The 60,948-nt window shown below is 42.3% G+C and overlaps 2 protein-coding genes and 1 long non-coding RNA gene across 6 annotated transcripts; 2 read left to right on the top strand and 1 right to left on the bottom strand.

The window, feature by feature from the left end:
• Positions 1-3,415: 3,415 nt before the first annotated feature.
• Positions 3,416-32,319, top strand: MFSD6 (major facilitator superfamily domain containing 6). Of its 3 annotated transcripts, none has more exons than XM_064452005.1 (7): positions 3,416-3,439; positions 12,290-13,886; positions 19,399-19,496; positions 25,506-25,667; positions 26,254-26,352; positions 27,933-28,213; positions 30,105-32,319. In XM_064452005.1, the coding sequence occupies exons 2-7, from the start codon at positions 12,343-12,345 to the stop codon at positions 30,291-30,293; spliced, it is 2,373 nt and encodes a 790-aa protein (XP_064308075.1). In that variant the 5' UTR covers positions 3,416-3,439; positions 12,290-12,342; the 3' UTR covers positions 30,294-32,319. The 3 variants fall into 3 exon arrangements, with proteins under 3 accessions (XP_064308075.1, XP_064308072.1, XP_064308074.1); XM_064452002.1 differs by lacking the exon at positions 3,416-3,439 and adding an exon at positions 3,777-3,913; XM_064452004.1 differs by lacking the exon at positions 3,416-3,439 and adding an exon at positions 4,121-4,462.
• Positions 32,320-33,153: 834 nt separating this feature from the next.
• NEMP2 (nuclear envelope integral membrane protein 2) lies at positions 33,154-48,756 on the bottom strand. 2 transcript variants are annotated; one of them, XM_064452006.1, is made up of 9 exons: positions 48,514-48,747; positions 45,958-46,073; positions 44,122-44,350; positions 43,877-43,949; positions 42,791-42,884; positions 41,991-42,105; positions 41,130-41,355; positions 38,730-38,906; positions 33,154-36,553 (listed from the first exon to the last, which is right to left on the bottom strand). In XM_064452006.1, exons 1-9 carry the CDS (start codon positions 48,638-48,640, stop codon positions 36,328-36,330), a joined length of 1,383 nt encoding a protein of 460 aa, XP_064308076.1. In that variant the 5' UTR covers positions 48,641-48,747; the 3' UTR covers positions 33,154-36,327. The 2 variants fall into 2 exon arrangements, with proteins under 2 accessions (XP_064308076.1, XP_064308077.1); XM_064452007.1 differs by lacking the exon at positions 33,154-36,553 and adding an exon at positions 36,739-37,340 and having other exon boundaries at positions 48,514-48,756.
• Positions 48,108-50,078, top strand: LOC135313405 (uncharacterized). The gene is made up of 3 exons (XR_010373048.1): positions 48,108-48,420; positions 49,281-49,400; positions 49,643-50,078. It is a non-coding gene; the product is annotated as an uncharacterized LOC135313405 (long non-coding RNA).
• The last annotated feature ends 10,870 nt before the right edge of the window (positions 50,079-60,948 follow it).

Raw genomic sequence — 60,948 nt, 5'->3', positions numbered from 1 at the left:
GAATATTTTGTGCCAACTGGAAATTCTTGATTTCAAAGTACAGCTTTACCTTATGAAAGAAACCAAGAAGTTTTTCTGTGCATTAAAATTTAAGCTCCTGGAAACCATTTCCATAAGATGGGGTCAGACGCTTTACCTTTGCCATTACTGGAAAATATCAGAAGCGGAAATGGAGATATCATACAGATAACATACAAGATGTTTTTCCATGACAGTTTTCTGTGTTATGCTGTATTTGCTTTATTTTTCCCCTAACCTAATGAACAAGTCACTGAGTCAGCTGACACCACTGAGTCCTTTTCAAGCAAAATCTACTGTGGTTAGCCATGTGCAGTTCCAGCAGGTATTTGTATGTAATTTTATTTATTTTACTTTTAAAAATAACTACTTTATTTTTTCAGGTTTTTTGGGGCTTTCTTTTAGACACTAAAGGTTTTTGTTGGTTTTTTTTTTAAGCAGCGAGGCATTTGTAACTATTTTGGCAAGTATCCTCACCATGATATATGGTAAAGTGGTATAAGACACATAAATGGAAATCTTTGTAAAGCACCATAAGCATTTAACCAAAGCCCACAGAAATCCAGAGGCATTCTTTCAATTTCATGGATAAGTTTAACCCAGGTGTGGGTTTATAGCACAGAGTTTATTTTACGGCTTGTCTATGAATGAACTATATTTATTTTATAAATAATTATTTCTGAATATTCTAATATCCAGTGGTCAGGTATATATTTATTATTAGTGTCACTCTATCTATTAGCTAAGAGAAAGAGACTGCTGTTTGGTAGTTTCTCCGTATATCACATTTTGCTGTGATTCAGAGCTTGATCCAGAGGTCTTTGAAAACAGAGATAATTCAATTAATTTCAATGGATTTTACACCTGACTCAGCTTTTTATTTTCCGTAATGTTTTATACTAGCAAGTGTTTCAGTAGAAAACTTGGTACTTTAAGCAGCTTACAACTACATTTCCTTTTCTCTTTGGCTAGAAATATACGGCCTTTTGTGATAAAAATACATTAGGACAGTTTGCGTGCAGTGCTGCAGTTTCTCCATTTCTGCTAATCCTCATTTTTATAGCTGAAAGAACAGAGAAAGAACTCTCTGAGCAAGTGTAATAATTTCTAACAGGCTGTAATCCAGATCTTTACATAGAGCCTCACTGAAAGAAATAACCATGCAGAGCCCTATTATGTTCAGTTTTGCTCATGCTGGAGTAGCTGGTCAGGCTGGAATCATACTGTTCAACGCTCAGGCTTTTTGCAGTGCTTACCGTACGATTCGTACCGAATGGAGGCAGCGGACCCCACTCTGAGCTACGTGACCAAACTCGGTACTGGAGTGGGCCTTTAAGCTCAGTAAGAAACCATTTTAACACATGCATATATATGTATATAGATATATACTCATATTAATATATATTAAAAGGTATTTATATATAACGAAAATACTGTAAATTACTCTGTATTAGTCATATTCTATACTCTGATCCTCAGCTGTAACTTCTTGTTCACACACCAGGTTATGCAACAGCCTGCAAAGAAATTTTACATATTTTGTATTAATTGGAGAGCAGATCTTATGAGGAGGGGTTGAGGGAACTGGGGTTGTTTAGTCTGGAGAAGAGGAGGGGGCGGGGAGACCTTATCACTCTTTACAACTACCTGAAAGGAGGTTGTAGCGAGGTGGGTGTTGGTCTCTTCTCCCATGTCACTAGTGATAAAATGAGAGGAAATGGCTTCAAGCTGCACCAGGGGAGCTTTAGATTGGATATTAGGAACAATTTCTTTACTGAAGGAGTGGTCAGGCATTGGAACAGGCTGCCCAGAGGGGTGGTGGAGTCACCATCCCTGCAGGTGTTTAAAAGATGTGTAGATGTGGCACTTCAGGGCATGGTTCAGGAGACACAGTAGTGTTGGGTTGATGGTTGGACTCGATGGTCCTCGAGGTCTTTTCCAACCTTCAAGATTCTACGATTCTATAATTTCTCCATTTGGAAAGCATTTGGGGCGGGGGCAGGAGGGGAAGTATTTCTGGCACCTCCAAAGCCAAGTAGAAGGAAGGGGGATCATCAGGGTGTAACTCCTCAAAAACACAGCTTCAAGAAAAGGAAATACAAGCAAAGCTGCAGAAGAAGGTCACATTCTTACTGTGTGGTGGGCAATGTTAGATTATCAGAGTTTAGGGAAAGACTGCTTTTATAGCTCCAGTAAATGTAGTCTACGACGACAAAGATCAGCTTTCCCTTTTCAGTTCACAATGACTGGAAACGATTTGAAATATAGGTTCTCCCTAAAAGCATTTGTAGTAATTTGCCAAAAAGTCTCCATCAAGATTAAATAATTTTGGTTAGAGCTGACATCTGGTTTATTACAGTAATATTTCGTAATAAAACTCCCACTATATGAGTTGTCTCTGAATTCTGCAGGATTGCAGGAGGCCTGGACTCCGGGTCTCATCAGATGCGGTTTCCCTCTGTGGTTAACAAGCCACGGGGGAGATTCTCAAAGAGGAAGCGTTTTGAAAATCCTTCCAGAGACATATGATAAACAAGACTTCTCCTGCCCCAGGGTCATCTCCCCAGTGAAATTCAGCTTTTGTCTCCTGCCTCCTTCAGGAGAGGCCTGTGCTGTAGGGGCAGGCAAGCTTTTAATCGGATGGTGTCCTCAATGGCCTTCGTATCCACAAAGATCTCACCCCATCAGTACATTAAGCATGACGGGAACGACCTTGTGAGAGCACTGCCTTCCGTGGGGACTGGTATCCCTTTCACCGGTGAGAACACACCCGTTGTGTCCCTGTTCCTCTCCCTCTGCCTGAATTATGCAAACTTGTAGTTTTCTGTTTCTTCCTTTGGTCAAAATAATGAAAATTATATTTTCCTTGAGGAAAGGGGGGTCCTCCCTCAGGAAAGGGAGGTGCAAATAAGATGCAAGTAGCAATGCATTTGTCCTGTGGAATCCAAGTTATCATTGCCTGCTGTCTGGTCACTGCCTGGGCAGAAGCCGCTTGCACTGTGCTGCTGAGAGGGATGACTGGTGGCAGCTGCTTGCTTCATTGACCCTGCCTGGACTGCGGCCCAGTCTGAGGTCCTGCCTTCAGAGCACTATCACTTCAGCTTAATCCTCAAACAACTTGGCTACCTCCCGTTCAGTTCAGGGCTGATAAACGCTCCGACTGTCAGGCTGGCCTTTCACTTTGTCTTATTCCTTGTTCTTTAGCTTAACACCACTGACCTATCGATAGCGCAACACGGGTCAGTGGTTGCTCAGCAAGTTATCCTCCCTGCCTGTGTTCTTCTGCCTCAATAATTACTGGGGGGGAGGGGGAGGAAGGTTTGCGTTACTGTTTTAAGGATTTACGTAACTTTATTTGTATATAACTCTAGAAACAACGTTACTGAAGGGATGATGCCAGTGGCTGCAGAAGGCACCGCAGGTAATACTTAATTTTTGATGCTGCAACACGCGTTTGGAACTTCTGAGGAGCAGGAAGCGTTAGGAATGTTGGGTTACGCGGTTGCTCGGGGTCCACCAACGCTCCCCGAGCGCCATCTGCAAACCGAACGCCCACCCGCGGCCTCACCGCAGCACGCCCCGACCCCCGCCAGCCCTCCGCTCGCCGGCCGGGCCGGGCCGGGCCGGGCCGGGCCGGGCCGGGGGCGGCGGAGGCGGCGCCGGGCGGCCCCGCTCTGCGGCGGGGGGCGGCTCCCTCCTTCCCTCCCTCTCTCCCTCCCTCCCTCCCTCCCTCTCTCCCTCCCTCTCTCCCTCCCCGCGGCGCCTGGCGCGGCGCGGCCCGGCCGGGGGGGGGCGGCCGAGGGAGCGCGGAGCCGCGGCGGCAGGAGGAGGCGGCGGCGGGAGGGGGCTGCGATGCTGCCGGCTGAGCGCCCCCCCGGAGCCGCCCCCGGGCGAGGTGAGTCAGCGCGGCCCCGCGGTGCGCGGGGGGCCGGGCCGGCAGCCAGGCCCGCGGCAGGCCGACCGACCGCCCGGCTCGGTGCCGCCGCCGCCTCCCCTGCCGGGCGGGCCGGGCCGCGGGCCGGCTGGTACCGGCGCGGGGGTCGCTGCGGCCCGGCGGGGCTGGCGAGGCCGGCTGTGGCGCACCGCGGAGGCGGGCGGCCGCCGGGCCGGTGGGGACGTGCCCCTCCCCGATCTGTGAGCCGGCTCCCGCTCCCTCCCCGCCCGGGGCGCCGGGCCCTGTCCCCGCGGCCGCCCGGGGTGCTGCCGTGTGGCCCCTGCCTCGACCCGCCCTTCCCGCCCGCACGGCTGCTCGGTTCAGCTTTCCCCTGTCGGAGGTGTCTCCTGGCGGCGCCGGGCCGGAGCCCGCCAGCTCCTCCTCAGCCGAGCCCGGTGGCCGCCTGGCGCTGGGTCCCCCGGCGCTCACCGGGGCTAAGCCTGGCCTCATCAGCATGCCGGGCCGCATCTCCAGGAGCTCGGCGTTGTGGCTGGAGCGTAACCACCGAAGGTGCGACCCAGCCACCCGAGGCCGCGCGGCCGCTGCCCTCCCGTGTGACCACCGGCGGGTGCGTCGGGGCCCCGGCGGTGGCCGCTGGCCGGGCCCTGCCCCGCGGGGCCGCCCGGGGCACCCTGGCATCCCGCCCTCGTCCTGCTGCCAGCGCTGTGCTGCGGGCAGCTGTCACCTGGCTTCTGAACCCGTAAATCCTTAAAATACAGTGATTTCTAGTAAGCGGGTTGTCAGTTGCTCCTCTGCTTATGAAAACAAGCGTAGGAATAGATGCTTCCTTAGGAAATCAGTGCTGGAGGTACCAAGGGTCTTACGGCCCCCGGCTATATCCCAAGTTAGATGGAGTTTAGAGCCCGTGTTTGGTCAGCAGCTCTAAAGTTTTAACAGCAGGCTCTTTTCAAACATTGTGTTAATGAAAAATGTAGCATTGAAGAGTGATAAACTTGGAGGGTGGGGGGGGGAGGAGGAGAGTGGCTGGCTGAATATAACACAGATGTATTTCAGGAAAAACTCACCCAGAACAGTATGACATTGCTAAAATATATGGCATCTTGTTCTCCACTCTGTTTAGTAAAGTCCAAGGAAAAAGATCGTAAAATGTTAGTTTTCTAGCTTGGTTATTTTATTGCATTTGTCTCCCTGGATATATAGTGGACAATGGAGGTGCTTATTTTGTTGTTTGTATTCTCTGGAGACCCACTGGGGAATGGGGGAAAAGAAAACAATCCTGTTTTTAAGGATACTGTTGTGATAGCAGTCATAAACCCAGTAAAAATCCTAAACAGGTTTAAAAAAAAAATTCAAACAGGTGGAGTGAGAATATGACAGCAAGAGCTGATGATTTGAGGAAGCTGTGGTCAGTCACTAATATGGCTGGTGCTAGGGCACAACTTAAACGTGGCCTAAAATTTGTCTTAATCTTCAGCTACAGCACAATGGGCCTGAGTTTATATAGCAGTGTGGGAGATCGTGTGCCGGCGACGTGATCCGGCTGCAGTGGCGGCGGCTGGTCCCCGAGGCTGGGCATTGCCTGGCAGGCCTCTCTGCTCTGAAACATTCCGCCGCTCCTGCCGCTGCCAGAGTCGGTGGTGCAGCTGGGTGCCTGCGTCCCTCCCCAGCGCTGGGACCAGCTGTGCCTGGGCAGTATTTCGGCTCGGGCCCTGGGTACTCGCCTGGTCTGTAGCTGAAGGCACTCTTGTTATTTACCATCGTTAATGAAGTGTAAACCTTGGCAGTGTAGATATGTAGTTCGTAAATTAAAAACTGGTTGAAAAAATGGGAGTCTGATATTGACTAAAAATAAACCGTTTAAAAAATAGAGCCTACTAGGACATCTTAATTTGCACATACTAAATGGAAAACATGATTGGACAGCAGGAGTAAGTTTAATGTTTTTTTCTGTAACAGATGAGGATCTGATAGTGTTCTTGTCTTTAATGTTAATACTAGCACTATTGTATCGTCTTAGCAACTTCAGACCTATTATAAAGTGCATTAAACCTATTATAAACCTGATCTTTACATACTTCAGACATGCTGTAGTCTCTCAATCTAATTGACTAAATGTGTCAAAGTATGTGGGGTTTTATATGCATATTGAATGAGGTAGAAAAACTGATAGACCAACACATTAAGTAAGTGCACGCCAAGCAACACAAAATAAAGCAATTTTAAGCGTCAAGTGTTTAAGAACAAGATGGTTTTACTTCATGGAAACCCTAATTATGGTGGTTAATGTTACAACACTAATGTCTCGCTTCAGATTTGAAACAAATATATTTCCCAGCACCGAGTTAATTCACTAAGCGTAATTTATTCCTGATTTTATAAATTCTGAGTAAGGTGCCCATGCTGAGGCCTCACAGGAGGACCACTTACCTTTAGAGAGCAGGGGATGGTGATGTGGACAGGTGGGCCAGCCTGCCCCAAGTTGGTCTGTATGGCTCAGCAGGGGACAGCCCCTCCAAAGGCTCCGCCTGGAGGTTGACGTACTTGGGAGAGGTTTGGGAATGTGATGCAAGAGGAAATGAAGTCTATGCACTCCTCTGGTATGTAAACAACTTTCATCATGGCATTCTCCTTTTTGGCATGGATGCAGGCAACAGCACCAGGCTGTTCCTTGTGGGTGAAACTTGCACAGAAATGGAAAATGCGGTCTATTATTTACGTTTATTACAGCGATGCCTTGTAGGCCTGCTGGATGTGGGGCTTAATTCTGAGAGACACTGCACAGATACTGTAGCAGAAAGCTTTTGATCCAAAGGTTTTGTAGTTTAGATCAATGAGACAAGGTGGGCTGAGGGGGAGGAGGTAGCGTGCATGAGCAATACGATGGGTGCACTTTCACCAGCTGGGGGATGAGGCGAGCTTTCTTTGGAAGATGGATAGTTTTTGAATCTGCTTCTCTAGCACAGACCTCTTGTGAATCAAATAGTGACTTAAAGGTTTATTTAAGAAACATGTTTTCTATTAGCAGATTCGAAAATGTTCATATGAAAGCTTCGTGTACAATTTCATGTGTTTGCTACAAAGTCGGTTTGCTAGTTTGTCTGAAAGGGGTAAAGTAAGATGTGATGCCATGTTGGCTGGATTTGATTTATCTGCACAATGCAAATAGCAAGCTAGTCTGCTCTGTTCTTACAGCTGCATGTTGCTTGAGAGATTAATGATCCTTTTTTGAAATTCTACTGTTAAGAGTATGTTTTATGAGAGTATATAAATACAAATCTTCTACAGTGATTTTTGCTTGGTATTTAACAGGTTAAGCTACTTCCGATCAACTGTCCGGTGTGGTTTTGTTTGGTTTTTTTTTTACATTCAGTATATATCCAAACCCTGATTTTGAGGCTCTGCTTTGTGAGTCCTAATTATACTTCAGTTCTCAAAGCCTAGTGAATGGAATATATATGCTGAATTAAACTTTATTTAAAGACAGCAGTACTCATTCACCCTAAATCTAAGTGTCTGTTGGTCTGCAAGTGGAGTTTTAATTCCTTGTGCTATAAGTGCTATGGTATTTTCCCCGAGAGGTTTAAGGATTTGCTACCCCAATCTGATCTGTTGATTGGCTTCCTGTACCGTCCGTCCCCCCCGCCCCAAGATACAGTGCAAAGCAGGTGTTTTGGGTTTTTTTTCCCCAAGGTTTTGGGAAAAGTGATTCCAAGAGGAAATTTGAGGTTTTAGTATACTATATTATTCTTTTCCTTATTACCATTTTGCTTTGTTTTATAGGGACCTTCTCATAATGTCAGGTTGTCTTGAATAGATTAGCTCTTTATCCTTTCTGATCTTGAAATCCTCTTAATTATTAGGAAAGCTAGAGTAAATGAGGATCGATTTAAGAAAAAAAAAAAAAAAAAGACAAGAATGCCAAGAAGATACTTAACTAAATATAAAATACCCATATTTGCCTCTTTCTACCTATCTGTCAAAGAGCCTCATTACAGTCATTGAAATGACCATCACATTGTCATCACTGAATTCCTTGGGACAAATGGTTTTTTCCGCTGTTCCTCAGATAGTTGCTGAAAGGTACAAGTCTGCAGGAAAGTTGCTGTAGCTGTTAGCAGATGACTGGATGGAAGACGTGTCATAGGTGAAAGGGTTTGAAAGTGGATTTGACTTGCTGGCAGTATAGATACATACCAGGCAGCAGCAATCTGCACCAGGAAACTTAGAAAAAATAATAGACTCTAGCACTTACATTAAAAAAAAAAATCCTATCTGTGCAAAGCTTGAAGGAAGAACAGTGTTGTGGTTAACAAATATATTCTTTATGTCTGAAAAGAAGCACATGCACTTGTGCATAAACAGGCTCAGAGTGCGAGTGATCTTGTAGAATAAACCCCAGTCTGAGAAAGCCGGGCTGGCCGCAAGCTTCCTGTGCAGCTGTGAGCGAGGGACTTGTGCTCCAGGGCCTGTATGGCAGGATCACGAGTTGTGGGTAAGTGGGCAGTTCAGATTTTAATGAAGACTTTTTTGGTTTTAGCCATGTCAGGGGTGATGGGGTGATGAGGGAACAAAGACTTGGTTCCCTGTTCCGAGTTCTGTAGCGGTTTTGGAAACATAAACCTGTGGGAAGACAAAAGCTTGTTTGTATGTTGAAGGACTAAGGTGCTTTCTAGTGACGTACATCTGCCATGCTGTCCGCTTGCTGCACCTCTTTCCCTTCTCTTTGCAGGGCTTTCTCAGGATCTTTGCAGAAGTTTCTTCCTATTTGCAATTTAGGGCTTTGTTATTTGTCTGGGCGCTTACCTAAGTTGAGGGAAGATGGCCTCAAAACCATTACTCCTGGTTTTCCCTGTGATGTTACCACTCTGCAGCCTCTCTGGTCTCACTTGTCCTGGCTGGACTGATGACATTCAACAGGCCTCTACCAAAACTTCACGCTCTGTTCTGCCTCAGACGAGTTAAAATTAATATCCACATTGCAATTCATTCTGTTTACTCTCTGAACCTTTCTTCCTCATTCCTATTCTCTGTTGTTCATTTTAAACTTGCCGGTAGTGCAGTAAATGTGCCAGATGTCTTCTATCTTCCTACTGTCTTGTGGATCAGAAAACATCTTTGCAATGTGAAAGTATAGTATTTGTAGGCTACGGTTAAAATAACGAGTAGATAACTAGTCTCTTCTCACTTAAAAGTACATTGTTTTTCCATCTGTTTGATTTGCTCCACATTCAATCCCTGACTGGCATGGTTTTTTTTGTAGAAGGAAAGCCCTGTAGATTATTAAGTTTTTTGTAGATTTTTCAGTAACAATAATGCTTTGTTGGGTTTCTCATTTTCAGTCATTTATTTTTAGAATTTAACAAAACTGCTAAATAAAATCACTTTCAAAAACCTGACTCCTAAACCAACTAGTGATCAAAACACTAAAGAATGCCATATGGCTCCTACCAGTCTTGATGCTGTTATATTTCTGAAGAGTATATTCTGTTATTAATAATATTCAATGAAACACTCCCAGGGTGGGAAAATATTTACTGAAATTTTTATGAAATATACTTTTCATAGCATTCTTACACAAGATGTTCTAGTCAAAATACTAGAAGCATATCTTTTGGATTAATCCTTGCACACAATGGGTTAGAAGAAGATGGATGCTGGGGCAGATATAAGTAATGGCGGGGGCAAGAAGATGCAGCAACTCAAGTGTTTAAAGATTAGCCATATAACAATTTTTAATATGCTCACTATTCATACAACGTACAAAATTGAAGTCCCATTCCAATAGAAAAGGGAAACTGAATTAAAAAGGATTGAATATTAATTGCTCTAAAAGCCTTCAGTGTAATTTATATGAAATCAGGTGGTTTAGAGCTCATGTGTGGGGACAGGGAATATGGCTGCGTTGTTTAAACCAGGATAAAATTTCAGTTCATGCTTGCAAAGAAGTTGTCCTAATATCCAAGTGGTTAACACGCGAGTTCTATCTTATCATATCATGGGTACAGAGAAGGAAACCTATTATTCAAAATTAAATGCTATAAAGCTCTGGTACAGCTAGTAAGCAAGTTGCTGTAAATAGATGAGCATATATTGGTTTTGGTAGGACACAGGAACACCAGTGAAACCTCAGGTATGTCCCCTTGACATAACTGGGGCCCTGCACAAGCTCTGGCGCCTGTGTTGTCAAAGCAAGGGGAGGCGTAAAGAAAATAAAAGCACAGATGATGACTGATCTAATTTACTCATTAGAAGGAATTGTTTTCTGGATATAGAAGCCAAAAATGAGCAAATGTATGAGCAAAAAACCCACAGTTCTTCGAGCTGTCAGGTGAAAGTGGCTGACTGAGCTGAAAATTGCAGGAGCTAACTAGACAGCTCCTGGTTTTTGGTTCATGTGGCTTTTGATGGTAACAGGTAAGAGCAGGAAAACCTGTTTTCACGTTTGACTGTTCTAACAACTTAATTAGGACTTTTTCTAATATTTTGACACTTCAAGTACTTTTTAAATCTGATTGTCTCTGAAGAAACTGGTGAAAAAAACAGTCTGTATGTGCTGGCATTGTTTTGATTAACTTCTGACCTTGAATACAGAAATATTTAAGATTCCAAGATTTTTATGCAACCTTTTCTCCTTAAGTGAAACAAGAGATCCTCGTAGATAGTATCCCACGGAAATGACATGTAAAAGTGAAAAACACACACAAACCTCATGAGTGTTTGGGATTTTAATGATGGTATTTTTAGACTTGTCTATCATTGATCTGTGTAAGGTTTAGATTATTTTATTAGAGTGTTGTTTTTATAAGTATCCATGACTACTTCTGTCAGCTGTTATGTGTATGTTGGATCAGTAAGAAACAATGAATTTGACATACTTGTGAGTACTAGAATCTCTTTTCTGTGACTAGCCTTGCATCAGTTTGCAAATCTGTTGTCAGTATTTAAATAAATTCTGAATTATAATGAAATAATTTAAAGGCACTGGATATATCGATGCATGACTACTTTTAAGGGGATGATATGGTGCTTTTGGTTGAGTTTTGAAAGACTGTGATTTCATTGGAGCTCTTCTAGTGGCAATAAAGTGCACACCTGCAAAAAAATACTTCAGATTCCCAGAGAAGATATTCCTGGTCATAAATCGAGTGCTCTTAAATAAATTTCAGGTTCGTCTTGAATAAAATGTTCTTTTCAAATATTGGTCCTTGAAAAAGGGTTAATGTGTGATAGTAACACTAATCCAAAAACCAAAGGGATGACAAAAGCAAAATATATTAGATGTTCAACTTTCTCATAATGAACATGAGCTGATCTTCCTGGGTTAACTTTATAAATATTAATATGGCAAAATAGTTGCCTAATATAATGATACAATGAGCTGGTTGAGCTGGTAGCCTGCTGGCAGAGCTTTTTTTTTTTTTTAATTCCTTGAAAGGAAAGCCTCTTTTAGCCTAGCTTATTAGAATAGTTTGTTGTTTTTACGTATGAAAGCTGGTTGGTCAAATCAAAGTCTGAGCAGTGGCGAATTTATTTTTAAGTGTTCCTTGTCAGTTTTGCAATCTTTTATTTCTGCAAAGGGTAAGTGTGGGCAGCTGCAGTACAGTTATCTCCCAATCCACCTTTCTTCAATTTCAGAATTTGACTTGAAGAGATCATTGCAGGACCTGTACTTATTTTCTGTCCCTGTGTTTCTTTGCTCCCAGGTCTTTGATGCCTTTGAGGTTGTTATCCTAATTTTGAGGGTCCTTGTAATCTTAACGCCCTGTCCTAATTCCCACCTCTCTTCCCATTCAACCTAGAAGCTCAAGCGTCCCACCAGTTTCTGTTGTGGTTGTGGAGTGCTTAGAAAAATGTTTCAAGAGGAAACTGATGAACCTTTTGAAGGCCATTGTGAGGCTTTGGATAATAATTTGTTTTGATAATTTAAAAAACCCCATATATATCTATATGGCTGCACTATTTAATTATGAAATCGTGGCTATCCTTTGGTAAGTAGGGAATACTGGTAATAAAGCAGATAGCCTTGGGGGGGAAAAAGGCAACTTGAAAGAAAAGACTTGGAAATGCTTACCAGTTAATTGCCACAGTAACTTTGAGTATATAAATTATTCGCTGTCCTAAACATGAAAGGTGTTTTATTGCACCATGTTAAAGCTGCTGTTGGGAGAACTTCTTCACAGAATTGGTCATAAAACATATTTTTATTGATGCTAACAAGTACCAGTAGTCTAGACAATTGTCTTTCCCCTCCCTGATACTGCATTACTGCTCAGGAATGTCACTTAGGGAAAAAAAGAAGCCAACTTTTGTCCTTGATGACTGGCATTGCAGGTCTGCTTCTTTGTGGTCCCTTAATGATGTTTTATTTGTTCGCAGGGTAGCCCCAGTTCCTTGAGAGCACACCAGATATTGGATGCGTGTGGTAAACCATGGCAGCTGATGACAAGGTTGCTATTCTAACTGATGATGAAGAAGAACAGAAGAGAAAGTATGTGCTTGCAGATCCTTTCAATGGCATTTCCAAGGACCAAGACTTGCCACCCCAGAATGAATCCCCTTCAATGGAGACAACCACTGTCCCAGATGAAGAGCTAGATTGGTTAGAGAAGCACTGTGTCAAAATAAACAATGATCTTCTGATCTCAAAGGTCTTCTATTTTTTCTTCTACTCTGCATATGGCTCTCTCTACCCCTTGCTGCCTGTGTATTACAAGCAGCTGGGTATGTCACCCAGTCAGAGCGGACTTCTGGTGGGCATCAGGTACTTTATTGAGTTTTGCAGTGCTCCCTTCTGGGGAGTGGTGGCAGATCGCTTCAAGAAAGGGAAGATTGTCCTCCTCTTTTCGCTTTTATGCTGGGTTTTATTTAACCTGGGGATTGGATTTGTTAGACCAGCCACCCTAAGATGCGTACCAAAGGGCCTTCCCCCGGCACCTCCCACCAATGCAAGCAGCCTTTTAACAACAGTTTTGCAAAATGCCTCAATGTCTTCTCTGCTAACCACAGTGAGTACTGCATCCACGAATGTTCGGGGGAAGAGAGGCCTGCCTGCTTCCAGTCCAGTCACTTTGGAAACAACTGGGACAGCTAATTCTGAAATAACATTCCTGTTACCTACGCAGAGCAATGATGTGGAGTTTGTCTTGGAAAACAGTACCCATTTTGTTTTGAAAAACACCACCACTAGCCCTGTCTCACCAGGGAACGCAACTCCGAGTACCACCCCAGCTGCCATCACCACAAAGCCAATGCCTTTGGACCAAGCTGTGCTCGTTTATGACCAACAAGAAGTAGAAGCTATCTTTCTACTCATTCTGCTGGTTGTCATAATAGGAGAATTTTTTAGTGCTTCCTCTGTTACTATTGTGGACACCGTAACACTGCAGTACCTTGGCAAACACAGGGACCGGTATGGATTGCAGCGTATGTGGGGGTCTCTGGGCTGGGGACTAGCCATGCTCTCCGTGGGAATTGGTATTGACTATACCCGTACAGAGGTTGGCATTGAAGGTCAAGGATGTAAAGCTCCTGAGTACAAGAACTACAGGATAGTTTTCATTGTTTTTGGTGTTTTGATGACAATGGCATTAATTGTGGCCACCCAGTTCCGATTTCATTATGCGCACTTCAAGCAAGAGGAAAATAAGAGAAAAGAGGTAGAAATCTCACAGGTGGACAGAAGTGCCTCCAATGAATCCTCCGATAACACTCCTACCAGTATGAGCCAGTCGCAGTCTTTCAGTTTTTGGGACCTAATAAAACTGCTGTGTAGTATCCAATATGGCTCAGTGCTCTTCGTGGCGTGGTTCATGGGGTTTGGATATGGCTTTGTGTTCACCTTTCTTTACTGGCACTTGGAAGACCTGAACGGCACCACCACTCTCTTTGGAGTTTGTTCTGTGCTCAGTCACGTGTCTGAGCTGACTGCCTACTTCTTCAGCCACAAATTGATTGAATTGGTTGGTCATATCAGGTGAGATATTAGCAATCATTGAAGAGCTATACAAAAATTATTGAATTTCAGGCCTGGCCTTGTGTTACGAAGTGAAATTCAAGTTAATCCTTTTCTTTTAAAATTCCAAGTCCTGCTCAGTTACATAGCCAATTGAGGTTTTTTTTTTTTTAATTATTACTTTAGGAGTTGAAAATGCTCTGAAATGCTTCCTTTGCGTTTTAGTTGTGTGTTAGTATGTGCATTATGCCTGGCACCATAACCTTTTGCAGACTGTTCCAGAAGATATCCTAGTTCACTCATGCAAAGCTCTGGTAGAGATCTTTATAAATCGCCACCCACTCAAGGATTGTCTGTTTTGATATATAAATACCATTAATTTTACTATTTTTTTCCTGATGAGTAGCAGTGTTCTGGAAACCTGCTTCTCCTTGCAGGGCAGTTGTTTTCCCCCGCAGTAGCCTGGGAAGGTGTCGATTGCATGCTGCAAGGGGAGGAGGATGAGATGAAGCAGCGAGGTGAGCGCCTCCTGTGCACATGCCCTTGTAATCAGGCTCTGGGTGTTGGCAGAATGAGGTTGCAGCCTGGTAGTGTCACTTACCAGTTCAGTTCCTTGCTCTCTTCCTTTAGTTGCAGTGGTGTGTGTTAGCTACTGAAGTGAGATGGACGTGCAGGGCTTCGCCCATAGTTTTTGCCTCCTGTAAGTTAAACTGATTACTTCCAGCATGTTAGTGAACATTGTTTTCCTCTAAACTCACAATTAACTTAATTTCTACATATTCTAAATCCCTTCGTTCTTCTTTGAAAAGGCTCGGGAGGAAAGATGAGGGGGAGTCTGAGTTAATGAAGTCATAAAGGTTTGGGGTTTTTTTTTAATATTTACTCAGGTACTCTGTGCAACTGAGCACAGAGCTCTGTGCTGTTACCATCGTGGCTTTTTCCAAATGCCCTGTTTACAATCATACGGTCATTGAGATATAAGTATTTTTTAAGCTGTCTGCACTGTTCTTTTTGTGCATTCTTTTCTGTGGTTTTCCTCTTTGGTTTTTTGTTTTGCTTTTATTGGGATGAATTTTTTGATTCGACTTCTACTAACAATGTTTGAGATGCTTAGTACAGTAATTTGAGAGATTAGTTAAAACATAGGATTTTTTTCTTCCTTTAAACTGAGAAGGATCTCTTTACTTTGAATCAGTCTTTTAATCCCTGAATTTGACAATAATTAGTGTGAGAAAATAGGACACCTTGCATGCAAAGACTGGAGGAAGGATATGATGATGGAGTGGTGAGAACAGATCACAATCTTGATAGCTAAAGATAGCTTGGGTATGCTCTTTCAATGTATATTGTTATAGTATAAAATTTGGGCTTAGACTTCAAATAGAGGAAGAATGAAAACCAAAAGAATGGTAGGCTTGTGAATAAGATGAAATAGAAGGGGATAGGAACACTGGCCAGTAAAAATAAAGATGACGTACAGGATTAACTCCTTTTTTTTCCCCCTTTTTGCTGTTAAGACTATGAAGCCTAGATTGGAACAAGATTAAGTTGTTAAAACACTAGCTCCTATTTGCAACGAAACAACATTCTTTATACCTACACCTGGGAAATGCATATTAGTCACATTTTAATGTTTTCTAATGCTTGCTTGTATTTAGTCATCAGAGTCTATGAGATGTCTCCTGGTTGCTTTTCTTCTTGTACTGTTTGAACTTCGTATAATGCATAGTTTGCTCAAGAGGAGGCAAACATTTTGTTATTGTTGTTAAAGACGAGTGTATCGGCGTTCATAGCTTACATTCTTTAATAGTTCTGTGTATGTCTGTTGCCTTATAGTACAGATATTCTTTCTCCCATTAATAAGAACCAATAGCCTCCAACCATATATCCTAGGAGCCATCCTAGACAGAAGCATTTGGGATCGGTATTTTATATATGTAAACATAATATTTTAAAATATTTTAAATATAAATATTTTTTAAAATTACATAAATTTTTTAAAAACCTGAAAATTCCTTGTTTACTGTTTTGGCATAAAAACAATTATATGTTTATGGAATTCAGGTGTAAGGTCTTGTATGAAATGAGATAGAAGCCCCTTGTAATCCACAGCTGTGAATATTTCACAGGGTATTTCACAGTTAGAGGAAGGGTGGCTTGATATCTCTTTTTGGTAAAACAACTTCAGTGCTGAGGTTGTCTCACCTTCCACTAACTTCTGTCCTGAATGTTTTTTTAAATTTTTTTTTAAAAAAGGATATTTGCGCTCTTTCTCCTGTGTTGTTAGACTCCTAGATGTAGACAGTCTTTTTGCAGTATTTATTTGAACATTATCATTTAATTTTTCCTTCCTGTCCTAATTATTTGAAGACAGGCATGAGTACCAGAAGTGCATGCACTGTCACAGTAGCAGGAAAAAAATGCTATTGACTGTCCTTTGTAGAACTACAAGAAAACGGGTTTTACACCCTTGTCAGGTAGAAGCTCAGTTTTCCTCTTCTAGCCTTTAAAGCTTTCTATTTATACCATTGTATGTGTTGGCATATTAGATCCTTACAACATTTTGAAACCTATTCTGTTTCAACAGGGTTTTTTTAACTAATACTCAAATTATTGTCCAAGCTTTTTAAGCACGACTATATTAAATATGCTGGTTAAAATCCCTGATTTCTGACTTCATTAGCTTTATTGTTCATACACATGTGCACTGCATGTGTGTGTTATACATGCTGCTAGTGTTTCTAATATTGTATATTAGCAGGTATATTCATCTAGTATGAATCTGGAGTAATGACAGTGATCGGTTCATCTGGAAAGCTGTTCTGTGATTGTACAGATTTACGAGGGATGGAATATTGCAGATGTTAGTTATTTTTTGCCTTGCCTCCAGTCACCTTCTGAGAGATGACAGAGTAAATGCTCATTTAAAAGTAAACTAAAGAGTTAAAAAGAAATAAGTGATCAGAAAGTGTGGAGAAGCTCACAAGTTCTTTGAGAGGATATTGTGATGGAAAAGCATGCAAAACTGGCTATCAAATATTTAGACACCATTGTTGAATGGTATCCTGTGCAGAAGCACTCATAACTGCCCTTCAGTTTAGGAAGATGATGTTAATCTGTGAAAATAAGTTCCTACTTGAGGGTAAGCTTGAATGTGTTTGTCTGACCGTAATTCCAGCATTTGAGTTTTAATAGGAAGAAGAAACTGGTAGTCGTGGCTGTAAACGGCTTAATCTCCTTGACATAAATATAGATTCAGTGCTTTAAATGTTTAACCTGTAAATTGAATACGGTGTCTCTGTGGATACTGCATATAGGGTTCATAAGGAACATGTTTACATTATCCATTTAGGTCTGATAAAGGGCCTAAGTGATTATTATAAATACTTTTTTTAAAGGACTCTGTAAATACACAGTTCTCATGTGGCATACCCCTCCAGAAGCATAATTATAGAAATCTTCATAAACTGTAATTTACCTGAAACTCTGTACATATTCTGACAAACTAAAAGGTAGAACCTGACTAAATTGCTGCTCTTGAACTTTGAATCCAAATCTTTCTGCAAGTGTAACATGGCGGAAAAGCACAGATAGCCAAGTGTGTTGGTGATGACGGAAAAACTATGAAAGCAGGAGGAGACCTCTTCACATCTCTGGTCTGGCTGTGATAGGGAACAGCTGAGATGGGAAGAAAGTTCTTGGTGCACAGGCAAAGTTTTTGCTAGATGAAAATGAAATTAAGCTGGCAAGAACTGGTCCTAAACATAGCGCTGGGTGCATCTGTGCTGCTGCTGCTGAGAAACAAGTATATGGTGAGGTGATCCCTTTGTATCCCCAAGAGCATGCATCACCCTGGGCCTTACTAGTAGGGGGATGAAGAAAGGAGCCTGCAGACCTTTTATGTTTGCTTACCTTTTGTGGCAAATGTGTCCTGATACTCTGCAGAAATACGACTGTACTTAAGAATTACATTGAGTTGTGGCTATGAAAGGAACTAAGTTGTTTGTTTGGAACAGAAGGCATTAATTAAATGGGGAGATGACATTTATGATGTATGGTGCAAAGAACAACTTTGTTCTCTTTATTGTATAATACCGAACTTTTTCATGGCTTCCCATGTTTTCTTCAATGAATGCAGGGGCTTGTGGTGCCTAAAGGCAGCTTAAAGCAGCTATTCATGGACCTTACATGTATCTGGAAGCAACACAGCTTGGTCTGATGTGTGATTTGGCGGGGGGAGCTTCCTGCAAGCTTACCCAACTTGCTGAAAGTAAAATATATTGGCTCTTGTAAAACCACCTTGTTGTGAAATGCACAGACCTGTCTTTATAATTTTGAATGTTTTTTGATATCACTGACGTGATGAAAACTATCATACTGGTATTTTAGCTGTCAACATGTATATTTGGAGATCTCAAATGTTAAGATGCTGCATTTTTATGACTGCATCTCTCTCTAGATTTTTCTGTCCCTATGTACCATTTAATTAAATCTTGGTGTGCTTTTGTAAAATAACTAACTGAAAAAGCAGCACAAATAATAAGGAGCCCTTTCATAGTGCCTGTGCTTACACCTTAATATCAATTGCATTTATTCCACTTGTGCCAAACGACGGGTTGACCAAGAAGCCATGTTTGGACACTAAATAATCCTTGTCCCTGAAAAAAATCTTTAAAGGTTGCAATAGCATCTCTTCTCAAGCTAAAAACATGTTTTGAATTAATTCTTTGTTTCCTGAGATCCATCTGAAAATAAGAGAAAAATAGCTGGATGAATAAGCACCCTGGAGGTAAGCTAAGCTAAATCTGAAAACTGGAGGGGATAAGTCAGCAGGTTCAGTGTGTAGTGGGAAATGCACTGCACAAATAGGCTTTATGCTTCATTGTTTAAAAACTGTTAGAAGAGCTTTTTTTCTCTTCGTTCTGAGATGCAGCATCTGCTGCTTTTCAACAGGATGGTTAAGTTTTATCCTGAGGCATGTTGTTATAAAGCATATTGCTTCTGTGGGATGTGTTCTTAGAATAGTTCTGAGCAGTTTGCAGATATGGGAACTATAAATTTATATATTAATTGGGGTACAATTAATTAATCTAATACAAACCTGCACCAGGCTTACATTAAAATGGAAGAATGAATCTCTGAACAATTAGAAAAGATTGTTTCAAAGGGATGTTGAGTGTGCTTAGAAATGGTCACACTGAAATACAGTCCTGTGCAAGAACATGGCATGGAACTCCAGAGCTTAGTTAAAAGCTCAGTGAATCTGCTGTCCCTTTGAAGTTATTTTTCCATTAGCATTTTGAAGAGAGTCTTAACTTCAGCCTCAGTTTGAATATGTGTTTGGAGTGGGCAAGAGGAGAGTTTATGTTTGGGTGCAGGACTTACAGAATGTATTTTGTGTTGAGCAAATGCTTTAGACTGGTGAAGTGTTTGTACAGGTCCAAATGATTTCTGAAGCAGTAAGGTATATTACAGCATACCAATAAAGGAAAGTGCAAACTATCCTGACTTGTCTTTTCCTTCCTTCCTTTAGAGTGCTTTATATTGGCCTTGCCTGTAATACAGCTCGATACATTTACGTCTCATATCTGGAAAACGCCTGGACTGTTCTTCCAATGGAAGTACTTCAAGGTAAGACAGCGCAGTAATGCCCTTCCAGTATAAGATCAGGTGTTTACATTTATCTTGTTTTCAAATGATCAGTGATTAAGTAAAAATCTGCTATTTCTCTATTTTTATTGACCACAAATATCCCAGAGTATGCAGGTTCATAAAACATTACTCTTTCTTTTTTTTAAATACTTGACGTCAAAAGGGTGGGTTTGCATTTAGTTTTGCGCAGTTCTCTGTTTATTCAAACAGAACTGTGTGAGACCAACACACCCTTTAACTAAACAAAGAGACAGAAGCACGAGCTGGGTACACACCTACTGCAAATCCTGTTTGGTGGTAAATGTGAACTTCATTAAATGCAAAAGGTTGCAGTTCTTGAAAGAATACTGTAAAAAAAAAAAAAAAAAAGAACATAGTCTGGGGCATTCTGTCTCTGTTAAAATATTTTGAGTTTTTCAGTAGTACTGTTTGCTCAATACCTTTAGACTACAGAATTTTCTTTTTTTAATAGCTAGAGAGGAATTTCTTTTAATAGCTTTGTGCTAATAGAGCTTCTTTAAGATACTTGCCCTTTAACTAATTTAATTAGGACAGACAGAGGTGTGGTCTGTGGAACGTAATTTGAGCCCCATTTTCAAGTTGTGTTGTCAGAGAAGTCTGTAAGACCTTCGCTGCAATGTTAAAGTTTCAATTGTTCAAACTTAAATTTTACGACATTTTTTTCATGTCTTTTAGTGGGTACCACTTCTCAAAACCAGGAAAAATCTAAGCTATTTTACTTTCTGTTTCTTTATTGTTTGAAGAATACTGAAGTATTTGGGTTTGCAAGATTGCATTTAAATTAACCATTCTCTTGCAGAAAATGTTATCCCTGCCTTTAAAAGTAATTGTACCATCTTTGTTAAAACCAGTATTTTGGCTTTATATAAGCTACAAAGATACCAGGGGACTGGAGCATCACTCTTACAAGGAAAGGCTGAGAGACCTGGGTTTGTTCGGCCTGGAGAGGAGAAAACTGAGGGGGGATTTTAACAATGCTTATAAATATCTATAGGCTGGGTATCAAGAGCATGGGGCCAGACTCTTTTCAGTGGTGCCCAGCGACAGGACAAGGGGCAATGGGCACAAACTGGAACACAGGAAGCTCCACTTGAATATGAGGAAAAACCTTCCTGTGAGGGTGCCAGAGCAGTGGCACAGGCTGCCCAGGGAGGTTGTGGAGTCTCCTTCCCTGGAGACATTCAAAACCCACCTGGACGAGGTCCTGTGCCCCCTGCTCTGGGTGTGCCTGCTCAAGCAGGGGGGTTGGACAAGATGATCTCCAGAGGTCCCTCCCAACCCCTACCAGTCTGTGAGTCTGTGATTAAATGGAGCTTCATAAACAGAAAATTTTCCACAGATTATACTTAGAAGATTTATTTTTCTAGGTCAGCATAATTTGAATTTGCATTGCCTTGTTCTACTAGATTTACAGAAATCTTTGTAAGGTAGATTTTAACTTGAGTTATAAAATGCCACTGGAGAGCACCATGTAGACCTCTACATATATGTAGTATACATATATTGTGTTTTTGTCCTGGCTCCTTCCCTCCCTGCTAACAAAACCAGTTGATTGTACTAAAACTGCCACAACAGGAAGCTTCTAAATTTTATTATTTAAAAATCCCCAAACCACAACTGTTGAATTGATACTTCATCATTCGTACTAAGTGTTAAATATGAAAATGTTGCAGAGAACCTGAAAAATGCCTGTGGGTTATCCTCTTGCCTGCTTAAACATCTAGGGAGGAACAAGTGATGAATACAGAGCTTTGGATATTACCTTCTAGGTAATCCTGTTTCAAAGACACCTCAACTCAAAATATAGGAAAAAAACTTGTGTCTCAACAATGCAGCCGTAAGTTTGTGCCCAGAAGCATCTTGTAGTCATGGCTGAGAAAGAAGTTTCTTTTACTTTGAATCTTGGTTTTGTTCTGCTGAAATTTCAATATGAATTGCTTAACATGTAGGTTTGCTTTTACAACAAGGGTGTGAGAGAGCTGTTTTGGTGTTTTTTTCTGTGTGGTGTCTCTTGAATAATCGAGATTTAAAGAAAAAACTACAGACCTTCAGAATAATACTTTCTCACAAATTTATCTGCCACACTTTCTGTATATCTAGCCACTGCTGAATCATGTACACTTGGGTTAATCTTGCTATATGCAGTTATTTATAGTTAGCAAATAAGAAAGTTAAAAACAAACCAAACACACACATACACCCCTGCCCCGAAAGCCTCTTCATGTTCTAGCCTGCATCTAGCACGGTTTATTAGTGTCCATGAAGTCGATAGGTACGCTATATGTGTGTATAATTACTAACACTACATTTGTTACCTTCCAATAATCTCATTCAGCGTTGCTCTAATGACGGATCAGGTTTATCTTTTTAGAAGTAGCGTTGACTCTTTTCCCCCTCCTCTTTATTCTTTCCCCCTCCTTGCTCTTACAGTTTTAATCTCTTCTTGATTCGTTATTTCTCTTGTAGCAGTTACCAAATCCTGTTTTCTGTGGGTTCTGCTTTCTTTCCTACACATCCACTGAATCTGTCGGTAGGGGTAACAGGTGACACCTTAATGAAACTTGGTGAGGTGGAAGCTCTTTATTTTTGTTCAGTGAGTTTGTTGACAGATTGAGGTAAGAGTTGCAGCTGCTTTGCATAGGTAGGGTTAGGAGTATTTGAAAACAAAAGAAAGAGTAGATTGTGCAGACCACGTGGGTACCACGTGGGCTGCATGACTGCATCAAGTTGATAGGTCTTTTAAATCTGCTGGTGAAGTCCTTGTTGTAATTGTACATAACCCTTTTTCCAGGAAGCTGTCAAATTCTGTGTAAATTCCAGTTCCATCAGCTGGGGGGGAGTGTGGGGGTTTAAGGTCAACAATAGTTTCAGCTGACTTTTGTAAAGAATTTAATTTTCTTCTTAATATGCTTCTGCAATACAAGAAGGATTATCCCCATGTGCTGTGCTGAAGGGCATAGAGGCATTTCTGGAAGATGGTTCTGCAAACTGCATCTATTGATTGCAGTAAGAAACTGTGTTTCAGTTGCTGGCTGTAACTGGGATGGGGAGGACTCTTTAAGTACATTGCACTCTCAAAGGAGTAAATGAGGAGATTTAAACTCACTTCATAATTTAGAGTTTTGAAGCTGTATGTTGTATTGACTTTCACGTGCAATGTATGAAAATAAGAGCTTAGGCTGAATCTCTAATAACTGAAAATTTCACGACATCCTTGTAGGCAAATGCATGTAGTGTGTATATGTATGTCATCAGTCTGCAAACATGCAGTCTTGTTCATTTTGCACTTAACAGATTAAGCTTTGATACGCTAGTTAGCTGCAGCTTATTCCAAAGCAATGGTCCAAATTCTCTGGTAACATCGATGCTAGCTCACCAATTTGCATAACAGGAATTTTCTAAATTACAAAACTACCTTGATAACCTGAAAATTAGCTATTTTCACTTGGCAGTTATCCAGCAAACTCCAAAACAAGCACTATTCTAAGTAGTGATGCCTACTGATGCTCCAGCAAGAGAGTTATGTATAGAGAGCAAAAAGCTTGGGTTTTTAACTGGCAATAATTAGGATATATCCCTTTGGACATAAATGTGGCTCACCAAATCTTCAGCTATTGGTTTATATGTAGCTTATCCTAAGTTTGCTAAACATTGTTATTCTAAGCATAACCCTAGGGTTGTTCCACTTGTTGGAACTATAGTCCAGATGGTTAAATGGTGTTTAGTGGTTTTAGCAAATAATGTCACAAAATATATATCGTAAACAACTTCTTTTAAAAGAAGAATTGTTGTTATCAGTAATTCAGACCAGACTTCTTATAAAAGTTGTTGTAAAAACTGTTCTAAATAGTCACTGTTGTATAAATGATTATTTAAAAAAAAAATCACACTAGTAATGTAGACATACTTTAAAAGAAAAAAAACCTGTACCTTTAAAGGCAAGTGAAATAAGCTGGTGTAATGGTATGGATTTGTTTTCAGACGAACTGGGAACACTATCTTCAGTCTGGATTGCCTAGTAAAGGTGAAAACATCCAAGAACCTGTTGGTTAAGTTATGGCCTTTTGTTTCAAACAAATACAGTGGTATTGTGCTTCATGGTTCAAATAATTTCTGATGTGTTTTTAATTGCCTGGCTCTAAAACTTGACTTTCTCTGATGAAACTGAATGTTTTACGTTAATTGGAATCCTTTTTAAAACCAAAACCGTATGATCTATATTAGATTAGTTTTGCTTTGTTACTTGGAAAGGTCTTGGTTGTTATTTTCCATGCATTAAAAAAAAGTAGATATTCAGTGAGTTTTAAAACTCTGAACTTTTTTGATAGAAGATCTGAGTTTTAAAGCCTTAAACTGTAAATGGTAAGGTAAAATACACTTGTCCTAATGTAAGCCTTTTATTTTTTAACAAGGTGATGTAGTATTAACAAAACCAGCTCTGCAACATATAAAGGTGACCTCTACAAACCCAAAGTTTGAGAAATTTTTATTTAGATTTTGAATGAAAATGAACTGTATGGCCTTGTGGACATCCAAGATGTCTATACCTGAACTGTATCAATTCCATACAGGGCTATTTATCATTTTACAGCTAAACAAAATGCAAGTTACTCTGTGAGTACATTACAAAATCATGTGTTTTCTTGCTCTTAGGAGTCTTCAGCCTAAAAGCCTAAGTTATGATTGAGTGTCCAACTGTTCATTAATAAGTCAAGTGTAGAGGACAGGAACATGTTGACTGAATCATCAGTTGTGCCAACATTATTTTTTTAAACCGAGGCAGTAGAGCTTAGGCGTTGGTAAGCTGTGATGACTATTTTTAATACCACTCAAATAAGAAAAAAATATTCCCACTCAATCTGAGGGTGGCAAAATAGTTCAGGCTTATTTAATGTGCGATGAGCTACAAAACTGTTTTGTTTTTCCAGCTTCTCCACAACCCTGCCTTTTCCTGTCCTGTTCTTCTCCAGTCCACAAAAACCTACCAAGCAGGTGCTCAAAGGCGAGGGCTCCATCTGCAGCCTGCTTCTGCATGCTGATGGTCACGCACTGCCTTTCCCCTTAGCTGTCCTCCTTCTGTGGTAGGAAAAGGCGTTCATAACCCTGAGCCTACAAGGCATGTGCCAGAAAGAGACTTTCAAAATCTCTGCTGGGGAGCTAGGGCTGTCTTGGATACATGGCCGTCGTTTATAGCAGCGAGGACCTCTGCTGCGCTCGGTCCCCGGAGTGGGTGAAATGCGAGGCGGCGGCAGCGTGTGGCAGCGCCTACGCAGGATGCAGTCATCGCGGGAGGAAGGGCATGCTGACTCTGCCTTTAAACGGCAGGCGTGAAAATCATCATCTTTGGCCTGCCCTGAGGAGCTTGCATGCTTTTCCTGTCCAGACCAGTCAGTGCTAAATGCAGAGCCTGTTGGTGTTGAGTTCAGAAGGAGTTTGTTTGGGGATTGGTTTTGGGGTGAGTGAGAAAGGGCAGGAGGGGATGAATTCTTCCCTCTGAAATGACATGGACATCTCCGATATTGTTCGGCTTTTACGACCTTTGTGCTGCCTTCATTGTGGCAGTAAGGAGACTGCTGAGAGGCATCAATACTTTAATTGCCTGCAGTTTATGGAATCCGACCATATTTCAGAGGCCCCGGGTTACTCTTGAAGGGTCAGGAATCTGGCAGAGAGACTTTCAAGGTGCTCTGTTTAGTCTTCCTAGGGACTGTTGTCTCGAGAAGTGAGGTCATCTTAGAGGGAGAATGAGCTATTGACAGACCCTGCAGAAGGAGGAGTCATCATGTCTCCCTGTGGCTGCGTTGCCAGTATCACATTACCAAAAGCTGATCTGTACTTCACAGACGTTTGTCAGTGAAAGGATTTTGTTTTACTGCAACGCATGCTCCAGCCGACCAGTGCAGTTGCTCTGATGTTGTGTTAGTACACTTGCGACCCCATACTCTTCACATTGTTTCATCTTTTTAGGTGTCACGCATGCGGCTATATGGGCGGCTTGTATTTCATACCTTAGCGCAGCGGTGCCTCCGGAGCTGAGAACATCAGCCCAGGGAATCCTGCAAGGTCTCCATTTGGGTCTGGGCAGAGGATGCGGGGCTATGGTTGGAGGGGTTTTGGTCAATTACTTTGGTAAGCAAAAATTGTATTGAAGTATTTTATTTTATTTATTGAAGTTCTGGTTTTACTGAGCTACCAGCTTTAAAATTATTTATGCTTAAGGTATTGTTATGTTTTAAAGAGTAATATACTTTGCATAAATCATGGAATCATAGAACTGCTCAGGGTGGGAGGGACCTCAGGAGATGTCCAGGCCCCTGATCAATGCAAGGTTAGCTCTGAATTCAGACCAGGTTGCTTATGGCTTTGTCCTGTCAGTGTTACAGACTGATTAAATAAGTTACGCCTAGATCCTTTCAGTATTGTGTGAGCAAATCTCCACCCTGCTCCTTAAGTGAAGTAAATGAATCCTTTGTGAGAGAGTAGGTTGATACTGTGCAGCCTCTCGATGAACAAATGAGAATCTAATTACTTGTTAAAAATCTTTTGCAAAGCCTGTAGAAGAATTGCTGGGGGAGGAAAATGTGATAAAACAAGCTAGTAAGAGTCTACATGGGACAGTACATCCAAAGGAGCACATAACGCTGACTCATCTGGTATTATTTTATTAAGTAAGTAGATTCTCCATTTAAAAAAAAAAATATATATCTCATTACAGGTCCTGCTGCCACGTTCAGAGGAATAGGGATGGCTTGTTTAGTGATTCTTCTTCTATTTGCACTGATCCAGTGGCTCTTGGTTCCCGATGAAGAAGAAGGTAAATATTTATGTCACTGAGACACTACAAAATTAGAGTTAGTGAAAAAAGGTATCTCTGAAGCTGCTCCCTGCAGCTTTAATTTTGTATGTTTGGTGTCTTTACTCAGATTTTGACAACACAGTTTGTTTTCAAGTGAGAGGTTTTTGCCCAAGCAATGCTAGAGATTGAAGTGGTGTGCTTCTGCTGTAAGAAGGGCACCATAAGGGCACCACTGAGTTCTTGGAGGTCAATAGGAGGAAAGCATAACACATTTTACAACCTGAATATCCTCTCAGTTCTGGGAATCCCTTAGGTTAGTCTTAACAGCTGTAGCGACTCATTTCAGTTGCATCAGTTCTTTAAGGTCACCTTGACCACCGCATGCTCTCATATTCCACCAGTCCAAGCCACCTCTGCCAGAAATCATAGAGGTGGCTTCAGAGGACAGAAGCTTTTTTAAGTGCCTCAGATTTGTTCTGGCACTTGAGAAATCTCTCCTCCGGTGGAACCTGAACTTTTTCATCTTTGCCTTTAGTAATATAAACCTGAAATGAAATAGTGCAAAGTTAAGGATTTAACATGAATCTGATTCTTACAAAGACAATAAAACTGTGGCAAATTCTGAGAAGTCATGAATTTATGATCTGCTTTTTACCCAAATGCTACTTTCCAATATGGGCTTTGAGTATGAAGTGAAAGTTAGTTTTCTTTAGCTGGAGTATTAAATAGATTGTCCTTGACTAGTTATCAAGTTGCCCGTACTGAAATGTTCAAATATTTATTTTGCTAGAATTTTCTTCACCTCTGTTCAAACGATAATAACAAAAAATGGAGAGGTGAAAAGGATATTTGCTGTTTCAGTTTCCCCTCAACCTTCAGTTAATTACATGTGAACCTACAAAAGAACAGTTTGTTCTCAGTGGCCTTGTTCTCTTTAGTTTGTTTCAGTCTTTGGTCTTCATTTAACGCACGCTATCCATCTTAAGAGTGTGTATCTTAATTTTAAGCATGGCAGTAATTAGGTTGCTTTCAACAAGACCAGTTGGATGAGTAAAAATAAGCATGTGGTCAAGTGTGTGCAGGATTAGTCTCTTCATTTCTTCACCACTAGAGAACACCCAGCCATTGCTTCAAATAGCCAGTACTGTCTGAGAGCCTGTAAACAAAATATGAGTACAAATGAGTTGTAAGATGCAGGCTTTATGCAGAGAAATAAGTTTGCCACAGGTCTGAAAGACTTATTTTCAATTTGCATTAAAATAATTTAAATTTCCATGTAACATGAAAATACGTATTTCTGATAGCTAGCTGGGAATAAATGAATGCGTCATACTCCTTAGACCCTCCTGTGAATGCAGCTATCAAAAATACCTCGCTGCAGTTGCAGAGCAGCCTTGCTTGGACGGACAACATCCACACCATGTTTCCCTAACTAGGTTGTGGCGTGTCTCGCTCCTGGCTGTTTGTGCCAGTGATCTGCCTTCAGTACGGTGATAACCGTATTATGAGGGCAAGAAACACTCAGTGTTCATTGTCTGCTTCACATGTTTTTTAAGCTCGTTGGCTTTTGCCAGTGATTATTTTGTTTTAAATTTCAGAAAAGGCAATGCTGGCGGAAAGGATCCCAGTGCCTTCCAGTCCTGTTCCCATAGCAACTATTGACCTTGTACAACAGCAGTCAGAAGACATCATGCCTCGGACTGAGCCCAGGCTCCCTCTAAAGAAAACAAAACACCAAGAAGAGCAAGAGGATGTGAACAAGCCTGCCTGGGGCATCAGCTCTTCTCCTTGGGTCACCTTAGCTTATGCTGTCTACCAGATAAAAGAGATGGTTAAACTATCCAAAACCAATCCAAGTCCTGAGAATCAGCCTTTGCAGGTAATATTCTAATGTACAGGAGGTTCCTACCTGTTTGCTGGTAGGAAACCTTTATACCTGTGTAGATCTGTTAGTACCTGGCAGGTATTCTCTGTTGGCTTGTAATAAATTTGGGGTTGTGAAACAGTAGTTGAAATACTGCAGGGAACTGAGTTGCTTCCTCTGTAGAGAACAGCAGGAATAACTATTTTTACAAGTATTATCTTCCTGAAGATGGGAGGTGAGGGGGAGACATAGGAAGACTGTTTTATACAGGCTTGCATATACTTGAATTCCCTTCAAGTTTACATTTGTTTCCATTTTAGTTGGAATCTGCGGGTTGTGCGTTTTGCAGATTATCACAAGGTGATAATTGAGCATGAAGGTGCACAGCTGCTTAACAGTGTGAAATGATTTTTATTTAGTTTTTCTTCCTTGGCTGATGCTGTCAAATGTCTACATTGTTGCAGAAATAGGTGTTCAAGACAACTACAGGTGGGGTGCGGAGCCTTCTGTTCAAATAAAGTTTGTCTTTTTTTGTTTGTTTGTTTTTTGTATCTAGAGTTACACCAGATGAGAGCCATTCCATGACTTAAAATGTCTGATTGCTGGTGCTTACTTCACACCATTTCCTTTCTGTCCAGTCTCCCCCCAAAATACCTTTTAATACCTTTAGCTTCATCAGTGATTGGATGGACTTGGCTCTTGAACTACCATCTAATGCTTTGGACATGCCTTTCAGAATGGAGCTGAAGCATGCTGCTTAAGCAAAGCAGGGAAATGCTGTCGATGCAAGTTCTAGAACAGCACGGTTAATGTTAAAACCACTGTGTTTACCTGTTTGGAAGGAGTGGCTGAGGTTCCTTCTTAGGCATCCAGTAGGCATAAACACAGAAATCCTTTTTTCACTGTTGCTGTCTTTAGGAATGGGTAATTTGGAGTATGAGTGTGAATCAGCGGAGCAGAGTGTGTAGGAGATCACTGACCAGGTGAAATTCCTGCCTTTTTTATTTGTCTTTATTCCTGAAAATATATTTACAGGCATGTCTGCTTTAGGTTGGTTGGGTTTTTGTTTTTGAACTTCCCTGGCTCAAAGAATGAGTTTTTTACAGTGACACTGAAGATACCACTGGGTCTCTGACATCGAAGTAATTTGTCCAGACAAACTGCTCCGTTTCCCATTGGTAAATGTCCTCAGGGTCTTGGTTAGTATAAGCTGCTGTCTTTTAAAAAGGGAAATCAGAGAAAAGTAGTTGCATGGAACTTAAGCAATGAACATGGCAAGAAAAGGATGTTTTGCAGTCGTGTGGTGTTGGAGGGGGGACTTGTCCACCGCTGCTGGACGCTGCCCAGCCGCTTCACTGAGAATTGTGAAGAGGCCAGAAAGGCTTTCGTACCTGTTGGCACCTCTGTGGCTCAGGATCTCTTCATTATTCTTTCCTTTCTGTAAAAATACAGTGCTGATATAACAGTGGTTCTTGTTGTCCGAGCAGTATCTCAGGGAGGGAGGGAACCACTGAGGAAAGCTGTATTTAAGGTGCGTGAAAAAATTTTACAGAATTGTTTGGTCAAAATAATGATCTTGTCTGAACACTTTTGAAGTCCAGTTAACTGTTTCTTTTTTTTCCTTGAAACACAAGAAGTTTGTTTTTTGCATGCTTCTTGGGAAAGTGCAGTTAGGAAAAGAGATAGAAGGTAAGCTACTCTCTGCTTGCTATTAGTGTCATCTGGATTTAAATGTACTACTTTTGCTTTGCTGCTTTAAGTTTGATTTGTTATGTTGCGGGCATTCGAAGTAAGTGCTTTGTGAATTTCCAGAAGTGCCTGAATGCATCTGGGGGCATACCGCTGGGGATAGTGTCGTGAGTGTTTATACTTACCTTCCGCGTGCAATCCTTTCCCCTCTCTTTAGAAAATCAATGAGAATTGCAGCGCTTCATCAGCCAGCTCAGCAAGACAAGCCCAGAATCCGACAGATTCTGGGCAGTCCAGAAATTGTTCAGCACCAACACCTACAGCAACATCAGATTCCCAAGTAGATGGCAACCGCGTTGTGTTGGATCATGATGCTCAGCCTGCTGCTGCTGCTGCAGCGCCCTGAGATGCGCTCATCTTATCAAATCCAGTGCATGGAATTCTGCTTCTTACCTGGGAAACGCCGGAGTAGGAGCTCAAAAGTAGGACTTCCTTCATCTTAATGATCATAACGCGATGCAGTGCAAGCTTTTAACTATATAAAGAATATTCATAGGACCACACAGAGCAACATGAGCAGAGAAGCCAAAAGTTCGGAATTCTTGAGGGAAGTGATGTCGCCGGATCTAACGGTAGGAAGAATTCTTGGCTGCTTTGCTAAAGCTGAGTCAAATGCTATGAGATTTTTTTGCAATCTGTAGAAAAAGGGAGCTCACTCTTCAGAGAGCATCTGACTTGATTGGATAATTTTCTTTTTTGAATTTGTTCCCAAGACAAAACGAAAAGACTTTTTAGGAGAGAAACTGAGTTTCCCTGCATAGTCTATTAGGAAATATCAGATCCAATAAATATAGGAACAGCATGAAACTGTCTCTGTAAAGATTTCTCAGAAACAGAGTATCTTTAACAAGTGTATCTTCATATTACGGTGACAGATTAAGTGAAACACATATTCAAAGAATATGTTTTTGAAGCTAATGTTATCTTGTTTGAGATAAAGGTTCAGTTCAGCAAAGCAAAGATTTTGAACTGGTGTTTTAATGAAACAAAAAAGCTGGAGGAAGGCTTCTGAAGAAGTTAACCTCTACGCTTGCAGCCCTTCAGCTGGGCATAGGTTGTGTGCGTTTGGGTAATTTTAGGTTTGATGTTGTTCTGAGACAAGACTCTTTGATCAAGATTGCACTACCTGAGATTGATCAAGGTTTTCAATGGACACGCTGTCTTTTGGGGTTTTTATTTAATCATCTATACAACGGTTTATTTAATGCAGTGTAGTTACTGTGGTTATTTATTAAGAAAATGGTAAGCTTTAAGTGCCTAGGGAAGGTGGGGCGTAGAGAGGAATCATTTAAAAATCTGTATGTTGAGGATTATAGAGGCAAAGTTGTTGATGCAGAAACCAAGTCGAGTGAGGCATTCTCAGGAGGAAGCAAAGAGAACTAAACTGCAGTTTGTTTAGGGAATTACTTTACTCAGTGTCAAGACACTGGAAGACTTGGGATTATATTGTGTTATGCTTTTCAATATTAACTGCAGCCAGCCCACTTACTGGTGCATAGTGAAAATCGCTGCTGCAGGGAAAGCCCAGTGCTCCGGGAGGAGCCGGGGGGTTTTAGTCAGGCTAGTGTTTTGGCCCCTTTGCTTATATTAACAGCTTGTTCCTGGGAGATGCTGAGCACCCAGCTCCTGTGGGCTGAGCGCTGCTCAGCCTCAGCCCTCCTTGACAGCAGACGCATGTGATGTGTCCGGCCGGCCGTGGGGAGGGCGCGTGCTGCGGGACCATACGTGGTCCAGAGGCAAGGTTAACAGGAGCACAGGGTTAGGGGAGAGGAAGATGGCAGCAGCTAAGAGGGAAAGGGGTGAGCTGTTTTACCCACTTTGACATCCATTTAGCTTGACTGGAGGGGTGTCCCGTAGCTGTGCTTTAGCCGTGCTTTTAGAACAACCTGTGCTCTGGCGGTGCCTGGGACCAACACCATACACAATAAAAAGAAGCATTGATGACTAGCCACTAGTTACTTTTTTTGCACTTGAACTTAAATGTACTGTACTCACATAAATCCTCATGACTTGTCTAAGTGTCCTTTAAAATCTGAAATGTATTTATTGTATGTTTGTATAACTTGGGGGGAGAACTACAGACTGCACAGGTGGCAGGACAGAACGATGCGAAAAATCATCTTGAGGCAAACCGGCCATTTGCTGAGTTCACGCTGTACGGCATTACCTCAGCTGCTACTGCATAGCACCGGGATCGTGGGGTGAAGAGCTTGTACACTGTGTTTACACTTCAGAATTGTGTATTTGAAATGCCTGCTCTTTTTGGAATTGTATAGTCATTCTGTGTTGCAAAAATGGACATGTACACCTGGGTTTTGATATTTGTGAAACTGTAAAAACTGTGGTAAGAAATATAAAATATCCATAATCTATTTAACAGTATCAACCTGAACCTTTATTACATTTGCTCGTATTATGGTGCCAGCAGGGAACATTTGCACTTGAATCGAAAATAATTCCATGCTAACTACCTTTTGCTAGGTTCACTGCCTGGAGGATAGTGAACCTAGAGCCTGGGAACTGCTCTTGTGCGGCGTGAAAATGGTTTCAGGATAAAATCGGACTGTAGGCACAAGTTTCCTTTTGCCGGGTGAGGAGGATGTAAAGGATGCACACCAATGTGCATCACAAACGGGCTGATACGGAAGCGTGCAGGACATGATGAGTGAAGGTCAAGATGGGATGGCGTTTGTCACCTAGCAGCTTTGAGGTAAGAGGCTGCTAAGTGCAGGTCACGTCGGCGCGTAGGGAAATACTTCCAATTATTTCTGATTATATTTGCACTATTGCACATGCCCAGTGCATTTGGCTGGAATTTATTTTTATCTCAGGTCTAGTATGGTTCGTTTTTTACTATTACAAATGCTTAATCTGTATGCATACAGAAGCGATGACGAGGAGATCCTAGTGGCGGTGTTTGCATGTAACTGCCAGACCTATTTGTCACCTTACGAATCTGGCTTGGCGCTGGTTTGGACCTGTCGTGAGTGGAGAATGGGAAGGGCAGGCTCCTTCGGGGAGACGCGTTCGAGGTAGAGGGGATGCTCCGTTTTGGAGCAACCACAGCTAATGCACAGCTACTGTTCCTTAAGTCTGCAAGGAGGGAGAAAACCTCGGGACATAAACACACCCAGTTTGCGTGGCAGCTCGTCGTCATATGTCCTGCTGTTCTGAAAAGAGTAAATGTGTAGAGAAGGAGAACCACAGAGTTGAAAAATACTTTTATTTAAAAAAAAAATAATCTTGAAAGTGCAAGATCATATATCGAGTATGATGTACCGTGAATACAAAATAAATATAAAATTCTAACACCACGAAACAGAAGACAAATGTAACTCATCCTTCATGAATGAAGAAAAGCTTTTATAACAGTTAAGGCAAAAGATTAACATCTAGAGTCTGTTCCCAGATTTTCTGGCTGAACACTGGACAATACTTAACAGTTGTGTTTCAGTAAACCCACGTAAGCTCCATACATCACAGGAGCACTGTGCAAGTAAACTCGCCATTGGCAAAGGGCTCAAACGACAGCAGTAGGTTTTGGTGGGGTTTATCAAATGCTTCCAGTGTTGGAACAGGCTTGGCGGGATGTTTAAGGTCAGTCTCAGCTACCCACCCAAGCAGTTGTCATCCTTCTCATGTGCTGCTGCATTTCTGTCTTGCATGTACTTAGTAGTGTCCTGCTCTACCGGTGATAGTATTTACTCATCCCTCGGAAACAGTGGACTTTGCAACTACATAAAACGTAGCTTGGTTGGGTTTTGGTGGTGGGTTTTGGTTTTGTTTCTCTGGGTTTTCTTTTTTTTTTTCCTTGTGCGAGTAGGTGTACCTGGTGGCATTCCGAATAATTTATAAGAAGGGACAGTGTCTGAAAAATGTAATTACCTGGTTTTTGGGGGCTTTTCCATTTAACCTATTGCATAGGTAAAATATTATCATAATGTATTATCTGGGCTATTGTATATAAATACATCAAATGTACTTATAGAAGGATAATCATCACTAGCTCAGTAAAGAGAGGAAATCAAGCAAAACTGTGGGTTTAAGCTAGGATAAATGTGATTTTCCCCCTTGACCTCAAATCACATGGATGGGAGTTCTTAGCTAGCTACAAAGTACACTGAAAAAACTTGCGTGCTTTAAAACATGCGAAAAACATTTAAGACATCTCTTAAAGTAGCCTTTTCTGACTGATGTGTAGTAATTTTGAGTACTTCATTTTCATGATGGCAACAAAGGCAAAGGTAAAATAAATCTTTAGTGTACCAAGACAACTGTTCAGAGTTCTTTCCAGCCTTCCAAACCATCAGAGTTAATGAGGCTTTCCTCCGTTTTCACAATAGCCAATGCTTCCGGCTAGTGACAGGACGCCCCAAGCCAAGCCCGCCTTCCGGAGTGTGGCTGGCAAACTAACAGTGAATTTGGTAGTAGCAGCCTCTCTTAGAGGTGGCTCCTGCTGCCAGCAGCCTTCCTGAACAGAACTCCCTTGCTCTTGTGGACTTACCAGTGAGCGTACTTTGGATCACCTGCTTGACAGGCCGTCTCTCTGCTAAACATGCTATAGATTCTGCTTACGTATTTATAAATTTATGGCACAAAAGGGTGGAATATGTCTCTTTACTGTAAAATGGAAGAGTTCCTTTTAAAATTAAGCAAAATTGAAGGAATATAAAGGAGGAAGGAATATAAAGGAGGAAGGACCTTGTAAATAAGGCTTTCAAGCATGAACTCTGAGTCTTTTTATACAGAGGAGCTCTTGGGACGTGGTACAGCAGCACTTCCCAGCACTGTCAGAGGTAACAGATTTTCTCCCTTGTCCACCGATGGACGATGAGAAACCACGACAGTGAATGCACTGCTGAAGTTACGCTGCATCCCTGGGCATGTTACAAAGATAGCCCTTAGAAAACAAATACATCCTGGTCTGAAGTGCGCTTCTGGAGAGCTAACTGCTTCCCACCACCCACACTGGTGGGTTTGTAAGATAAGACAGTGACAGAATTAATGGTCATTTGTTTTCTGCAGTTTGGAGACATGAAGGTGAGGATAAAAGAATATAGCAATAGTCTAAAGAACAAAAGAAGGAAATTACCTCTGCAGGTGGATGAACTGAGGGGACGTGATCTACTCCCTAGCCTAGGACTGTGTAATACATATGCTGAAGGACATCTGACTGTCTAAACGTCTGTCCCTGTTCTTTTCTTTTCCACACACCTCCTATGCCAAGTCCCGAAGAGGACTGAAGAAGGGGAGGTGGGAGCCAGGTATCCCCCCCTCCTCATTTTGCCAGGAATTACTTTCCACTTTTTATTCAATCAGCGAACTACCGAGTACTCTGAGGGCAGCGGAGCTAGACGTGGGTTATCTGTACTCCCAATTACATGGTTACAGCATCACTCCGGCCCTGCTGACAGAGCAGTTCTGAGCAGCTGAAACAGCCTCAGCCTTTGTTGCCTTCTCTGGGCTGTTGAGAAGCCTGGAATGGAAGGCAGGCCCTGTCTGAGGTAAGGTGGCAGTGAAACTGAACGCAACAGGAAAAACACATTTGGGGACAGAAATCCTCTCCTAAATCATCTACAGAACTCAGAGGTGGAGAAGCAGAGGGCTGAGGAAAGGTTCAGGAGAGAGGGACCTGTAGAAAAGGGAAGAAGAGTATGTGAAGAAACAAAGACACGAAAGGAACCAAGTGCAGTATAATTAGAGCAGAGACCAAAACCAGAACAATATAAGCAGAGGCTGAAAAGTTAGGCAGGGTTCTGAAGAGTAAGAGGCGCTTAAAGCAAACATGGAGAGGCAAAATGAAGCTAACAGACAGCAAGCCTAGCCAGAAGAGCCAACAAACCTCATTCAACTGTGTTAACTCTCTACTGATCTTAGCACTGAAAAGTCTCACTAACGATAACAATAAATAATCAGCACACTAACAGCATTATTAAAATTGTTGACGCATAGGGTACTTAGGAACAGTAGAGTATTAATAATGGCTTCTCCTCCATCTAGTGCTCAGCACAGAGGACTTCACTATGAAGAGGGCCAAAACAGTCTCTGTTCTCTAGAGGTAGTATCCTTGAAAAAACAAGGCATCCTGGTGGGACAGGGTGCTGCCAGTACCTGCTTAGGAAATAAGCAACGTTTACTTTCCCAGTCAACGTACCAATATCATGAGAATCCTCTTCAGTTGAACAATCCATGTGGTTTCCTTCTGATGCTCTACTCAGGCAACAACAATGACACAGGAAACATTTTTTTCAAAAAATCCTTGTTTGCCCACCAGGAACCACAAGAAATCATCACGCATGTTCTTAGTCTGTATCCTTCCTTTCTAGGACACGTGTTCTTCCTTTCTTTTTTTTTTTTTTTTTTTGGTTATTTCCCAAAGCTCAGAGCAACTCAGTAGCATATGGAAATGAAACTTGTCTATGCCTTTCATCTTCATCCTCCTCATCACCTTCATGGATGGAATTGGCTGGGTCATCCTGCTCAGATTCTGCCCTTGTCTCAAAGAGCTGCTCTTCCAGAAAGGAGCTCCCAATGCCATATTCCTCATCATGCGCCTTTGTTTCTGCAGGTGAGATGTGGGGAGATCCCAGAACAAAACCTGCAAACCTGCCAGATTTTTAAAGGGAGAAGTGATCAGCTGAGGAATGGAGAAAATACTGTAAATGCAGGGGATGCTGCCAATTAAGCAGGGATGTTATAAGGACATGCCCACAGGCAGCACAGATGAGGGGAAGCTGCAGCATGAGCTAGAGAGTCGTGAACAACAGAGTAAATTGCAATGGATGGCAGCAACCCTGAAGATACGTTTTCCTGCCTCATCTTTTCAGTTTTCAGTCTTTTCTATATAAGTAACTTTTGCTCCTCTGGAGGCCATCTGCAAGGTCTTGTGACTAAGCAAGAAGATCTAACTTCATTTTCACATCTTGTCACTGCTCGTGGGGTGATCTGGCGTAAGCATTTGTGCAGTTGGATAGATGGTACCTTAGCTTCTAAAAATAAAGCTGTAGCATGTTTGAGACAAAGGCTGTAAGAATTCAGGTAAGCTGACATTGTTAGTGAAAGGAAAAATGAGGAGAACTTCATGTTCCTACATTGCCATGCTATCACCTTGCTTCTGTGCTGCATGCACACTCTGGGCAAGCTGAGCTAAAGTCTTGAAGTCTTGCCAGAGAATTCCTGCTTTTGGTGAACTTGGAGCTGCAGCCTAGGAATTCTGCAGCTGCTCTGAGTAAATGCCAAACTGGAGCTCTGGCAGACCAAAGCATGAACTTAGCACTGTCCCTACACTCCAATGCACCACAAGTCTTACTTTCAGTGGACAGCTACATTGAAGAGAGAGAACGGAGCTGGAGGTTTCTGGCAAACGTGTGGAAACAGACGGCAGTTCTGACACCTGGGTAAGTGTCGACAGCATCAGAGAAATGTAAGAAAAAGGAAATGCGCTACATTCTGGAGTTCTGGTAAACTGATCAATAATTTACATTTTAGATTAACATTTCTGTGAGATGAATGTTGTCACCTCGCTCTTCTTGGAAGCACTGTTAGTCTAAATGAGGAACAGAGTTGGACTGGCTGTGTTTTGCAGGTTTGCCTTGTGTTGAACTATCTTCTGATGCTTAATGGAAGCTTGAAGGGTACTCAACTGTAAATCAGGCTTCTGTTGGTTCTCCTTTTTGTGTTTTTATAGTGAACAATATTAACTAAGTGATGGATAGAAGATGTGCCCCAACTGTTTGTCTTGTGCATTTGGCAGTATTTTGTTTTGCAATACTGCAGTGAGTTTTCACTTCTTGCATATCTCAACCATGCTACAGAATGCAAGTATCTTAGACAATGAAATAGTTTAACAGTTAATCTAGAAAACCTGCCAGGGAGGCTGGCTGTGTGCCCGTCCAAGGGAGATGCAGGTTCTGAAACTAGTTTTAACTTTTTATTGATTAAATTCCAAGCTGACTGGGCACCTTTGAAATTGTGATACTTGGTTCTGTAGCAAGGGCCAAGTTCTTGTGACTGGGTGATATGTGAAACTCTGCTTCTGATACCTCAAAGTTTCAGTTCTCATGGAAATAACACTGCTATTATGATTAATTTTATATTTTGCAGTATTTTCTGCAGAATTTATCTGCACTCATCTGACCCTTCCCTTCCTAACGCGTATTCTTAAGAGACAAACTTAAGCTGTATCTGAACTATCTCTTCTACCTATTGTACCTCCTAGGTGCAGACACTGATTTTTTTTTTTTCTCTGTATTCTTAGTCTTTGGAAGTGGTTGATACTTCAAGTAATAGGATTTCTTGGCTGTGCCAGGCTTGCAGTTGGAGAGCTTAATGCAGGCAATATTTGACCAATCTTCAGCGTGCCCCAATTTGACACAATGCAAAAGCATATCGCTCTTAAAAACTGAAGAAAGGGGCATTTCACTGGCTAGGCAGCCACCTGAGCCACTGTGCAGGAGCTTGCAGAGGCAGTGTAGGAAGGCTGTGAATTTTAGGAAAAGCTGCCATTACCATAAATTAGCTGTGAACATCTGCAAACCCTCAGAGCAATTTATTATGGTCAGAGAGGAACAAACAAGGGGTTTGATTCCACCAGCAAGTAATATCCTTGAGAGGTGTGGCAATGATCTTTAGTGGGATTACTCAAGTAGATATAGCTGCCTGCAGATCTGACTGCATGCAAGGTAAATGCACCTGGAACAGCACCTGAAATAGTGTTTGGGTCTGCTGTGTACCAGCATCTGTGCAACACACCTCCTGTTTTAGAGGGGCCAGATTTTCTTACCTATGTGGGGACCGGAGTTTGGATACAGTTAACCATGATGGGAAGTCAGGGTTCCTGCAGAATGAGCGTAGCTCCTCCAGAGCTCTGATAGTTTCTGTTTCACCTTGTTCTCGATACTCCTCTTCAGTAAGGCATCTGAACACTAACTTCTTTGATTTAAAGTGGTTCTTAATTTTTCTAGAATGAAATGAAAACAATTACTGTCGTCCTTTTTCTCTACTACCTGCTATTAACATGCATTGATCACTTCTATCCCGTTAAGAGGACAATCTAGATTCTTGCATTAAAATTTAGGACAAGGTGTCTGATGATTGCCAGCCTGTTTATCCTAGGACTTAACCAAAGTTGTAGAATTCCACAGAATGATAGCTAATGAGCTTCAGATGAGCTTTGGATCAGGTCCTTATTGTGAATGCATGGACTAAATCTCATAGAATTAAATAGATGGCTGCTTGCTCAGCCATTTTTAGGTGCAATATGCAAGATGTGTCTGTGAAGAGACATGGGCTGAATCAAAACCCAGTCTGCATATGTAACTTGAAGATAAGCAATGCTCTAAGTCTGTTATGAGTTGTTCATGTTGTTTACTAGATCGCTTCTCTTAAATCTTGCTTTAAATTACAAAACTGAGTAGTCTGAGGCCAAAATGTTTACAATCTGATGTTTTTTTAGCTGCTGCGTAGCAGTGTATAATATAATTAGATATCAATTAGAAAGTGTGCCATGTTCTGTTCCCTTCTGTCGACTGCTTTCAATTTAAATGTTGTGATGAGTTAAGATAAGCAAGGGCTGGATGCCCATAAAACTTTCAGCTCTGTATAAAAACACCTGCTCCAACCAGCAGCATTCACTTTCCTCCTTATTTCCTTGTAAAGCAAGAATGAACTGTAGCCCTTATTTAGGTCAAATGGTAAAGGTCCTGCTGGCTCAGTGGCATCAACACTGATCTTAACAACAAATAATGCAAGCTTCTTAAGTATTTTGATGTATCTGCTGCTCTGAACTATGTATCTGGCATCACAGCCTGAGTTTGGTGCTACTGCTTAGTGTTTTGAAACAGAAAAAAAGTAACACCACCCTTATTCTCCTAAGAGGAATTTGTAGAGCTATATTTTGGTGCTTTCTGGCTTTACAGAAGCATCAGTTTGTGAGAAACAGACAGAAGTCCACCTGGAGGAAAAACTACAGAGTTTCACGGTAAAACAGGTATGTTCTGAATGAACTTGTAGCCAAATCTGAGATTTCAGAGTGAGCTGAACCTGCTTACATCAGGTAAGTACTGATCCAATATGTCGCTTTTGAAACAGCTGGTGCTTCTCAGCTGCAGGCAAAAATCAGTCTTCAACAAATTATAAACTCTGCCTAAAATAAAAAACCTTCAACCCAGTCCACACTTCAAGATCTGAAAAGAACAGCAGAGCAAGTAATATGTTCTTCAAAACTAAACAAAGTGTAAAAGACTAAAAATGAAATTACTTGGTTTTGATTCTTTTGGTTATGCCAGTTCTAGCCTTTGCCTCTTCCTCGTTCTCTGCAGTTCAGCAGAAGTCCACAGCTACAACAGTCTGCACTACAGTCTCTTAATCTGAATGCCATCACTGAAGGCAAAAAACAGATGTAAATTGGCAGGACTTTTTAGAATCTTCGAGTGTTGTATTTGTGATACAACATGCTTCAAAATCAAGGATGAGCAAACACGTCGTTCCCATATTGCTGATGAAAATACTTAGCAAACTAAGGTCTACATATGCAAGCAGTTCCCTTTCCAAATGCCACAATATAAATGGGGCTCTGGGAGTACCGGGGAATGCCTCCACAGTGATAACAGATTGTTTCCACAGATTAAAGGTAGACATGTACATCTAGGATAATAATCCTGGGAAACTAAAATGAGTAGAAACGATTATTTTTTATGGACGCAGGTTTTTAGTCTCTGAACTCTACACTAACCAACAAGGACTGTCACTTTTTAACATCTGCTTCCTAGGTGACAGTACGCTGTTTTATCCCCTAAGGTTCAGTACAAGTTACCTGCAGATTCTCTTGCTACACATGAAACCAAGGCACTGTTGCTGCAGTATAATCAATCAACCAAACAGAAATGTTTTGGTTACCATATGCTGCAGACTAGAAGGTGCTACATTTGTACTTAAAAGCACAGTCACTTTTCTCTGTTCTCCATAGGACAAAACTCGTGCTTAAAACTTCCAGATGGAAAATAACTAAATTCCTGAGTCTCAGGGATTTAAATCTTTTCTACTGCAGCTTTACATTTGGTAAAAATATGAACCAGCACTGCAAATTTATGAATCATTACTGAAATGTAAGGGTGTTTTCATTATCAGCCTCCAGTATTTCCTGGTGACATAGGGACTTGGACATTCACAAATACATACAAACCTGCCTATGTGACAAGCAGCACCAAGCGGGTAACCCAGGCCTTTTGAGCAGAGGCTGACTGCTATTACTGCGTACGCAACTTGAGGTATGGTGACACCACAATAAATCAAGACAAAGGCTGTTAACTGTAGGGTCCACATGAACAAGGTTACGCTCAGTTCAGCAGTAAGCGGTCCGTGCTGATAGCAAGTGGCAAAGCTGATAATTCCAACAGCCAGAAAATACCCTGTAGAAACAGAAAAAGATGCAAACTACCCATATAAACTTCAGTAGTTTGGTTCACAAAGCTTGCAACTGATGTGAAGTTGGCCTTGTGTTGTCTTATAGACACATGCATGGTGTTCTGTATGTGCTTTATATTTCAAAAGTGTGTGAAGAGTTCACAAGGTGATCTGTGAACAGCCTTCAGGCTAATGCTGTGAGCTGCACATGAATTATCTCCGTGCAAGAGTGTTGAGGCAGGTGCCAGATCAATAGATTTGTCAGCCCCTGCAGCACATCCAGTTAGCAATTTATACATCCAGTTCCCAGATCTAGCAAAACGCAAACCAGCACAGCTGCCCTTTTGCTGTTACAGGGCAAGTATGTAACGGCAAATCAATAAACAAATAATATAGGCAAAATATGCTCTTAAAGCTCCTACTGGCCCACTACATCAAACTCCCTGTTTAATGATACGATATGAGTAAATGCTCATTTGAGTGGATTAGGAACCTTTGGAACATTCCAACATCTACGGCTCAGGAGAAAAAAAGTACTCCAGAAATGAATCGCTTGATTTTGGTTTTTTATTGGCAGGTATTCATCTAACCACTAAATTAAACCAAAATCTGCAGTACATTTTTTTGATAATTTTCTTACCCAACAAGTAGTTTCTGTGTTCAGACCACAACCACTGCATATTCTCTTTGAAGCAGTAAATAAAATAGAGGGAGGACATCCAGCAGCCACTCATTAAGATCCAGAAGGTACTGTGCTGGAAATGAGAGGGGGGGGAAAATTTTTAAAAAACTTAAAAAATAAAAAAATTTCAAGTCAGAATCAGGTAAAACCAGATGTGATATTCTGTAGATCTACAGGGCTTATGAGCTATGTTAGACTTCCACTGTACAGTACTCTGCACGCTACAACTAAACAACATCAATTCTAAGTGGAGCAACTGCATCTCCGTGTTTGTGCATCACATCCCAATGTCATGGCCTGAGCCTTCTGCAGTGTATTTCCAGTTAACATATCTCAGCAATATTGTGCAAATGCACAGACTTTGTAAAAGTAAAGGAAAAATTCAAATCTGCCTTGCAATGAATTGTCCCCAGTGAATAGAAGAGAATCTGTCCCAGTTGTGACTAAAACTACATTTTGATTTAGATTGATTCATAGGTTCAAAATTAAGCTTAGCTCTAGTCCAATAAAAATAATTTGTTTCAGAATAGACTCTTCTTGTACATCAACAATCTCCCGTTTACTTTAGACTCAGGAGCAAGCTAACTGGAACTTGATTCTAACCCAATTATATTTACTTGATGCAACCAACCCTGCAGGCATTTCAGTGGAGTTACCTGGCCACAAAAACAGAGCAAGATCAGAATCTGGCTCTGTACTCTTTACTTCCTATATTATGATGTTGATTATTATTATTTTTTTAATAAATGTAGATTTACCCTTGGAATAAACCTTTTAAGTGTCAACAGGACAAAGACTAGTAGAGCAAGAACACCCAGTATTATTCCAGAAAGGTAAAAGAACTTGGTACTCCTGTAAGAGAGCAAGAGAGAATACGGTGAGAAGTATAATTTGTAATTGGTTAAGATGCCAACGTTTGTAAAAACAGTAGCGATCTTCAGTAAGAACTTAACACAGCTGTAAGTTAGAGTTGTAGTTACATAATTAGCAGGTCCAGTTATATATTAAATCAGTGTAAGGAAAAATTCCCAACAGATACTTAAGGTCACTGGAATTGTTACAGGCTAGGAGACTGTGTTGGATATTTTTAAAGCTCACACTACTTCTGACTGACCTTCTAGTTTCTAGTAATTTCACTTTCTTCTATGTATAGATATGGGTCTGTACTGCAAGAAAAGTTTTATGTTTTTAATTTAAAATGTAAGAAGTCCTCCACAAACCCACTAGTTTTTTTCCTAAGCTTATACATTTATAAAGTCCGACTTTTTAATTCGGAGTTAACTCTATAAAACCTGTTGCTGCTCTGCTTGTTTTCGAGGTGCCTCCTGACAATTAATTTGTGACTCATTTTGCTTTGAAGTCATGGGACACGTTTTGCTATAACAGTAAGTATCCTCCCTTACATGCTATACAAAATGTGCACCAAAAGAACAATGGGCAAATGTGGAGGCAGACAAGGACCCAGATGACCTCATCCTAAGCATTTCTCGCTGCAGGAAGGCATCATTCATAATACCTGCAGCATTATTTAGCATTCAGCTAACCTCACTGTTGTACGAAAGGGAGAGAGAATTTTTCTGAATCTATATGGTTGCTCGCTGAGGATTGTCTTGGTGTCGCCCAGTGCAGGAAGCTCGGATACGAGAACCCTACCACAGCTAATAGAGTGCAGCACTCCAAGATAGTTCACAATCTGTCCAAACACAAATGTTACGAAGAAGTTTTAAATATATGTTCAGTTTCCTTATTTCACTTTCCAAAGAACCACCTCATTAGTTTAGAAAACAGACCAAAGATGCACAGGCTTTGGGAAAGAAGGTCAAAAACCAGCAGCCAGTACTCACCTGCTCAGGCTGTTTGCAAAATGGTACAGAAAAATTCCAGCTACAAACAAAAGCAAGAGTTTTCCATCTAGCACTAAAAAAAGGGGGAAAAATAGAAATGGACTTTAGACTGATTCAATCTGAAATGTTGATGATATAAAATACCAACAGAAAAGTCCCAAGCTTCTTACAGAAGAGACAGTATGTTCAGTAACCCTGGCAATACCAATCTATCTGTAATCTAAACTGAAAGCTTCTTTACTTACTTTCTCGTTTCACACTCACAGTGTACGGTTCGTTTTTAAAGGGCTGTATGTTGAAACAAATATCCTCTCCATATTGTTTTATGCTTATGAAAGTTACTGTAGATGTCTCTGGTTTCCGGAGGATTTGAATAGCACATGCAGCAAACTCAAAAACAGTTTCTGAATTACGACAGTTGCTTTTTTCTGAAATTGGCTCAAACCTGAACATTTCTCTGCTGTTAACTGTTACCTAAAAACAAACAACAGAATATGCAGACAAGTAGCTCAGAATCACTGGGGTTTTTTGTTTTTCTGAACTACACAGCATATAAGCCATACGAGTGATAATCAGAATCAGTATAGAGAGCTTGAGAACAAAATGCTAGTGCAATTCTTAGTAGTTTCATATTGGTTATTAATATTATGCAAGGATTTAATTGTTTAGGCCTTACAAGGTGATTCAGAGAACTCAACATCTGGTAAGTTCTATTGAGGGGCCTCTCAATCCATCCACAAGCTCAGTGGATTTGGTTTTACCACGATGCTCACCCACTCACAAATTTCTAACAAAACCATCAATATTTGACTACCCACAGTTTATTTTGTGGATGTCATATGCTTCGCCATTTCCCTTCTGAACTGTAAGAAACCGGACGTGCTTTGCTTGTAGTTAATAATGCCATTTTCATGTTAGCAACAGAAACAGGATAAGGAAAATGAAAAATAACAGAACCAGAAATTTAAATATAAGCACGTTCCTGTTGGGTATTTTAGGGTTTCTTGCTAGTTCCTAGCATCCTTCCCCACCAAACTAGTAAAAAGTCTCATTGATCTTCTGAGATGGGATGATCTTCCTGAAGATTGTGATTCATTGTGAGCTCCTGGTTAGGGCCTATTAGACAACAAAGACCCATCTACAAAAAAGTGATGCAACAGGGAATAAAACAGGCTTTTACTGGGAGAAAAGACAACACGTCAGCAAGCAATTTGTTGTGGGGAAAATCTGAACTTCCTGCTTTTAAACATTTACTCCAGGAAAGCTTGTCTGACTGCTGGAGGGTTTCACCACCTGAAGTCTGCTACCATTCATAGAAACATCTGCAGCATGTTCCTAAGGAAAATGGTCCTGGAAACAGACAAACAGATGTGCTACTTGTATCTGAGAGCAAATTCCTCCAACAGCAATGAAGTGAAAATGTTTCCTTCACTTTTCTTGAGACATAGTTCCCGGGGGGGGGAAAAGAACCACACAGATAGTCAACAGATAGTCAGCTTGTTCCTTTAGCTATTAATGCTTCCACTGTTAAGAGATTTTTATATTGTTTCGAGCTAATCTCTAAACATGTTTCTCATAAGACGGCCCTCTATTACTCAGAAAAACAGAAACACACTGCTACTGCTCCTTTTCTCATTAGTCACAGTTTAATACACCTTTGGTTCCTACACTTGTGGCCTGGTACGCTACAGCGAGCAAATCACAGAACTGCATTTTATCCTCCAATTTAGTTTTATAAAGGCCTTTGGCGACAAGCAAAAATATTTGTTGCAGAGGTTAACAGTGGCCTATCAGTAGAAAAGGTGTGCAACAGAATAACACACAACGCTAAGTTAATGTTTGTGCGGCATCATACTCTAAGCCTGGCTGTCATCCTTCTAATACAGGGAGATAAAACCTAACTGCATCTGAAGTGGAGGATCACAGTGCTGCGTTTTTATATGGTCCTACCTACATGCTGTTCAAATTACTGATGACACAGAGATACTGCTTTGATCTTGCTAACTGATCGTACACTTTGCTGGCAAAAGTTCATGTGAAATGTATTGCATATCTGAATGATTTCCAAAATGGTCTCTTACCTGAAGAGTTGACCAAATGTACTGTAAGTGAATGGTTCTGTTTTGCACATAGCAATAACAGTTTTCATCCTGTTTCTGGATGACATCCATTTCCTGCAAAAAGCTACAGTTTCTACCTGGGGGAAGCAGAAAAGTTAATTTTAAGCAGGTATCAAATACAAATGTATCATTTTCCTCCATTTAATCATTGTACATGCTGAGGGGATCACAAGCAATTTGCAGATAAACAAATGTACAAGCTATGCTGCAGAGTAGCATGTTCGATGTGATTTAGATGAAAATTCAAATCAGACTTCTCATCAAGTCACTTAGGCTCCAGAGTAAACTGCAACACCTTTGGGGGGCGGGAATATTAATCTAGGGTGATATTTTAAAAAAATGTAATCCCTAAAAGCTTGGCTTCGATGTCAGTGTTTTGATGGCACTGCAATAGGGCCTCTGGGCCAAATTCACTGCTGGCACGAGTGGGTGTAACTCCACCGGAGTCGATGCTTATACCAGTGGTAAATGCAACTGTGGGAGTCTGAGCAGGTAAACAGGCTTACATATTAAAATAGTCACTTAGCACATGACATGGCTCCTGATCGCAACAATCATACTCCTCTCCCTCGGAAGTGTTTCTAACGTTAAATAACACAACTCTTCTCTTCAAAACAGATTTTCCTGACAGTGCAGCCATGACATGTAGTAAGGCAACTGCACTGATAGCTTGCTGTAAGTCATTTAATTAGGGATGCTAATTAGTCTAACTCTCCTGAAACGTTTAGTGACCCCCTACGATCTTCAGAATTAAATTGCACTTATGAGCAGAAATGCACCTAAAAGATTTATGGAGCAAACTTTGAAGAATTACATGCATTCCAATCTCTATACATGTGTAAAATATACCCTACAGTGCATTACTGCAGTGTTCCAGGAACATAATTAAAGACAAGAATAAAGGAAATAATTACAGATCTGAACAGAGGGCATCATCTGGCTCACTGAATAGAAAATGTAGGTCTAAGCCAAGATCAGTAGTAACTGCTAAAACACTGTCATACACTCAAAACAGCAAAATGAATATGTGCAAAAGTGTCTCAATCTGGACAAGGAGATACTGTTTGCACGTAAAAACCTGTCTCTATATGGAAGCTGAACTTAGGCTAATTTTTTTTTTAACCAATTTAATTAAGCCAATGAAAAATACCTGTGTGGATGTTCTTATATAAGTTTAAGTCATTCCAGAATTAAAGAGTCCACAGATGATCCTGCTAAAGTAAATTGGTTTAAGCTTGAAATTTGGGCATTTTTGTTGTGAAAAAATGATTTTCATCCACAACAAATCCAGTGGGGCAGAGCACAACCCTTCAGACAAGGGCTGTCTGTACCTCTTGACAGGCACTTCCATAAAGGTCCTCAGAGAAAGCTGCAAAAGGATTCATTTGTCTCCGCAAAGTGCTGCCGACTGACACAGCAAGAGGTGAGGCCAGGCACTACCCAGGGCTAAGACTGAGATAACCCAGTGATGGGAAATGGCAATACCCTAGCAGGGTCAAAACGCAGCCGAGAGTGCCCACACCTTCCCTGCAGGGTGCATTAGGATCTTCTGCCACTACAGATAAACTATCCATTCATATTAGAAGTAACATCCTCCATACACAATGCTAGAAAGTATCTTCCTAGCCCCCCCCTTAATACCCTTAAGGCATTTTCTTGAAAAAAACTGCTCCATAGAGCGAAACAATCATGTTCCGAAAGGAAAGATGCTCCCAAACAGGTAAACACGAGATGGAGGAGGATTTTAGCTACCGTGAGGACACACACAGAGGGCAACTCTCAAGTTTTGAGATTGCAAGCAGTGGAAAGACTCAGCATCTGCTGCCGAACTTGGAGGATGCCCAAGACTCGGGAGTATCGAGGAAAGGGCGGCAGCAGTTTCTTGAGTTACATGTCACTACTACAACAGAGAATAACCTTTAGGGTTTTCGCTGCCCTTGTTAATAAAAGATCTGTCCTGCACCCAATTCTCCTGAACCAAGCTAATGAGAAAGCCAGAGGGAGTAGTATATGCTCCAGGCCAGTCTGCCACGCCAGTGGCACCCAGCCTTCCAATCTCTGCCACTGAAGCGGATGAGAGAGGCACTTGCTGCCGCTTTGTTCGTGGAAGCTCTCCAGGCCGGTCCTCAGCGCCTATGTCTGCCTGTCCCGCCGGGCACCACGCAAAATACTCTACTGGAAACTGAACCGAGATAGGGACAAGCAGCAGAAACCATTAAAGCGCCGCAGGGACAGGCCTGGCCCCGGAAACGCCTTTAGCTCTCGGCCGGAGCGGGCGGGAAGGCGGCAGCGACCCCGGCCTCGCCTCGGGGTAGCGCCATTTTGGGCAGCCGCAGGAGGCAGCGGGTCGCGCCGCACCGGGGGCGAGGGAGGCCGACAGAGGGGAGAGCGTGTCCCGCCGCTCCCTGTTCTCAGAGGGACGGGGTAAGGAACCCCCGCCCCGGGCAGGGGAAGGGGACCCACCCCGCCACGGAGGCCGCCGCCTCCCGCCCCGGAGCGGGAGGGAAAGGCCAGTACCTGCTGACGGCGCCTGCCCGCTGCCCCCGGCTGCCCCCGGCAGGAGGAGGAGGAGAAGGAGGAGGAGCAGCGGCCCCGGCCGGGGCCGAGGCCGCTGCCAGCGGCGGGGCGGCCGCGCCGGACTCATGTGGCGGCTGCCGGCACCGGCCTCGCCCCTGACGGAGTCGGCGAGGGCGGGCCGCGGCACGGGGAAGGGGCGGTGCGGGGTGGCCCCGGGCCCCCCCGGCGCCCCTCGGCCCGCTCGGGCGGACCGGCCCCGGGCGGGAGGCTCACCCCGCCTTATCCCGAACACTTGTGTGGGGAGCCGGCCCCCCTCTCAGGAGGCACCTCCTGGGGCGCGTTACGGACTACCTTTGGTTTCCTCACTGGTGTTTTAGGACTTCGGTGGGGTTAAGAGTGCGCGCTTGGAAAGAAAAGGGAAAATCGTATGAATATAACAGTTCAGTAAAAGCGTTTCCTTGAATTGTGGTCTCAAAAACGTTGACTGGACTTACACAGTCAGGGTACAAATTGGTCCTGAAACAGGTTTGCGTGAGCAGCTTGCAGTGCTTCCCAAACCTCGGCCAAGGCAGACGCCCCAGCTGAACAGGGGAGGGTTAATATTTGCCTCCTAATTCTGTTCCTGTTCCCGGTGCCGGAGGGAAAGGCCAAGTCAGGTCACCAGTGCGTTAATCAGACCCTCTGCCCACCTAGAGGAATTCCCTGGATGAAATGTTATGAGATGCTTTGATAGAGGTGAACATCCACAGCTTTTCTGTATTTCCTAGGCAGCGGCAAGAAAAGCCTGGAGCAGGACACACAGTTCCCCCATCAGTGCTGTGAAGACGTGAGCAGGGTCCAGCTCAGCCCAGTCCTCGTTTGCTCACTGCAGTTGTTTTCGATCGCTTGTGAGTCACTGTCAGCAGTCAGGGGTGGAAAGGGCTGGAGTTTTTTTCCTATTCTATGAAAATCAATAAACATAATTTTTCCAAGGCATTCTGGCATCACCAATGTCTTGTTTTTGTACTGAGCCCTACATTTGGCCTTTCCAACCTACGTGCTTTTCTACAATGCGTTCTCTTCCTTGTTCTTAAAACTATGCCGTTTCTCTGCATCAAGATTGCTTTTGGGTTTATTTTTGATTGTCTAGGGCTGGATCCAATTCCCAGGATGCCAGGATGGGCTTTTTTAACACCTGAAGGGGGCTGCCCACTGCCTCGCACCTTGTCTCGACGCTTACATCTGCGGGGAGTGGGCGGTGCGGGGCTGTGGCTCTCCTCGCCTTGCCTCCTACACCCGCTCTGCGCTGGCTGGGCTCACACGTAACTGTGGATTATTCCTTGCAAGTACTGAGGAAGTGGAGAACAAGGGCAAAAATAGTTGGGATTTGATAGCGTGTGCAACATCTGACAAACTTCAGTCTCCAAAGGAAGCAGCTATTGATTTGTATCTTTATTTGTCTTTATGCAATTTGGGTGTTGTCTTTATATAACTTTTCATGCGCTTTCTCTAGCAAATGTGGTGAAGAAAGAAATGCTGGATTTTGTGCTTACCCACTTCCCTAATAAACCCTTTGAAATATGTTACCTCTCATTTGTCTGTTTAAGCACCAAGGGACAATCATAGCCAAGTTATTAGAGGAATCCCTTTCATATTTTCAATTTGCAATAATTTTTTCTGTTATGTTAACCTTCTTGACAGTATTTTTGCTGGAAAAGGAGACACTCCACATTCAGTTCTCACTTGTATTTTTATTCCTAGAGCTCTTTGCACTTCACCGCTAATTAACTTTCAATAACTGTCGTAGGGTTACAGTCAGTCAGCATGAATCAGATGGAAAATGTAGCTTTAGGGGACCACACTCTGTCAAAAACAATTAGAAACCTTTGCTTGATTTCCAAGGAGAACGTACTCGCTCAAGCAGAATACAGCAGCTATTAGGCAGTGTTCTACCGCAGTAAGAAATCCTTAATAAAAAAGACTCAGTGCTTTTGCTACAGCCCTCCTTCCAGGGTGGCTCTGAGTAATTATGCGTAGTTTTCTTGGCTTCCCATTTGATTCTTCGACTTCTTAATGGTGGTGTTGCTTAGGCCAAAGCTTGGGTTCTGAGCTTAAAGGTGGTATTTTTAACTGTTTGCTCACAAATCTAATTCAAAATGGGGGAAGAAGGGGGAGGCCATTTGTGGGAGCAACTCAGCTTGTGGAAGCTCTGCCATTCCCAGGTCTCATAAGCTGAGGAGAGTTGAGTGAGACCAGCTTTTGGCTGGGAGAGCTTGGGGGAAGATCTGGCTGTGGCAGGCAGTGATGCTGGCAGTGCTGGGAACAGCTCACATTCCTGGGATGCAGCATGCAGGGCTCTCAGGTGCTATGGTTTCAACAAATTGCCACTTCAGGAACTGGAAAGGTGGTAGGTGAGCAGTGCAGAGCCATGTCCCCAGTATGTGCTTCTCTTGCAGGCATTTGGAGCTCTGGGTTAGGCCACCCAATACACTCTGGCCCCTAAAACACTTCTTAATATAATCCTCAATACCCTTACCTAGCTGCTTAAAAAGCTGACTGCAACATTAGCTGTAGTACTAAATCCTTTTTGTGCTGCTGAATCCTTTTTCTTCCAGAAAGACCCCAGCTACTCACTTCTGATGATTTATTTGGCCTGTGCAGCCATAGAAATCGGCTATACCTGTGTAAGTCACTGATGGGGTGGTCCTCTGTGCTCCTCAAAGCCTCTCCTGCTTTGGACCTTGGTGCTGTTGGAGACAGCCTTTTGCCCCCATAGCATTTGCATGCCCAAGCTGGGGACAAAGCACTTGGGGTCCTAGTTCCTGCCCTATGAGCTGATGTCATTACCCAGTTGCAGCCTACTGTTTATTTTATAACTAGAGCTAATAGAGGTTTTTAAATTCTAGGTATCATGTTAGAATCTCAATATGTGTTCCAGATGATTGAGGGTGCTTCCTCTGATTTTTTTTTTTCCCCTTTTCTGTCCCTTCCCCCCTCTTTACATCAGCAATGGGTATAATTTGTTTGCAGAGTTACAGGGTGTTTTATCTTTCTTTGGCCAGCCCCAAGTGGATGGGGGTTTGTTAAAGCCACGGCATTCTTGCTTTCTTCGAGCTGGTGTGTGGGCGTTGGATTGTGTCATTTGTAGGAGGTGAACGTCAAAGGAAGTGGGATCAACTGCTGGAGGAGGTTTGTACGCCAGGTACTTAATATTTGGTTTCCTGGAAAAGCAAGAAAAAAATAACAAAACAGGCAGTCTTTGTATCTTAAGTTTTCCCACGTAATCACAATAACAAAATACCTGTATGTGCTTAAGCACAGTTTGTTTTGGTTTGGGGTTTTTTTTTGCCTTGGTTTATTCAGGATGGAGAGCTACTGTATTTCCCTTCAAATGGTTTCACATGCTTTGGTGGATTCCGTTGAATGTTTATTCCAGTAATACAAATAATTCGTGTTCCTAAAGTGCCCTCACAAATAATGTGATTTATTATCAGGTACATTATGTTGTCTTTTTATTTGATGTAAAATGGTTTCTTAGAGTTAAAATTAGACAGAAGAGCCATTTGAGACTATTTTGTTCATCTCCAACTGTTTTTTCAAGAGTGCATTAGTCTGAAGTATTTCACAGGCAAAATACTGAGTTATTTTGGGGGGAGAAAAATGATCTATGAAAGAAAAGTATAGCTACTTATTTTTACAGTAGTTTTATGGTAATTGCTATTTTATTTGACATGTATAGATGCTGAGCTGGATACTGCTCTATTCAGAGTATTTGTTTCTCCTAAGCTGTTCTAGGTAGTAGATATCTTTTTGCAGTCCTTTGTTCAGGCTAAGCTTAAAAATTAACAAGAGAAATAAATGTTTTAAATGTTACCTGTGCCCTAGCTTATGGATTAGGCAAAAGGACTGTATTTTTTTATTGTGCTGTTTTTTTTTCTCTAAACCTTTTCCCTATTTAATCTAAGTGCAAGATACTTATTCTAGCTGTCCATGCTTTTGAAAATCTATCTGCCATAATACATTTTCTCATTGCATCACTGGTGGGGGTCAGGTGTGTCTGTGATGGGTGCAGTCTGAATGATTTTAGGAAAATGCCTCTGAGTAAAGCAGCTTTTTTTTGTTCTTCTATGGCTTCAGATTTACACAGCTTTCTTGGTATTTAACCCTGCACTCATTTTCCCATTGCTGTCAAGGGGACCTGTAGGTCAGCAGGAAGGAAAGCTCAGTCAGCTGATGGTTAGTGCTCATGGGAGGACTTGTCTGCAATTGCTGGTAACACAGTTCCTCCCTCTGACTTCAGCAAAGTATTCTGGTGTAAATTCATTGTTCTCATTGATACGATTCCTGATTTACACAACAGTAAGCAGTAAGTAAGTAAGCAGAAGAGTAAGTTAAGTAGCAGTGGGCCTTAAATATTTATCTGCTTTATTTTTAGCATGCCAATTGTAGCTATTTATATAGCAAGGAAGCAGTGATACAAATCTGACTGGATTCCTCCTTCTCTTTGAATCTGCAATAGAGAGGCAGTATTAATTTTTTTGACCACAAGCTCTTATTTATTATATTTAACTTGCCTAATCAATATATTACAGACTTTTTCAAGGGCTTCTTAGCCCACACTTTTAAGCATAAGGGATCTTGTTACTTATCTAAAGGAGCATTGATGCAGCCTAAGAGCCGCTGTGAGTCTGCCTGGTGGTTACCTTACATGGATTTATCCACGGGGAAAGGTCCCAAAATTGTGAGGAGGCTCCATGGTAGAGCAAACGGTGTGAAAGGAGCCAGTATTCTTTTATAACATCTAGCACGGTGGAAAGAAAAAGCATATTTACAGTTGGTTATTTGCTTACTAATAAAATCCTAGAATAAAATACGCTCTCCTACAAGAGGCTTTTGCTGGATGTAGGACAGGCAGGTGGTGGTACTGCTGCAAGTGAGCCCGTATCTATGTCAGTGTGGTGGGGAAGGACGTTCCCTCTGAAAAGATCCGTGAAGAGTAAACTAGGCTGGTGACAGAGATGCTAGAAAATAGCATCTGGTTGTATGTGCTGGCTCAGAAATTAGCGCTTTCAGCTCTTAGGCCGCTAGTTTATATGTGGTTCAGCTTAGTAGTTACCAAAGTCTGTTACTTTCTTTTGATTACAGATGGTCTGTAGTAAACAAACACGGTGATCCTGGCCTGGTCTTAATTTGGCAAATAACCACATCACAAAAGCCAAGCCCTATCACTAATGTTGGCATCCCAACTGATAGTCTCAGACATGTACCCGGGATTCCACTGGCAGCTGAACAGCCCTCACCGCTGAGAGACAGGCGGGTCATCACTTTGCAGGACCAGTTGTCTTGTTGTGTCCCTCCTGTGGAGAAACAGGGGACTTACCCACATGAATTTTAAAACATCATTCCATATCTGATTTAAAAAACAAGTGTTGGGAGCCTGGGAAGGAAAGAAAAGGAACGGATAGACTCAGCCCCTGTGTCTGCTATGAGAAGCCACAGGAGGTGATACAGTTTTGTAAAGAGGCCGTGGGAACAATGTCTTATTTATGGATAAGCATGTGTGTATCTGTCTTGTGCTTTCAGCTTTACCTTCATATTAACTGTTGTTACTACCTTTACACAGTAACCTCCAGTAGTTGTTCTGGGATTTGCTGAAGCACTCCTGGAAAAATGAATTGCTGGCAGTGTTAAATGTGAAAAGAATTACTCTCTTTCCAACGGTTCTTGAAATGAAATTTTAGCCCTGATGTGCTCAGCTACCTTCATGATTAATCTCTGTATTGTCAGAGAAGACTGTCAAGCTCTTTTAGGTTAAGGGATGCTGTTTTGTATTAAGAAGATTCTGATAATGTCTTTCAATTACTTTGTAATCACACTTCTGCATGAACGCAGTTGCAGCTGCTGGTGTGCCATTACACTGGTTGGGGAAAATTGAGGACTTTTGATCAGCCAGGTACATGTTTGGTAGGCACCTCTTCTGAACCGGGCCTGTCCGCAGCCCCACAGGGTTAAAATGGCTCAAAACCTAGCTCTTTATATTGATGTTCTGAGCTTGAGTAGATTAATTTGTTAATAGCCAGTTGTTTTGTGGAAACCTTCTTGTGAAGCTTCACGTGAGATTTAAAGAGAGGCGGTAGCCTGCCTTAACAAAGGTATGGAGGACAGGGGAATTCAAGGGACCTGCTGCCTTAGCGCCACAGGGTGCGGGCATTGCCCTGCGTGCTGCCTAGGGGAGCCCGGGCACCACAGCAGGGCCAGCCCTGCTTGTGTTTGAAATTATTGTTGCTGGCTTTAAGCAAGTAAACAGTGAGAAAGACAGGGCAGCCTAAGCTACCCTATTGGTGTGAAGGCCCAGGAAGGACAGCGCCTCTTACAGCTCTCAGGTACAACACAAAGGTAGCCTGTGGCTCTCTGGTGCCTTTTGACCCATGAAGTTTTTGGGTGTCTTGCTGCATCCTCTGTGTGTGCTCTGGCTGGTCCAGCTCAGGCTGGTTGCTGTTAGCACACCCATAACTAAGCACTTCCAAACTACCTGAAACTTGTCCTTGCTTTCCCAGAGCCTGGCTGGTCTGGGTTGCTGACCATTTCTTTTCACAGCCTGCCATTGCTTACCCATGCACTGCCGTACCGCTTCACCCCACACCCATGTGAAATCCACTGGCGTGCAATTCCTGTTATCAGCAAAGTATGCCAGCTTGGCATGTACCCCCTTCCTTCCCAGCACACCCAGTGTTTTTAAATTTCTGCTTTTCCTGCTTTCAGACACAGTGCTACATCAGTATAAAGTTCCTATGCATCTCCAGAGAAGCTGCTTACCAACTTTTTTTCCTTAGCAACCCAGAATTTTTTCACTGCTGCATTTTTCCTATCTGAATATAAACATGGGAGAGACTAAGAAATAAGTGCTATTGAATGATTAAGTAAAGATATGGCAGTGGCTTTGCATGATTAATGGATTTACATTGTACACTACCCATTGGCAGCTTTCCAGCATCTTTCCCTAAAACAAGGTAATCTGCTTAACGGGCTCTGTTTTGTAAAATACCAATAAACAGGAGATACTTGGTGCATGTGTGAACATCTAGGTAGGGAGAGCCAGGATGTACAGTCATTTTGCCCCTGCTAGTCACAGCCGCTCCTGCAGGCACTTGAGGAATGCAGGATGTGCCCCAAATAGATCTTTACAAATATTCCCCGCTGCAGTCATTTCAGCCTTTCCCGGCATTCTTATTAACTCTTGCTGACAACAACGGGATTTTCGTGACAGTGGCTGCAGCAGAGTACAAATACTGTTTTTTTCCCCTTTCATGCCAGCCAGAAAGTGAAGGTAAAGACTTGCTATGCTGACTCAGATGAAAGGTTGAACAAGTCCAGGCTCCTGTCTCTGGCAGTGGCCAGAGAAGCTTCAAGAGAGTCAAAGAACAAAACAAGCATAAAGTAATACTTTTCCCCACTCCATCCTCCTCACAAAGTGAGTGTTTCCACCCGTCATCTATTCTAAGATAAGAAAGAATAACTTAAAGAAATGGGGTGGCAAGGCAAGGAGAGAGGCGTCCTCTTCAAAGTATCAGTAGGGTTTATTTTCTAATCCGGTGCCAAATGCAATAGAGGTACTTGCCAAATGCCCTTGCGACGGGACATGGCCTGGGTCTTTACAGTGTTGCACCTGCCCTGCTATGCCTGTCTGTGCCCTGCTGTTCTGCTTCTGCCGGAGTTGGTAGGGTTCCTCTGATGCTGAGGCTGCTGCCCAGCCTGTACAAAAATCCTGCTGCTCCTGACTGTAGGGCATGTCTCTGCAGCATAAAACAGCAGGAGAGCCCTGTCCATGACATTAGCAGGGTAAGCTGTTAGTGAGAGCTGTAATTTCTTCTTGGCTAGTTGAGACTGGGGAAGGACAGGCATGCCGCGCAGGGAGACAGACTGTTTCACAGTACTGTGTCATTTACCATAGCAACCTGTGGATTGATACCTCCTTCTGAAAGTTAGAGTAGATGCTGGGCTGGTCCCTGTGGTTCCTACTGTCTACTCATGACCAACCTTGTATCATACTCCCATTTTCTTGACATGTGGAGCCACATTCATTCTGGTTATAAATCTGCTAAAGGTTTTGGCATCAGTACCAGGCTCCCCTGTGGCACTGGGACCTGGACAGTCTCACCTCAGCATTAGGCCTGCTGAACTATGTATACGTTTACTGCAGAAAAAGCATGAGAGATGGAGGCAGAAGAGTGACTCCAGCTTGAAAGTCAAAACTCTATGTTTCCATGAGATGCTAGATTTTTTAACTGCACAGCACTTTTTTGGCTTTCCGGCTGTATAACGCAGGCATTAAAGCAAAGGGATATTTTATGTCTGTCCATTTTTAAATGAACCAATGTCCAAGTTTAAAGTTAGCCAGACAGTGAGTTTCTGACTTGGACATTTTCTTTCACTCCTGGAAAAAATACTTTTAAAGCTTTTAATCTCAAAAGCAGCATAATCTGGAAGTATCAGGGGTTTTTCTTCTGTGTCATTAAACCTCTAGTCTGAATTCCCAGAACTGTATTTCCAAAGGAAAGCGTCCATAGGCAGGTGTTATTTACCAGCTGATTTAGACCTTTGGCTGTTCCTAGCTCCAAGCAAGCTTCCTCAGCGTAGTAACACACCGCAGAACTGGTAACCTGGCAAACACTGTTCCCTGCTTCAAAGAAGTTACCAGTACTAAACACACCAGGGGACCCTGCCAGCTTTGTAAGCCAAACACACTGTAGTCTAAGGAGGTCAGAAACAACTTAGACACACCTGGAAGCACTCAAAAAACACTTGAGCCTCATCACTGTTGCTCAAGGTGTCCAGCAGCTCTGCAAATATTCGAACAATGTGTGAGCCAGACAGGTGTGGCTTTGGCAGCTTGGGTGCCCCAAGAAACTCAGCAGGCTAAAGTCATGCAGCTAACACTTGTCTGTTTCTTAACTTGGTCATATGTATGTCTCTCTAGCCCTTATGTAGGGAGAGAAGATCCTGGCTTTTCCAGGTACCTGGGTGCAGAAAGGACAGGAATGAAAACATTCATGGTTGTGTTCAAAGGTGGGGGTGGGGGGTAAGCAGCACCTGCTGGCATCATGCTGGGAGGGGCTCAGAAACATCCTACTCTGCAGGCAGGTCGCTGCTGCCAGTGGCACAGCTCTGCTCCTGCCCTTTCTGTCCACCATGCCCGCTGTCGGCAACAGCATCTTCCAGCCCAAGATGCTCATGTTCTCTGAACTGACCTGGCAGGGTTGTGGGATGCCTTTAGAAGAATGTTCATTTTGGAAAAAGACAGGGTACAGCTGCTTTAGAGATGCTTTAAAAATTTCTTACTCTCAAAGTGACCAAAACTGGCAATGCTCAAAGTTGTTGGCCAATGCTGAGTAGGTATACATTGCTCTGTAAATGTTTCCCGTAGATGGTTTTACCTCCTAGCTGTGTATTCAAGGCAGGTGTTACGTTAGTTTCTTTTGCTGTGAGTCATAGCATGGCAGCCTTGAGAGAGACCATTGTTATGTCTACTGAATATGGAGGCCTTGAACCTTTGAAGAAGAATACTGGAAATCAGAAGGTTGTGAAGGGGCTACCTATTGTATGCATAGAAACTACCAGCTGGGGGGGAAGGGCAATGGCGAGACTGCACTGGAGCAATGGCTAGAGTGTTCCTTAGCCCCTTCCAGCTGAAGGGTGGAACACGTGGAGTCACTGCACTCCCTTTGTTTGAAGGATAATTAAGCTTTGAAGTCTCACCTAAATGGCTAACGTGCCATTAGGGTGCTCAGAAATGGAGCCCAGTGCTGAGATGTCCCCCACCACTCAGGGTTTCCATTATTGTGCTGCAGCTGGGACCAGCTTTCAGTGGGCATCTGAACCAGCCGCTGCCACTTTTTTTCCGAGCTTTCATAAATAGAATTTCCTCCCTCACAAGAGATACTGATGAGATTTAAATTGTTTTGATTATTCTGATGGAAAGCAATGGTACTATAGATATGGTGCTGTTATTAATTTGGTAGTCTTCGTTTTCAGCAGGGCTAACAGGTAGCCTGTGCAAACCTCACCATACATTGCTTGATGCTCCTCAGAAATGGGTGTTCTCTGGTCTGAGTTTCTTGTTCCCTGATGCTGCAAGACACCATGATCTTTCCAGTGCAAAGGCAGCACTCCTCCTTTGTTCTGTACTGGCAACTGCAGGAAAAAAATCTTCAATTCCAGGATCAGGTAATTCCTCTTCTGTGGTAGCTCTATGCTTTCAGTGTATTGGGAGCAGAACATCAGACTAGAACCAGGCCTTCTGCTCAATTGGCTTTAGAAGTGTGGTTATTATCAGTTTTTTAACAACTGTGGGGAAATCGAACAATATCTTGGCAAATGAGTTATTTCACATTTAAGACTTGTGCTTTTACGACTGCTTCTCTGTAGAGTTGCACCCTGAAATTGGGCTTACTGGTATTGTGTGGGGCATGGCACGTGCATCTGCAGGATCATATTTGACTTTTGGTATTTTTTTGTTCTGCAAATGTCAGTGTCATACCTGAAATGAAACGATGCTTGTAACAAAGCCAGGCACACCTCATTCTGATGTCCTCAGTCCTATTACCAGCACTTCTGGAAGAGGCATTAGAGCATCTTGAAGGAGCTAGCTGGGGCAGAGGAAAGGAGATGCCACGACTAGGCAGAGTGAGGGTGAGACAATGCAGTACCACTGTGGACGGGATATGAGTGAACTTGAGTTGGTTTGGCTGCCAGCCCTCTCAAGTTAGGCTTGACTACAAAATTGTGAACTTCAGGCAGCTAGGAACTGTGGTTTCTTGCTTAAAGCTGGTATATTCCCTGCCATAGAAACTGCATTAATTCCTTTAGTGTCAGTTTGTAGCACAAATCCTGGCTGTTTAATTGGATTTATCATGGCTATTGGGAGCATAAGTGTGTTTACAGATTTGTTGTGAAAGCTTTTTTGTGTGTTTTTTCTCATAGCAAGTCAACTTCCATGTGGTGCAATTATGTTCAAGATGTTCCCTGTAGCATGGAGTAATGTCAGATTATACTGTGTGTGCATGTTGTGCTTCAAAAGGATTTTATCTGAGGCACAATGCACCTTGTCGGAAGGAGAAAGGGAGCTTAGTCTTTTATTAAGAAAGGCATGCAAAGCTCAAAACACAAGAAATTCTGTCAAGTCCTGTTGTCTTATTATAGAGAAATGCTTGTATCGTATCTGTCTACTGAAAAGTGAAAACTTTTTCCCCATTAACTTCCTTCCTGCTCCATCCAACTCTGACGGAACTAAGTTCTCCATCTGCAGCTTGCTGCTTTTGTGCTGCAGCCTTTTGAGCTCTGAAAGCTTGAAGCAAACACAGTGAGACATTTCAGAAACAAGTCGGGGCGGGGGGGTGGTGGTAGAGATGACTTTAATTTGGTTTGGAAAGTTTCTTAGTTTCTGTTTGGTTTGCATCCCATATAGTTTGGCCTAAAAACTTGCAACATGTTTGACACAGTCATACAGGAACTCTGTGCGAAGCCTGCTCACGTTCCCAGCCACAGGGCTGCCTCCCAAAGGATGCTGTTGTACGGGAACTGCCATCAGATGTCAGGGGCTACAGCAAACAGTGCTGTGCTGGGGATGAAGCTGGTCCCTAGTGCTCACTGCCAGGTTTTCTTTTTTTTTTTTTTTTTTATTTAACTTGGGTAACAATGACATTTCCTGCCTGATAGCTGTTCAGATATTAAATGTCACGTCTGCCTAATACTTTCATTCTTAACTATGACAAGTTTTCCCAGCACTTCTAAAAGAGACAGTTGTGATACATTTCATTCCTTGCTGAATGATAGTCAGAAACCCAAATTTGTTCTGTAACCCATTATTATTATCACTAATTGTTGTTATTAGTAAGCCTTGTAGAGGAGTTACTTGGAACAGTAGCACAACAATTATCCCCACCGTGGGAAAGGTCAGGATTTTCAGATGCCACCATTTGGAGCCTGCAACCTATTCCTCTGTGTGTCAGTTGCAGGTTTTCTTTTCCGAAGTCACACTGAAGGGCGATTTCCAGGGACATGCCTCTGCTCTCTTTTGCTGCCTTTAATCTGTCCTCTCCTTACAATGCCTCTCTGTCCAAAGGAAAGCTGTCGAGCCCTTGGCTGAAGTTGGCAATGCAGTGAACAATGCAGGCATTTGAAAACTAGAAAGCTTAAAGCTCGTGTTCTGGTGACCAGAGATGTGGATGGAAAGATCAAAGAGGAGGAACACACAACTTTAGAGGGTGTTAGTGGGCTCTGGTGTCTTAGGAAGCCAAGAGAAGACAGGCTCGGTGCCTGTGATGCACAGAGCATCGCTGTTGGAACAGAGAGAATATCTGTGCTGCAAAAATGTATATAGAAAGGCATGAGGAGCTTGCAGCTGTGCTTAGCCTGCCTCTTATTGAGGTTGTCCCGGCAATTACCTGCCTTTCTGTA

Source organism: Phalacrocorax carbo, chromosome 5 (genome assembly GCF_963921805.1).
Source record: "Phalacrocorax carbo chromosome 5, bPhaCar2.1, whole genome shotgun sequence".
In the NCBI taxonomy this organism is placed as follows: Eukaryota; Metazoa; Chordata; class Aves; order Suliformes; family Phalacrocoracidae; genus Phalacrocorax; species Phalacrocorax carbo.
This window is presented reverse-complemented; position numbering and strand designations above follow the sequence as displayed.

Excerpts from the sequence above, each read along its gene's own strand:
- MFSD6 (XM_064452005.1), top strand. The coding sequence starts at position 12,343 with ATGGCAGCTGATGACAAGGTTGCTATTCTAACTGATGATGAAGAAGAA. Across the intron at positions 19,497-25,505 it reads TCCAATGGAAGTACTTCAAG|GTGTCACGCATGCGGCTATA; the intron begins GTAAGACAGCGC and ends TCATCTTTTTAG. Across the intron at positions 25,668-26,253 it reads GGTTTTGGTCAATTACTTTG|GTCCTGCTGCCACGTTCAGA; the intron begins GTAAGCAAAAAT and ends ATCTCATTACAG.
- NEMP2 (XM_064452006.1), bottom strand. The coding sequence starts at position 48,640 with ATGAGTCCGGCGCGGCCGCCCCGCCGCTGGCAGCGGCCTCGGCCCCGG. Across the intron at positions 46,074-48,513 it reads CGGGCAGGCGCCGTCAGCAG|GTAGAAACTGTAGCTTTTTG; the intron begins GTACTGGCCTTT and ends TGCTTCCCCCAG. Across the intron at positions 41,356-41,990 it reads ACACAGAAACTACTTGTTGG|GGTATTTTCTGGCTGTTGGA; the intron begins GTAAGAAAATTA and ends CTGTTTCTACAG.